The 70,192-nt window shown below is 39.9% G+C and overlaps 4 protein-coding genes and 1 long non-coding RNA gene across 6 annotated transcripts; 3 read left to right on the top strand and 2 right to left on the bottom strand.

Annotated features, from left to right (window-relative positions):
• Positions 1–4,410: 4,410 nt before the first annotated feature.
• On the bottom strand, positions 4,411–7,089 carry LOC116775570 (uncharacterized). Its single transcript, XM_061524981.1, has 5 exons — positions 6,889–7,089; positions 5,899–6,106; positions 5,844–5,854; positions 5,507–5,770; positions 4,411–5,228 (listed from the first exon to the last, which is right to left on the bottom strand). Exons 1-5 carry the CDS (start codon positions 7,004–7,006, stop codon positions 4,537–4,539), a joined length of 1,293 nt encoding a protein of 430 aa, XP_061380965.1. The 5' UTR covers positions 7,007–7,089; the 3' UTR covers positions 4,411–4,536.
• Positions 7,090–39,839: 32,750 nt separating this feature from the next.
• LOC116775641 (protein IWS1 homolog) lies at positions 39,840–44,502 on the bottom strand. The gene is made up of 9 exons (XM_032668568.2): positions 44,320–44,502; positions 43,663–43,694; positions 42,208–43,003; positions 41,981–42,122; positions 41,836–41,888; positions 41,206–41,711; positions 40,890–41,052; positions 40,540–40,645; positions 39,840–40,395 (listed from the first exon to the last, which is right to left on the bottom strand). The coding sequence occupies exons 1-9, from the start codon at positions 44,333–44,335 to the stop codon at positions 40,158–40,160; spliced, it is 2,052 nt and encodes a 683-aa protein (XP_032524459.2). The 5' UTR covers positions 44,336–44,502; the 3' UTR covers positions 39,840–40,157.
• Positions 44,503–45,062: 560 nt separating this feature from the next.
• LOC116775709 (uncharacterized) lies at positions 45,063–49,053 on the top strand. 2 transcript variants are annotated; one of them, XM_032668670.2, is made up of 8 exons: positions 45,064–45,328; positions 46,283–46,478; positions 46,807–46,866; positions 47,097–47,233; positions 47,465–47,587; positions 47,680–47,759; positions 47,834–47,970; positions 48,242–49,053. In XM_032668670.2, the coding sequence occupies exons 1-8, from the start codon at positions 45,209–45,211 to the stop codon at positions 48,271–48,273; spliced, it is 885 nt and encodes a 294-aa protein (XP_032524561.2). In that variant the 5' UTR covers positions 45,064–45,208; the 3' UTR covers positions 48,274–49,053. The 2 variants fall into 2 exon arrangements, with proteins under 2 accessions (XP_032524562.2, XP_032524561.2); XM_032668671.2 differs by lacking the exon at positions 46,807–46,866 and having other exon boundaries at positions 45,063–45,328.
• Positions 49,054–50,692: 1,639 nt separating this feature from the next.
• Positions 50,693–62,287, top strand: LOC133319721 (RNA-binding protein 25-like). The gene is made up of 19 exons (XM_061524979.1): positions 50,693–51,020; positions 51,322–51,478; positions 52,096–52,320; positions 52,409–52,561; positions 55,009–55,115; positions 55,323–55,355; positions 56,782–56,976; positions 57,484–57,634; positions 57,749–57,814; positions 57,941–57,963; positions 58,735–58,904; positions 59,227–59,388; positions 59,692–60,072; positions 60,139–60,328; positions 60,400–60,456; positions 60,538–60,643; positions 60,728–60,778; positions 61,079–61,377; positions 61,455–62,287. The coding sequence occupies exons 1-19, from the start codon at positions 50,943–50,945 to the stop codon at positions 61,545–61,547; spliced, it is 2,697 nt and encodes an 898-aa protein (XP_061380963.1). The 5' UTR covers positions 50,693–50,942; the 3' UTR covers positions 61,548–62,287.
• Positions 62,288–64,866: 2,579 nt separating this feature from the next.
• LOC133319751 (uncharacterized) lies at positions 64,867–66,289 on the top strand. Its single transcript, XR_009753266.1, has 3 exons — positions 64,867–64,926; positions 65,677–65,822; positions 66,262–66,289. It is a non-coding gene; the product is annotated as an uncharacterized LOC133319751 (long non-coding RNA).
• The last annotated feature ends 3,903 nt before the right edge of the window (positions 66,290–70,192 follow it).

The raw sequence follows: 70,192 nt of genomic DNA, 5'->3' as shown, positions 1-70,192 counted from the left end.
TTATGATCGGTAAGCTTATTCTCCGATCATAAGCTTTTCTCCAATCACTCAGAAGAAAAATAGCGAATATTGCATCTGTCCCGAAAAAGGAAATACGTCAAGGGAAAATATTTGTTCATCCAGAGCTTAGGGACTACATACTTTTATGCGATAAGGTTTCAAAACCTTTGACACATCCATATAGAATTTAAATTAAGTAAAAAAAGAAAAAAAATAAAATATTGCAGGGAGAGACAGAGAATGTAATAAGTATAGATCGTTTAAAACCTGCATTCACTCCTTTAAGCGCGGAAGATGAAACCCATCCAAATAAGGCAAGCGAAACTATAAACACTAATCTTAAACTATCTAGATTCCGTCGCAGTATTAAACCAACAGTTCGTTTCACCTCGTAACAACATCTTCTTAAATAAATTTATTTCTTACAATACATGTAATAATGGGAAAAACACAAAGCAAAAACATAGACGAGCACATCATTATAGCTCAAAATGGGGCAGGAAGTAGTGCCGCCTCTTCAGCGGCAGCGACAGTAGAATCAAGTCAAACTTCACTAATAAGATACGAAATATATCTACTTTTCATCATCACATGCATCGTGGCAGACATGGCTTACATGACGTGGAGAAAGTGCAAGGAAAGTTACGCGCACTATATGAGACGAGAGCTCCAGGGAAACAAAGCTTAAACAGCGGTTCACCTTCTCAACAAGTGATTATGTAAAGTGAACTTGAATGTTATTGAGTGTTATTTTAAAAGATTTATAGATATTTTTTTTGTTGTTGTTACAATTTAGACTATATACACATTGAATCATATTATATTTTTATTAAAGCAATGTTAGAAATTATTTTAATGACAGTCAATATTATAAATAAATTTGTATGTAGTTAATATGTATTTAAAGTGTGAAATGTTATTTTTGTAATAAATAGTTATGTATCGTAGTGTATACTCAATTAAAAAAAGGGGGAAGTATTGTGCCTAGTATAAATACTATGACATTTGATATTATTATTCAGTACTGTAATAGACACTCAATTAAATGGACTCTTGCTAATATAGTCTTGATATTTCACGCTTACCAAATAAGGTACTATAGATTAAACACAATACCTTAAATTATAGCATTTAGTTAGTTATTGTTAGTTCACTAGTTTTTAAGTTATAAGGCTTTTTGTTCAAATCCTAATGTGGATAAAAACATAAAATTGTGAATGGTCACTAATTGACAGAAGTCAGAACCAGATGGCGATATCATCGATATAGATCACGCTCATTATTGTATGAATTGATTTGGTTAGGGTCCTTCGTTTTTATATTAAGTATGGGTAATTGGTCTCAAATATACCTATTCGCTAGATGAGTATAGGGTGTGGTTTTACTTGTATATAACCCTCTCAGTACATTCGGGAGTGCTTATTGTGTGAGAAAAAAAAAAACAGTAGATAAAACATTGGTCCTACGAGCCGAATCTCGAACATTTGGGATATTTCGAGGTAAGGCCCGTTGTAGAGGAGTGGCTCAATAGGGGCCACGGCGCCCTCAGCTTCCGGCTGACGCAGGTACTTGCCGGACAGGGGAGTTTCGGGAAGTACCTTTGTCGCATAGGCCGGGAGCAGACGTCCCAGTGCCACCATTGTGGTAGCCGCAATGATACGGCGTTGCATACGTTGGCGGAGTGCGCAGCTTGGGCCGAGCAGCGCCGTGGCTTGGTCGCGGCTATAGGTGATGTGGGAAATCTCTCGCTTCCGACTGTAGTGTGTGCTATGGTAGGGAGCGAGTCAGGGTGGTGTGCCGTCGCCACAATTTGCGAGACTGTGATGCTCGCAAACGAGGTGGCGGGAAGAGAGAGAGGCTGCCTTCTATTTCCACTCCCGCAGTAGACGCATTGGGCGCCGAAGGGTGGCCGAATTCCGGCCACCGTAGAGCGCGGCCTGTGGACGGCAGATTCGGGGCATTGTGTCGTCCGAAAACAGTTGCAGGCTTTGAGGCGGCGGCGTGTATTCCGCGGGCGCCTCATAGTTGAGTCCTGTGGCCGGGTGACGGCCGCAGAGTGGGTGGCGGGGCCCACCTGACCATCTGGTGGGTCAATACCTGTGTGGTGGGTGGCGACGAATGCTTCGGCGATACCCGCTCTTCTGACATATGAGTACATGAGGAACACGGGTTGGTTTTTAGTCAGTAAGAGTCTGACAGTCCCCTTCGCCTTTCCCCGAGGTCGACGGGGCTCCATGAGGATTTTCCAACCCGACATAAAAAAAAAAACGAGTCGGCTTTACCCCCATTCACTCGCAGTGGATTATACAGTGGATCATCAGTGGATACACGGAATCTTCAAAGGGAGCAACTGTTGTGTAATTTTTTGACAATCGAGCTCAACCAGAGCGCCACTTGCATCCAGTTCAACCGAGAGATACCATCCTCGGTCAGTTCAACGTGACGTCACTAGGAGGACGTCACGCCGAGTTCAAAGGAGCATCAAGTTCATCGTAACGCCACAGGAGGCGCTACAGTCAACTTAAGAAGTTCTAATGGAAAGTGTTATGTGAAGTGCAACTGTGAGTACACTTGGATTCGTATATTAATTTTAACTTTATGCAATACTTTAGTTAAATGCAGTATTTATCTTTGAGTATTTAAGAATTTTAGACTGTAAAATATTTTAGTTATTAGATTGTGCATGTTGGATAAGATAATAATTTTGAAAAAAAAAAACAACGGAACGGGGAACCTATGCCCGCTTTCCGCTAGGTTATACCAATAGTTTTAAACACTTTTAAAAAGAAAAATATATATATTGAAGTTAGTTTGTACTTAAAATATTTAAAGAACATAATAAAAATTGTATTTCAGTCAGATGTAGTAGAATTTAGAAAACACAATCGATTTGTTATGAATTGAATAAACTAGTTTGTTTTATGATTTTATAATTTTAGTAGGATTTAGTTCTAACTTATATACATTTTAAACTTGTAATAATTTATAAGATTTTGCTCAACATGGAAGGTTTAATGAATGTTATAAAAGGTTTTCAAAATAGGATCAATAAAGGATAATAAATTAAAAAAGGTTAGATTAACTGTAGAATACATAGAAACTCGACAAGAACTATTGGAATAAGATTGGGCGTCATTTAAGGACAGCAATACTAAACTGTGTGAAACTTTAATTCAGATGAAATTGACCAGAAAATCGTTGATATTTATGATAGTGCGGAAGAGGATTACATCACATATAAAACTTTAATGAAGACAACGCTGAATAAAATAAGAGTTGCTTTCGACCCAGTACAAAATGGGGATGGCTCTTTTAATGGTGGGCATAAGTTGTTTCAAATTCATTAGGTAAACTACCCAAGATTGCTTTTCCAATATTTAACGGTAACTATGAAGAATGGACAACATTTCATGATCTTTTTGTATCATTGGTTCATAAAAATTATTCATTAGACAATGTCCAAAAATTACATTATCTAAAACGTCATGTTACCGGAGAAGCAGAACAATTGATCCGACACACTCCCATCACTGAAGCCAATTACGTTCAGTGTTGGGAACAATTACGAAGGCGTTAAAGTAATAAGAAATATCTCACTAATTGTATTTAATAATATTACCATCTTACCCCCAAGTCAAGCGTGCGTAAGAAGTTGATATGTACTAAAGAATACTAAAGACGTTTTACTTCAAAAATAACATTGTTTATCACCTTGTAAACCACATCATAACTAACCAACAAACTATTACATCTCAATGCCCTACCTCACCTACTACCCTTTGATCTAGGTCACTAATGAAATATTTACAATGAACAGTAATTCTTATAATCTTTAGCAAAATGAAGATCTTAAAAAAAGTTATGTTTGATGACAGCCCAAATTAAATTTATTAAGTGGCAGCCGTCACGTGAGAGCTGGACGACGCAATACAAAACGTAGAAAACGGCCGCTAGGTCGGATAATAAACAGTCTTTCCGGAAGCAACGGACGGTCGTGCGAACGTAACAAAGAAAATAGGAGTGGTTTTTTTATTAAATGCCGAGCCATTGCTTACTAAACCCCAGCTCGGAACAGTTTTCATACAACATTTTTGCCTAAGTACTAAGTATCTCTTAAATTGTGGCAAAACTTAGAATCGGTGTTGTCATTTCTTTCCAAAAAATAAACTTTTATAATAATAAGTCAAGTCTCTTAAGGCCGCGCTGACATACTCGTACAACTTAAATTTTTTCTTTGAAGACATCCAAAGACTTATATGACTCCCAGCTGTATTTTGTGTTTCAATTTATATTGTTGATATTAACTTTGTCACACTGAAATATAATTGTAATGAGAGTTTATGTCACCAGATAAGGTAAGATACAGTATAATTGGTTTTTTAACAAAATATGTATAAATAAGTTCTCTAGGATGTTCAATGACCATTTTATTTGTTTTCTCCAGTTATAGTCACAGATGTTAAATAGAAACATGAACTTAATAATTACAGGAGCTATATATACAGACGTAAATTTATGTTTTAATTTTGCAATGTATTAAGTTTGTGCAGTAGATTTAAGTGTTGTATATGCCGAGTAGGTAGAACGGAGCATTGACATCAGGGACGGGAAATTGAGAACTGAGATTCCACCGGCCGACAGAGACAGAGGTTTCTGCGAACATTGTAACATGAAGAGAACTGTCTTCTGATTATCTACATCGAAGTTCTCCCATTTACAATTATAAATTGAGTTTTCGTATGCTGCGCCAGCGTCGATGAGCCTCTGCCCTATGTAGCAATCTATAAATAGTAAAACAAATGTCCATGGCACTTGTATCCAAGTGTTTTCGAGTCCCCCGACCAGTTCCGTCACGAGCGCTAGAATTATAAAAATTAAATCACTGAGAAAAAAAACGCGGAGTTCATGTTCTACCTTATTCCTCAGATTTGTGTTCACTATCTGAAATTTTACGATATCATGCAGGCGTATTTTCAAAAAAATATTTCTCGCTCTTCTTTTGATAACGTATTTGTGATATAGTTTATAAACGTTGTAATATTTCTCACTATCATCCCAAATATTGATCATTTCCTCACTGAGAGCAAGCATTTGTGCTTCTAAGTATCCGATGAGGACAATTATGAAGATCGTTATTTGAACCGTCGTAGCAGCGGAGAAAATAACCGCTGATACCATTAAAACTGATGCTACTTCATAGTTTGGCGACTCTCTCATCGGCTCCAAACCTGAAACGGAAATCTCAGCGATCAGTAAGCAAAAAATGCAATGACTAAGGTACATTGCATTTTAATTCAATTAATTCTTAAGATTCGAAGCCGTTATTAATTTCAAAAAGTAGAATTTAGACATTTAGATCTTCTTTAACACAAAACGAGATGAGAAGTCCTAATATTTCAGTGTTGACTTCTCCATGTATATTCATTATTCACCATCAGCTGGCGATACTTTTTTTTCCAATTAAGTGACAAATTACATAGACACGTTATCAAAATCTTTGACTTACCGTATAAAACAAACAGATCTTCTGTAAAATGGCGACCGGGCCTTATAATAGGCCAAAATATATAAAGAAAGCCATTCATCGTCAACAAAGTCCAGACCAGCGTGGCTTGCGTTTTGACAAGTTTCAGAACTTTCAGAATATTTGTCTCGAAGCGAGTTCCTCTCACCACCAACCCGTTACAGTGGAGATATTCATCAATCAACTTCATGACTGTTTCACATTTCACATTATTAAAATTACATACAAGAGGAAGTGAAGCGACAGCTTATGTAAGCACGCAGACACGCAAGCAACATTAAAAATAAAATCCTTCAATGCACATAACTATGTTCTCAACATGAAAGTAACCTTGATATTTGGATAAATTTAAATATCAACTTTAGATCGGAGACGTAGTAATATACCTGCGACATTTCATATAAAAGAACTTGGGGACTGACGTGACACTGCACATGGTTATGGAAAACACAACCATAGCACTAATGAAGTCCCCGGTCTCCGGACACCGCACCAGCACGAACCAGAGCATAGAGATCACATAAACATAGACATAGCTTGCCCCGGTAAAGATTATCAAAAGATATAGTATGCAGGAAACAGCTGAAACATTGTACACAACTCAAGCCACTTGTTTCTTTCCATATACAAATTTTACAAAGTAAAACAGTTCTCTTGTACAGAGATGTGAAGCTTTCGTAGATACTGCAATACTTGGAATCTCTAAAACATAAAAAAAAATTGCATAATCCTATTAAAATTACAAATACGAAATGTTGTGACGATGAATGGATGTACGTCTGTATGTGCGGCTGCTTGTTGGCCTGTCACGCAAAAACTACGCAACGGATTTTGAAGAACTTTACTGTAACGTACATTAGACATAATTTCGACTCTAAGTTTCTCTTTGAGCCTGATTTCGAAGTCTGCACTGACATATCAGCAGGCAAAATGTAGTAATAAAAAAATAATAAAAATGTAATTGTAATGATATATGTACTTAACATTATCAAAATCGACTGAGCGAACCAGTCGTGGCCACGTCCCAATACCTCCAACCTTCTTCAGGTTATGATGAAACACGACAATCAAATGATGCTATATTCTTGCTATTATATTTTTTATTGCAAATTAAAATATATTAAATGAGAGTTATTATAATATATAGGATTCCAGTGAATGTGAATTTTACATATTCATAAATCATTAGCAGCGATGGCTCAAATCTCTGGGATCTCAAATATAAAACATTCAGCCATAAAAAATCGAACAATCATTTTTCATACAATGAGTTGCAACAGACTAAGATTCACCCGAAATATTTTAAACCAAGTTTTTCCTTTTGCCGACTTTGTTTTACTTATTCTTGTTCATACGACACTTACGCCGAGCTTGCCTCCTGTTGATGTTTATAGTTATTGCCCTCAAAATAGCCCCAACATTCCAGAATATCGCCGGGAGATCACAACGATCTAAATTAAACCTTCCAGAAAGATTCGCCATCGCTGTAACTTACTATGCATCTGTAACTATCGAGTTTATATTGGAGCCACTAACTTTATATGAACGGTTTCCATCGCGCAAAGGACAGATACGATCAAAATACAAACTAAATACACATTAAGGCTTTGTTTGTTGCCAAGAATACATTGAAAACGCGATGACGCCGATAAAATCAATATATCAACAAGGAACTTATTCAACTCAGGTTGCCTTCAACAACTCTTTCTTTTGCTTATTTTTTAATAAATATTAGTTTTTCTCAAAACAAAAAAAAAATAAGCCCGAAAGTAGTTGTAGTAAAATTAAACTATATTCAATATAATGTTAAGTTAATAAAATTGAGCGAAAAAATTAGATCGCACTTCGTACTTCTACTAAATGATAATAATAATCAGTAAACAATATTAAAACCGCGCTTGGAGTAAAATCATTCACGGAGATGTCCTCCTCGAAGATGTCCATCCTCGCCAGTGAATGTCCGATCGAGTCGTAGTTTTTTCATTCGAAAGCCCGTTATCTGGGGTGGTATTATCAAAAATAAATTATTATCGGACCACCAATTCCGATTTTAGGACCGGAAAATGGAAACCGGGTCCCAAAAGAGGTTCGGTATCGAAATGTTGAGGTCGCTTCACTCGACGTGCACTCGAAATGCGAAGCTGCATCTCCTTGTGTACAATGACAAACAATGACAAACCCTGAGTTATAAAGAATAAGTTGAGTAACTATCCATATAAAATACAAACGGTAATCACTACAACATATGAAGACAGGAAGTTAATGAGATCTAAGACTTTCGCGAGTTTTATTCATTTAAATGAAACTAATATATTTCGGATGTACTACGCGAATTTTTTTATTTTAAAACTACATAATCCCCCCGTATCGGTTACTTTTCAGCAACCGTGATCACGGGCAGACGAGATGTGAATGTCTATCCGTTGGGCCTGTTATTTATCATCTAATATATTAGTTTCATTTAAATAACCTAAGTTACTTAATTTTAATTTAAAGTACTTAATTTTTAATGTAAAACTCGCTGTCATCACAGCAACCAGTTAATGACCTTTCCAATAAGAATTTTCTTGCCAAACCAGTAGGAAAGGAGATAATAATTTGAACAAACTGCAAGTTTTTTCTAAGATATTTATTAACAGTATCTACGCATAGTTTAAGTCTGTAATACAAATGTGAGTTAGAACTACTGCGTTAATTATATGGTTTTCAGCCCTTATAATCAGCCTTTTTTGTAGTAAGTTTTAAAATCAATGACAGCCTCAAAATATTGCTTATAACTATAAAGTTATAAAATACTTAAAAATTGTTGAGATGTATGTATATCTTCTAGAGGTAAAATATTACAAACAAACAACTACCCTACATGGGCGTGCACAGAGATTTGGGGTGGGGTAAGCAGAAAATGTTTAAAAAAATACCATTTTCATTATAATTTCCTCCTCTCAAACATTGATAATAATGAGATCTAATACTTTCGCGAGTATTCATTTAAATGAAACTATTATTTTCAACGGGCAGACGAGATGTGCGCCGTGATCACGGTCGCTGCAAAGTAACCGAAACGTCGGGAGTATGTTGTTTTTAAAAATAATTAAATAGTAGCCATCCGAAAATAATAGTTTCATTTCAACATTGATAAAGTTACAGCAGCGCGATCAGAACTAACATCTATATATTTTATGAATCTCTCAACTACCTCTGAGCCCCGAAAGTACCTTAAAAGGATTACGATCTGTTCATCTCCGCTTTATGAAAGTTATTTAAATCGGAATATTCAGTGCAGATTCAAACATTCTTATTATTATTATTTGAAAACAACAAACAAGGAAAACAATATAACTTATTTGTGTGTACACAACCTGCTAGCTATTAAAAACTATCATAATACTTTTTATTAAAACGAGTAACATTACCCTTTTTTTAGTTAAATCTAAACTGGTCACAGACCTTGTTACGTACGCGCTACATATTATAAAATAAATGAACATCGACGGGGCAACGTCGTTGTATGATTAAAATATCATATAACGAGTGACGCCGCTGACTCCGCGGAACCAACACCAAGCCGTGTGAACCAGAAGATTCCTGATACCACACAAGCTATGGAATGGGATCGCTATCCTAACATCGGGGCAATCATGTAGTCTTAGGTATAGGTTATAAGTTTTAATATGTATTTTTTATTATAATATACTGTTAGTTATAATTATTTATAATAATTTAAATTGTGATATACTTGATAATTCTAAGCTTAACGTTATTTATATTCTGATATTTATTGGAAATTCTTATGATGGTTAAACTAGCGCCATCTGTATATTTGTTATAATAGTGTAAATTAATGTTAATAATGTTTCTGTACAGTAATTTAAATGTCCAAATACTTAACAATTGGTTTTATAAGTTATAATGAGAGCTTTTACATGTTTTACGTAAAGTTCAATGTTTTATAATTTAATGGAAACTCTTATGAGGGAAACTAGCGCCCTCTGTATGATATTGTAACTTACCCTCACCTAAAAATGTTACCTTTGAATATTATAAATAGGATGTAAGTGCTAGACTGGGGGATTCTGTTACGAGTTGTGGACCAATAAACATCTAAGTGGAAGTACTGCCTAATTTATTTCTAACAATACATATAAGTAATTTTCATAATTTTCGTAGAACCTCCGGTTGCCACCTTATATAATTCCCTTCCCTTTGTAATTATTTTAATTTTCTCATCAAACAACAACAAACGACAACGACGAATTCAAAATTCAGACGACTATGTAATCGTAATTAATTTCGTTAAACGCACATCACCAGCACAGAGCTCACAACTATAATTTTCTATAATTCGTTAATAAATTCACTCATGAGCTAATTAAAACTTATTCACTTGCGCTTAGAGAGACAAATGATAATTTTCAATAATAACAAAATGGCGAAAAAAATATATGAACAGTTTACCGACCAATCAGAGAGTCGTTTCATTTGACAATTAACAGGTTCTATGACATTTTTTGCACACACGCATGCATAGATGAAAATAGCGTTTTTTTTTTATTTGAAACGAAAATTCGAAGAAAAAAATTTAATTGACAATAACAACAACCAATGCCACATTATATTTAACTAAGACAGTAATTACCTAATAAAGTAAATACTTTGGATTATTTATTAACCACTATTGAACACGACCGTTTTAGTTTTATTTTAAGCATCACTTTAAACATCATTTCATACGTATGTCACAATATTTATTGTGATAATCTATTACCCTTTAATTACTGGCTTCAATATTTAATAGCTTTCGGGTATTTTAATAAAACAATTATATTTCTTTATCACAATCACAATTCATATATATGGATTAAGTTACAAAATTACTCCACTCACATTTTATTAATTATTACAATCATTAATTCAGTTAATGAAATGCTAATAGCTAGAACATTGTTCAAAAGATAAAATGGTACTTACAAAGTACAAGCCCTCGTTGAAACACAATATATATTCACAATTTAGTGCACACTTGATAGGATGCAAATTGACTGACTGTTGCATTAAACATGTTATAAAACTGGCAGTCGTTTAAAAAAAAACGACCCTCTTAAAGTTTCTATTTACATTTGTGTTACGTACGCGCTACATATTATAAAATAAATGAACATCGCCGGGGTAACATCGTTGTATAGATAAAATATCATATAACAAGTGACGCCGCTGACTCCGCGGAACCAACACCAAGCCGTGTGAACCAGAAGATTCCTGATACCACACAAGCAATGGAATGGCATTGCTGTCCTAACATCGGGGCAATCATATAGGCTTAGGTATAGGTTATAAGTTTTAATATGTAATTTTTATTATAATATACATATAAGTATGTTTCGTAGTTTTTCTGGAACCTCCGGTTGCCACCTTATATAATTTTTGCAACAGTGTTTAAATTCATTAAAAATTATTAAACATTTTACCACAACGATTCAGTAATTAATTACAATATCTAACACTAGTAACTATCAGTTTTTCCTTAATTATCTATTTAATATCGATAGAAAACCAATAGTGGACTATCGATATGTAAATCTCGGTTATTCTTTTCACTTCAATCGCCACGCGCATAATATTGTTAGATTGACCCGTTCCTATCTTGTTTTTATTAATATATTGTAGGAATATGAGAGGGTAGAAGAGAATCAATGTAGGAATATGAGAGGGTAGGAGAGACTCAAACGACATATAAGCCGTTGTCAGAGGATATCAGGGCTCTTTTTTCGTTCGTAACGCGCGTTGGTGTGATAGTTTAGTCGTTAGTAGATTTTCGAAGTGTGTTTAAATCTTTCGATTGTATTATATTCGGATTTCATTTAACGATTAGTTTAAATCAAGATAGTTGAAAGTTATTCATTTAGAATTGTTTTTATTTTTGTGTAAATTTAATAAATTTGCAGTGGAATTGTATCGAATGTTATTTTTTAAAAAGTCAATTCTTACCTTGTTTCTAAGATCAGAAGTGCGATACGTACCTTGAGAACCCCGTTTGGTAAGGCCTTGTTATTTCAATTTACCCACACATTATTTTTTTTTGTGTTTTATTAAATATTTCTTTATAACTTTTTTTTAGACACTGAGTTATTTTAAATATCGTGTTACGTTATTATCGAGAATATTAATTTGTGTTAATTACTTTGATTAAGCTGTGAGTAAGCTTTTATTGCGTTTGTTTGTTGATACGTTAATTTCTTGCGATCATACTTATTTAATTATTTTATTTTGTTACTAAAATGTCTGGACGTGAACGCAATTGTAGCCGCAGTGGTCTTGATAGTAATCCTCGTCGTGATCGTAGCTAGAGTCAGGGCAATAGTTCCCGTGAGCAATCCTTTGATGAGAATAACATGTTGAGACTTGATATGGAGGCAATGATGTCTCGTCTTAAAACGTTAGAGGCGAAAACAAGGGCTTCGTCCATGCCGCACCGCGCGTCGGTGAATTCACACGACTATGAGGAATTGCGTTACAAAGGTTTGACGCCCGGTAGCGTTTGTAATAGGCAGTCATCACGACAGTTGCAGACACCAACGCGCGTCCGCGATATATCTCGCGTTTCCGATCGTCGTGTACCCTATAGAATGCGTGAATTATCGTCGATAGGGCATCTGGTTTCTCCGACGCATGTGACTTGACGTGAAGCTACCATTCAGAATGTTATCATCATCAGGATCCGAGACCTCGCTCGATCACGACAAGTAGGCGACGCGGGTATACCGTTGGAATTAGTACAGGCGAGTGTTACCGATTGCATTGCTAGTGCCATCAGATCAATTAGTACGGCTGAAAAATCTCGGTATTACTATATTTCGAACTTTGACCCAAATCTACACAATTTTGACGATTAGTGCATACAAATTGATTGCGCGAAAGTTTTAAACAATTGGAATGATTTAGAATGCCTTTCACGAATAGGAAATTGTTTGTTAGGGGATGCGAAATCTTGGCTCAATAAATGGGTGTCTAGCTACCGTAGTTGGACCAATTCTAAGAAAGAATTCAAACCTTTATGTCCTGAAGTACCAGATTTTGCTGGAATATTGTTTGAAGTTATGTCTAAGAATTCCGATCACTATCCAACGTACGCGTAATATGTACGAAGGTCGATACTTTGCTTACGTATAGTGCAAGGACTCGATGAGGAGCTTATTTCGGTTATAATTATTCGCAGTGTCATTGATCCAAATATTAGGGCTACGGCGACAAATGCTAAACTATTTCCGAATGATTTAGTCGAATTCTTTTCAATCTATGTTAAACCAAATACAATTAGTGTTTCGAGACAACTATACTCGCGTTCGGAATTGTGAAACGTTACGACAGATAGACGATCTCTGGAGTATTCACGTAAACGTAATCTGAGTGATATCAGGTGCTTTTTCTGTGGGCAGTTGGGGCAAAAAGAAGCTTTGTGTAGTAAGAGACCCAAAATCGAACGGTTATCAGGGAGTTTATCAAATAGTGAGGGCGTTAAGTTATCTAGGCTCGAATCATGCACATATTTTATGAATTAATGGTGATGATTGTTCAGTCTGATGTTTCGATGACAATTGATACACCTCTGGTAGGTAACTATTTAGAGAGGGTTACTAAGAGGATAATTAATGAATTCTCTCGGTACTTGATTACGGGAACTGCTACATCAACCGTAAACATAGGTAGCATGTCAATTAAACTTAAATCCAGCATTCCTGTGTATAATCGGTCATATCAACTCTCACACGCTGAAACGATCCGTGGTCGTGACATAATAACAGATTTGCTTGAAAAGCAAATAATAAAAGATTGCTCGTTTTTAGCTACCACTATTGAATACCTGGGTCGTACGATTAGTAAAGGTCAGGATAGGCCAAGTCGTCAGAAAGTGCGGGCCTTAATTGATTCAGCCGAACAAAAAAAATCTTAAGCAAGTAAGGCAATTTCTGGGGTTAGCTAGCTATTTTAGGCGGTATATAGTTGGGTTTGCCCAAAGGGCTGCTTGCATAGCGGCACTTACTAAAAATTAACTTTCATTGAGGTGCTGAAAAACAGGCCGCTCGTGACTACATCATAGATTGTCTTACAAGTGAGCCAGTACTCGCCATTTATGATCCTACGCTGCCAATAGAAATACTACACAGATGCGAGCTCGATTGGTTACGGAGTCGTCATGATGAGGGTGCATAAGGGAAATCGTAAACGAGTACTGCCTTATTGTAGTAGACTCACTCAGGGGGCTGAGAGGAAGTAGCACTCGTACGAACTGAAGACGCTGGCAGTGATTAAGGTATTAGAGTATTTCAGGCATTATCTTGTGGTTGCACACTTCATCGTGGTTACTGACTGTAACGCGTTAAAACTTACCCAACGTAAGAAAGACTTGTTGCCAAGGGTGGCTCGGTGGTGGGTATACCTCCAAGAATTCGATTCTAACCTGGAATATAGAAAAGGTTGTTTTTTGTCCCATGCAGATTATCTTAGCCGCAATCCGGTTAACTGATGTACCATTAAAAGACCGCTAAATTGGGCGCAAGTTGCTCAGGCTTCTGACGAGAAAACTCACTCTCTAAAACAAAAACTGGTGAATGGGCAGTTAAACCTCAGTCGTTATGACATCCTTTAAGTCAAGCTCTCACCTATTGGTGAAAATCCTAATTTTTGTTGTTATATTCCAAAAGGCCATAGACTGTCTTATGTGTATTTTCACGACGAACATGATCATCAAGGGGTTGATAAAACTGTAGACTTGATAACAAAACACTTTTAGTTCCCAGGGTTGAGAACATTTGCAAAGAAAAAAAAATACATTTCCCATTGTTTGGTTTGCCTTTCTCATAAAAAGGTAGCTCGTGCTCTTTCACGGCTCATTCATTCATGGGAGAAAACCAGACGTAGCATTTGAGGCAGTCCATATGGACACCTTGGGCCCCCTACCAGAAACTGACGGTCACCGTCATGTACTTATTATTATAGACGCGTTTTCAAAATTTTGTTTATTGTATCCCATGTTCCGACAAGACACTGACGAACTAAAGCAATACTTCACTACCATGGTGTCTCTCTTTGGAACTCCAAAATTAATTGTCACTGATCGGGGACGCATGTTTCAATGTTTCAAAGCACTGATTTTATTAATTGGGTCAAGGACTTGGCCAGCTGTTTTGTTGAGGTTACAGCTGATCCTAAACATAACAAAACGCAAGACAACTCAATATTCTGCTTTAAACCTGCTTATAGGTGCTGGAGCTGCCACACCGCTCATACGTAGTTTGATACGAGACGTTACTGTTGAAGGCTCAAGTGGTAATCGAGAAGTCCTTCGTCAAATGAGTCGTCAGAGGGCATCTAAACTCCTTCGTGCCAACTAAACTCGTCAAGATGCCTATGCTAACTAAAGACATAAACAGCTCACTCTTTTGAACTAAATTCCTTAATTTTTGTTACCAAGGTGGCTCAGTCAACAAGGAAGCTGGACTCATGTATGCGGGGACCATACCGGATTATGAAGACACTATCACACTGCCGATATGAGCTGCAGATGTTAGCTGGCTCATACGGCAAATCGACTCGAGCAGCTGCGGAATATATGGTCCCGTGGAAGTGAGAATGGACTCCCGATGTGTGTTCTGCTTTCTTTGATGGTGAGGTATTTGCCTTATTCTGCCTGAAATTTTGACTAAAACTCCTTTTGAGATTTTATTGAAAACTTAATCCCATTGTGTTATTTATTTTAATTTTGTTTTGACACAAATCTCTAAATGTATTGGGGTTAAAGCGAGGAGACATGAGTTTCTTGTTACGATGTGAGCGTTTGTCTTGGAGTGTATCGGACACGCTGTATTAGAGGTTAGATCTCTGGGTCTGGGATAGCTGTCTTGGAGTGCATCGGACAGGCTATGCCAGAAGTGGCGCTGTGCCTGGGACAACCGTTTGCCTTGGAGTGCATCGGGCCCGGTTGGCCTAGAAGTGGTGTTGTGTCTGGGATAACCGATTGCCTTGGAGTGCATCGGGCCGGTTATCCCGGAGGGGGGGACGCTTAGGTTGGGATAACCATTTGCCTTGGAGTGCATCGGGCCGGTTATCCTAAGAGGTACGTTGAGCCTGGGATAGCCGTTTACCTTGGAGTGCATCGGGTTCGGTTATCCCAGGAGGGACCATAGGCCTGGGATAATTGTTTATCTTGGAGTGCATCGGATACGTTATCCTGAGGTTCTGGTCTCTTGGTTAGGAATTAATTTAGTATGTTCGGAAGCTTGACTTTGATAGTGAGTTGTCTATCGAGCTGTGGTTGTAAAAGATCATGAGTTTATTTATGGGATGTTGGTCGGCCAACATGGCCTGTATCAGATGGTATGTTTTGGAATATGTTTTTATAATAACCTTCACACACACACCAAGTCATGCCTCAAGCAATTCCTTGTGGGTCTCTGACGAGGTGTGAGGGGGCGATCTTCCGACAAGTCCCGCCCCAAGTGGTTGGTTATTGGGATGTTTTACAACCACTTTGTGTGGGCTATGTTTGTTTAGCTCACTTTACATTGACGTTAACCATGATGTTACTGTTGAGTTAAATCAAAAATCGAAAAGATTTCTGCCGTTATATTTCTCAATTTCAGACGTAGACAATGAGGGAGAAGAGTTGTGTCATGACGCCAACTTGCCTCCGGAGGTTGACCTGCCTGTGGAGGGGACTGAGCCGCAATCAAGCCCGTCTGGAATGTCAAGACATTCAAAACTGAATACTTCTAGTGCGAATGAAAAGAATTTCCTGCCCTTGGTGCTAATACTACGTTTTGGACGTCAAGAAAGTTAAACACAAAGGAGCCCGGGGACGTGCTTATGTCAGGAAAGGCCGTGTAGGAATATGAGAGGGTAGAAGAGAATCAATGTAGGAATATGAGAGGGTAGGAGAGACTCAAACGACATATAAGCCGTTGTCAGAGGATATCAGGGCTCTTTTTTCGTTCGTAACGCGCGTTGGTGTGATAGTTTAGTCGTTAGTAGATTTTCGAAGTGTGTTTAAATCTTTCGATTGTATTATATTCGGATTTCATTTAACGATTAGTTTAAATCAAGATAGTTGAAAGTTATTCATTTAGAATTGTTTTTATTTTTGTGTAAATTTAATAAATTTGCAGTGGAATTGTATCGAATGTTATTTTTTAAAAAGTCAATTCTTACCTTGTTTCTAAGAATATTATATAAGCAGTTCAGTGTGTCTACCACAGCTATCTGGACATTCCTCAAGGAGCTAGGGTTTCGATCAAAATGTTCTTTTTATTACTAGCGATATTGACCTAGCTTGTCTCATTTGTATATTTGTTCCGCATTTAGGCAAGTAGATGTGAAACTAAATGGATCCAAATGGATATGATACAACTGACGTGAGCATAACATATGCATTTTCTAAAATTATTCGTCAAAAAAAAAAGCAAATCAGTGTAAATTAAATCCTATAGCTTATAACACTGGCAAATAGGATATATTTTCCTAAAGCGGGAACAGCCTTCAACAATATACAAAATAATAAAAGTATATTTACTGTATATGTATATATTAAAGGTCTAATATATACATACAGTATGCTTCAAAAACTCAAAATGTTCTGCACCGATTCAGCTGGAATATTGATACGACATACAACACGCTTCAAGGATTATTTTTTATCTATTTTTCAATATAATAACATAATAAGTGAGCCATTAACCAGCGAAAACTCTACAACGGCACACAACTAGTAGTTAAAAAACTAATGAACAACATAATTGAAGCAATGATTTTAACGGGGCCTTTCAAAGGTGAAGATTTCCTCGCATTCCCTTGATCCAGCATTTGATTTGAAAAGATTGCAATTCCTAATTCGATGGGCATTCGCAGTCATAACTAACCAAGCTCAAAGTCAATTTTTAGCAACGTGTGGTTTAGATGTGGATGTGGCTTGCTTTTCAAGTGGACATATGTATGTAGCGTATTCCCGTGATGGAAAACCGGATCTACACAAACAATGGGCAAACAATAAATATCGTAACCCACAAGTATTGAAAAATTAAACTTCAATAAAACATATGCTGTCTTTTGTTGTTCACAGCGAAGCGTGGTAGAGCACAGCCAGTAAGTAGTAGAAAACTAAGAAATTAGTGTTTGAACACCAGTTAGTTATTTAATCTATGTAGTGTTTGAAGTGAACGCGAAAGCCAAGCAATATTCACGGCGCTTAATTCCTTTCGCTCAGGACTTCAGGTCGGTGATATTGTTCGCCTTACGTTCTTTTATATCTTTTGCGAATCACTATCCTTTTTTCATCGTACAAATAAAAGAATTGTTACAATCATCATCATCATCATCATGAGCCTATCGGAGCCCACTGCTGAGCAAAGGCCTCTTCTCACATGGAGGATGTTAGAGCATTAATCACCACGCTTGCTCAAGACATGTTGGCGATTTCAATCTTTAAATTTGAAATTACAAGACCAGGTTTCCTCAAGATGTTTTCCTTCGCCGTCCGTCAGTGGTGTCTAAATACTCTTAGAAAGTACATATGACTCGGAAAATATCACATTGGTACTTACCAGGTTTCGAACCCGCGCCCTCACGTATGAGAGGCGGGGCTTTAACCTCCAGACCACCACGTCTTGATTGTTACAATGGGAGGTAATAACTGATATTACTATTGAAAACAGGAGTCAGAACACACAACACAACTCATGTTGTGGTTTGTTTGACATCGACTTAAAAAAAAAATGCTTACTATGAACAAAGCCAAATGGAAATGTCTAATTTGTGAGTCCAGTATAAAAAAAGCAAAAATATCATTAATCCTAGATTACCTATGGACCGAACTAAAAAATACTTTCAAAATTGGATTCGAAGTCTTTGATTGTACATTTTGATGAGCGCTGCAACACATTATAGCCGACCGTTGATTCATTTAAAAATAAGATAATGATGAATTATGTCAGTTTTAAAATTTCTTCAAATGAAACATCTGTAAATTTTATAGTTAAAAGAAAAAAATGCTTTGGATACTGAAATATCTAAAATAAATAACCTTGAAAAAAAAGTAGATGATTTAAAACATAAACATAAGCATTTATCGCAAAAGAAATAACAAGAATGAACAATGGATACGTCGATCAAACATACAAATTAATGGCATTCCACATAGAAAGAAAATTTTGTACATAAAATTAACAAAAAAAAGTGGATGCACTCTTAATTCTGATGCGCATATATTATAAAAAAGCAACAGAAATATATATCAATCTGTCGCGGAGTAAGACATGGAGATACATTTTCACCAAAACTTTTTATAGCGGTTCTGCACCTTTTCTTAGAGAACTTTTACTGGTCATGACATGAAACTATAGAAAATGGAAGGAGTCGAACTCACTTAAGATTCGCTGACGACATCGGGATTTTTGCCGAAACTAATGACAAACTAGACGAAAAAGTTGGGCTCATAATATACCAAGATAAAACAAAACTAATGACAAACAGCAACATTATCATCATATAATTATATGGCAAACCACTAGAATGTGTAAACAACTACATATACCTTAGCAAACAAGCATCATTCGGTAACAATAATGAAGAAGAAGAAATAGTTTGGAGAGTGAACATTGGGTGAAAAGATATTGGAGCGTAAAAAAAATTCTAAAAGCCACTGTCTCCCTTGACTTGAGAAAGACTGAAATGGATATTTGTATTCTTCCAACTCTCATTTATGGCTGCCAAAGTTTGACATACAACACAAAAATAAAAACAAAATTAACAAGCTGTTAAAAAGCGATGGAAAGAAGTATAAAAATAAGAAAAATTCAAAAGATAACCTTGATAAGACATAAGAGAAAGCAAAAGCAAAGACATAAGAGATAAAACCAACATAATAGTTGCGTCATATATTGTGGTGTGAGATTTTATTCTCATTTCCAAAGTTTTCCACTTTTCGAAATTTCCTAAATGTTCACACGAAGTTTCATGGTCCAATAGTTTAGGATTTAGTTTCCACCACTTCTGAAATCCAGTTGTAAATGTTCTCTGTGTGTTCCCGACAGCAAAAACAGTACAGGTTATTTCATATAGCAGAAAATACCATACATGATCGTAGAATTTTTTCACCACTAGGCATCTCTTTATAAAAACATTCCTGTGAAAGATGACAAGAATCACCTTCAATCTTTGAACCATGACGAAATACAGTAGGAAACGGACATTCTTTTTCTGGAAATGTTCACTGCCCTTTTTTATTATGTCAATATGAACATTATTGGGAACCGGTAAACTCCAATGTGAAACATCTCTCAAGTGTTGCACTGATTCTTCGAAGCTAATGCTGTCTCCAAAAGTAACATTAACGGTGTCATTTTCATTATTTATTTTGGTTCCGTCCAGGTAATGAGTCGTCTTCATTGAGTCTGTATTGTCGATGTTGCTATCTGAATGTGAGTCTTCAAAATGTGAATCATTACTTTTGTCAACAGGAGACTCGGGTGCTTTACTTGAACTTTGGCCGCTATCTGCTTTTGTGATATATTTGAAAAGAGAACTAGACATGCTCTGAATTTCATCCACTTTAGCCTTTTTCGCTTGTCTCTGTTGAAATCCGCTTTGTCTTTTCGAAGTATGAATTCCCCGAGGCATATTTCGTTCTGGGTATCCTAAAAAATATTTTTAGTTGATAAGTGGATTTTATAAACAAATTGTAACAGTAAATAAACACCTACACGTTACGTAACTGGCTCCGCGATATATATTTTTATATAAATTAACAATCCTGCATCTGGGTCTAAATATGTAGTTACTTACAACCGTTAATTGTAATACCTCTACCACGAGTACTCCAACTGCTCATCTCGGAGCAAAATTAATGTACGCCAAGTTGTATGATATGATATGACTATGATTACCTACTTTCAATCAAAAATCCTAAACTTAATATATTCCGTTTTTTTTAATCCCATTGCTATTAGATCAGAAAATATTAATAAATAAGTACCTATATTATGTACCTACTATTAAACATTATTACCTAAAGAAATATCGCAAAACGTGTAGATCAAAATAATCTAAGATACTGCTACTAGATACTAAACGAGTTAAAAAAGTAAGTATCACCTGTAATAACAAAAATACTCCACTTACCTTGTTTATTTTCTTCAAGAATCGACTATTAACTCGGTTTTTATACAAAAATTGTTGTTATAATATCTAACAATTAAAAAACACTTTGCACTAGACGTTCACACGTTCACGTAAAAGAATACGAATGCGGTCGGAAACAAAAGAAATTGCCCAATACACAATACAAGTGACGAGCTCTATATCGAGGGAATCCCCTGACTAGCGTTGGTTATGCGCGAACGGGGTATTAAATTTTGAGGGTGTGCCTACGTTTTATATATTATGATGTTATTAATGTAAGCGAAAATCACATTCCATATTGGCATTTAGAAACAAACCGATATTCGATATGTTACATACTAAATAAATAACTTATTATATTTCTGTCGACAGTCGCCATTGGAACTTAGCACTGTAATCTCGTCTGAATGATTAAATTGTAAATTAAAATACTACAATACATATATATATACTAGATTGCCTTTTCATTACATCAACTACAAGACTATCAGGCAAATTGGCGACCCCGACGTGATTATTACGAATTATGGAGACTTCAATTCCGATTCAAGTAGCGGACGTTAGTAGCAAACCGTCGACGTCAGCTGATAACCTTTCCGTGTTACAAGCACAAGTGGCTCAGTTGTCTCTACAAGTGATGGAATTGCAGAACATGCAAAGATTTCAAAACAAAAAGCGAAATTATAATATTCACAATCGGCACCGATCAAAATCGCGTGGCTGTAATATAACACGAGGTCAGTCGCGGAGCGTTCACGATCTTTGCTATTATCATGCGCGATTTCGCCACAGAGCTAACAAATGTTCAGAGCCGTGCGCATGGAATAATCAAAATACCCAGAACCAGGAAAACTAAATAAGGTGCAGTCAGCGGCGGATGTCTGCACCTTTTTACCATCCCACCGCCTGTGCGTGACCGATTTAAACAAGGGCCTACGTTTTTTGGTGGACATGGGAGCGAACATTTCTGTTTTGCCTGCTGTTAAAAAAAACCTATAACATAGCGAAAGTGACAGCTACAGATTGTATGCCGCAAATGGAAGTGAAATACGAACATATGGAACTTAACGCTTAGAGTTAAATTTTAAATTAAGAAGACCTCATGCGTGGAATTTTGTACTCGCGGACGTAAAACAGCCAATCCTTGGTGCCGATTTTTTGAATCACCACAAGCTCTTAGTAGATGTCAGCGGTCGAAGACTGATCGGAACATCGAATGCATTTAGAGACTGTTTTCAAACGCCTTAATCAATACGGCGTTACAATGAACTTAGCTAAGTGCGATTTTGGAAAAGCGGAAGTAGACTTTTTGGGATACCACGTATCTGAAGACGGCATACGACCTCTGAGCAATAGAGTCAAGGTTATTACAGACTATCCCAAGCCAAAAACAGTATCACAATTGCGCCGCTTTCTGGAAATGATTAACTTTTACAGAAGTCATTCACCTAATGCCGCTACATACCATGCAATTTTGAATACATATTTACATATTACAAAACGTAACCATAGAACCCCAATCACGTGGAGCAAAGAGGCCGAAGAAGCATTCGAATTGTGTAAAAACAATTTAAAAGAGGCTGTTTTGCTGTCGTCTCCTGTTTCCGGAGCTCCTTTAGCTATAATGACTGACCTTCCAACACATGCGCAGGCGCCGTCCTTCAACAAAAACTTGATCAAAAATGGAAACCACTATCCTTCTTTTCCTGTAAATTCAGCGAAGCTCAGCAACGTTATAGTGCTTACGACCGGGAGCTACTCTCCATATATATGGCTGTAAAACATTTTAAGTATATGATTGAAGGTCAACAAGTGACCGTATTCACGGACCATAAGCCGCTCGTGTACGCCTTACATAAAAAAGCTACGAGTGGTAGTGATACACCTAGACGCCTACGACACCTGGATTTCATAAGTCAATTTTGTAAATCAATAGAGTACATTCAAGGCTCACAAAATATCGTGACGGATGCCTTATCAAGAATCGAACGAATAGACATGCCTTCGTCAATCGACTATACAAAATTATCTAAGGCTCAACAAAACGATGAAGAGTTGAAATACTTTTTAAAATCAAAAAATTTAAATTTTAAAACCATCGTGTATCCTAATTGTAGTGAGCCAATATATTGCGAAATATCAAAAGAGTGCGCACGCCCTTATCTACCGCGCGACTATCGTATTACAGCCTTTAAAGCGATTCATGGAATTAGTCACAGTGGCACGCGCGCCACTAGAAAAATGATAACAAATAGATATTTTTGGAAATATATGAATTCGGACATTAATGAGTGGACGAAAGCCTGCGTTAATTGCCAAAAATCAAAAATTCAACGGCATACAATATCTCCCCTTGGCTCTTTTCCATCTTGTAGCAGTTTTGAACATCTACATGTGGACATTGTCGGTCCATTAACGTATTGTCAAGGTTATAGATACATATTGACTATGATAGATAAAGCGACTGGGTGGCCTGAGGCTGAATGTTTAAAGGATATTACCGCAGAAAGCGTGGCATGCGCTTTATATACTCAATGGATTACAAGATTCGGTTGTCCCGCCAAAATTACTACAGACCAAGGTCGTCAATTTGAATCAAATCTTTTTTGTAAATTGACAAAATATTTAGGAATATCGAAAATTCGCACTACCGCTTACCATCCACAAGCCAACGGTATGATAGAAAGGTGGCACAGAACGCTAAAAACAGCACTGATGTCTCGTGGAAATACCAGAGCATGTTTACGAGACGACACAGGCATTTCTGCCGCTGAAATGGTTTATGGCACTACTCTAAAATTACCAGGAGATTTCTTTGAGTCGTCAAAGCAAGCATCTCCGGATAACGAAACACTATTGCAAGATCTGCGTATGCAGATTCGTAACCTTAAGCAACCGCACAGACAAGGAAATATATTTTTACACCCAGCCTTATCATCGTGTTCTCACGTATTTGTACGTTGCGACCATGTCACAAAACCCCTAACAACCCGTTATTTTGGGCCTCATAAGGTCATAGAGAGAGGAGATAAACATTTTAAAATTATGATATCTGAAAATACAGGCGAAGAATTCACAACAACTTCTAGGGAGCATAGCAACTGCAGCGAGGAGCATGGTAACAATAACAACCTGATCCGAACCCGATACGGACGACTCATCAAGCCGACAGTGAGATTTATGTCTTAATAATTAAACTTTTTATTATTATTCATACTTCCATCCGACAACATCTCATTCACTGCATTTTCGTGTAATATCAAGACGGGAAAACCACAAAGCAAAGAAGAAATTATCATTTCCTAAAACGGGCAGGCAAATCAAGCGGACACAAGCACACTTCATGAGATTACCCATGACAAATTAAACCTTATAGTCATGCTAATCATAACGACTGCCATCATTGTCACCTGTTGGATATGTTAGAAATACTGCAAACAAGGGTACACCAAGTTCCTGAGAAGCGAAATCCAGGGGTTACGCGTTAGCCGTAGCGGTCGCGACCCACCTCATCCACCTCACGCAGGGCCTACATATTCCGTAGCGTAAAAAGTGAACATGTGTTGTTCAATTTACATTAATGTAATGTATAAATGTTCTTAATACAGTGAAGTGCAACTTATGTTGGTATATTGTGCCGTATCTTTAAATTTAAGAATGTATACCCATTCATATATCTTTTTTATTGTTGTACTCTATAATTTTTTTATTATATCATTTACTCTTTAAGGATTATTTTATTTTACATTTATTAACGATTTTATTTTATATAAATTATACGACATTATATTTCTTGTTTACACGAAATACATAAAAAAAATATTTTTTTAAAATTTAGATTATTGTAAAAAAAATTGTTTTATATATTCGTAGTAGGTAATTCAATTTTGCATTATATTTTGTTATATTGTTTACTTTTACTCGTATTATAATATGTCATTATATTATATGTTATTTTTTTTTAAAGGAAGGGAAGTGATATGCCTACGTTTTATATATTATGATATTATTAATGTAAGCGAAAATCACATTCCATATTGGCATTTAGAAACAAACCGATATTCGATATGTTACATACTAAATAAATAACTTATTATATTTCTGTCGACAGTCGCCATTGGAACTTAGCACTGTAATCTCGTCTCAATGATTAAATTGTAAATTATAATACTATACTATGGAATACGGAGGGCTAATATTAATATTCATTCAGTAGCATATAAACGATCACCAGACAAATTTTTAGTTGAGAGGCAATCTTTCTTTATATATATATATATGTCGGATCGCCGAGCCCAATAGGGTCTTGTGAACCACTCATATTGCAATCCAATGACTAAAACTTCAATACACTTTGCAATAACTTTATTTCACTTGTCACTATTTGATTAACACCAGGAAAGTAATTTACTATTATAGAATAGCAATAATGAATTTGAGCCACGTGGATTAGCGAGTGTGCGTCCAACACCGTGTCCAAGTGAACACTGCCTTTACAATGCGACTGCTCCCATTTATATACCTTGGTGACTGCTACGACGTTGGCGCCACTAGCAACCCCACTCGACAATCTAACTGACGTTAGCGTCGGCTCTTAGCAAAATTAAAATAAATTGAGTTTCTTTTTAAAATTACATTTGTAATATTTATCAACTAAATATAATCACATAATTAAACGAACACATTTAAATATAAACATAAAGAAATATAATCAAAACATCAAATAATTTTCTTAAAATAAGGTAGTTTATACGATATTTTCTGATTACGCCGTCACGGCCGTCCTGCAACATCACACGTCCTCATGTGTCCTAACAGAATCTAAAATCAAATAACGAAATTTGACATTTAGTTACGCTCGGCTATTCTGACAGAAACCATCATAACCCTTTTAAAGACCGTCAACATTATATCTCATCTTACTATTGTTATCTTTGTTCAAATGATTAAACCAAAATAATAATTCGTTGATACCAAAAAAATGGTATACGTATCTTTTAAATAAACATTATAGAAACTGAAGAAAGATTTTAACATAGACTTCACACAGATCTTTGACAAGATATAAACCACACAGATCTTTGTCAAGATATTAATCACACAGATCTTTGACAAGATATAAACCACACAGATCTTTGTCAAGATATTAATCACACAGATCTTTGTCAATCAAGATATAAACCACACAGATCTTTATTTCTAATAATTAAAGAAAGTATAGAATTTTACCACAAAACATCAAAGTCAATTACTTACTTGTGCCGTCACCGGCGCATCCAATAAGATTAGGATCTAATTCGTGTGGAACATAAAACTCGGGCAAGGCTCGTAAGCGATCATGGGCATATTTATATGCTCGCTTAGAATCTAAAGCTTTCAGGAGATACCTGTCACCGCTTAGAAGTTGAGCTATCAGGTAAGGACCTATAAATTTGGGATCTAATTTGGTTTTATTACGTTCATGGTTTTCTAAGAGGACGTAAACATCTACTTTAAAATGTTTAATTTTAGCTTTTGTCTTATCAAACTTTACTTTATCAGTATTAACGTGAGTCAGTATTGATTGGGCCGCCTGCTCTCTTACCAAAAGTAAATCTCCAGAATCATTTCTATCACCGTTTGGAATCATTAAATTTAATGGACGCGCCGTTTTCCCTATCAACACTTCTAATGGACTATATCAACACTTCTAATAGACTAGACTTGGTCACACGACAGAAAGTACAATTTAAAGCTATTTGGACTTCGGGAAGGGCATCTTACCAGGACCTATGGTTTTGAGTTTCAAGTGAAGTAAGCATATTCTTAAGAGTACACAATACTCTTTCTACTTGCCCATTAGAACGACTTGTACCTGTGGCTATTAAATGAAGTTTAATACAGTGCGAATCACAAACTTCTTTGAAGTCTTTGCTTGCAAAGCACCTACCCTGATCGGCAATAATACGACTGGGAGCTCCAAATAAGGAAACGCTGTATTTTAATGCCTTTATAGCATTAGAAGAATCAATTTTTTTGGCATGATAAAGGATCGTATATTTTGTGAAAGCGTCTATTAAGACGAAAACATACTCTTTCAAGTCATTTTTACCAGTCAATTTTCCAGTTGCATCTATGTGTATAGTATGTCACGGACATGCAACCTTTGGGATGGTATGCAATTCAGCTTGGATTTTGCCAGAATGACATTTAGATAATTTGCAAGTTATACAATTATCCACAAATTTCCTGACATATTTATTCATATGAGGAAACCAGTAATGACAGAATACCTTTTCTAAAGTTTTTTTTTCCAACCTGAATGCATTAGACTTTCATGTATGTTATTTATTACTGCCAACTGAAAAGCATGAGGTACCATTGGTAGCCAGAAACTGCGATTGTTTCTTTCTATGCAAAACCCCCTGCCTCATCTCGTACGTTTTTGCTATATCCTTATCTCGGGAATTGTTGTTAAGTTTTGAAATTAAATCAAGTATTTCCGAATCTTTTTGTTGTTCCACATTAACCAGTTTTCCGAAATTTCAGTAAAATTTGTTTCTTATTAATTTTTGTTGTAATTTTATTGGGAATAACATTACGCGATAAAAGATCTACATGCTCCATTTTTTTTTTTTTTTTTTACCTGGTCCATATTCTATATCGAAATCAAAGATTTGAAGAAAGCACCACCAACGGTGTACACGTGGTGTAAGGTCCATTTTTGTCTTAGAAGCTTTAATCGCATTACAATCTGTAACTACTAAAAATTTTCGATTCTGTAAGTAATGTTTGAATGTTTAATGGCCTTAACAACCGCTAACGTTTCTAATTCGTAAGAATGATATTTTGATTCACATGGAGAAGTTCTTTTGCTGTAATATTCAATGACATGAGGTATGTTATAAATTTTTTGTATAAGTATAGCCCCATAACCCTCAACACTAGCGTTTGTATGTAATTCAATCGGAAAATTAGGGTCAAAAATAGTCAATATAGGTCTTTTGGTTAAAATGGGGGCGATACCGGTTCCTCCACGTTGGTGCCCCTGGGCAACGTCTGGGTGCGCCGCCCCGCCCTTTACACGGGGTGAGGCACTCAGACGGCTGAACACCGGTCTTTCTCTGTCTTTCTTTCTGTCTATAGTTTACTCTTGTTTTGTTTTTGTTTATTTTATTTATTCTATCTTTCACCGTCTTTTCTTCACTATCTTTCTTTTATATATACTCTAATGCGTGATGTATGTATGTGGATGGGCAGGCTTTTACGGCCCCTAATCCCCGGAGTGTGGTGCCCGTCCTTGGGATGGATGGCGAGCGGATGGCTCGTCCCGAGGGCACTAGGTTCGGCCCTACCTTAAAGGGTCACAAAAATGAATGGCGTCTTGTAAGAAAAAACTACCCCAGGAGGGTCCCAGCCTTGATGAGGCTGGGGAATCCCTCACCGGCTCGCCGGTCTGCCCCGCGTATTCTGGGGGGGGCAACAAACGCCACGGAGGTCCTTCCTCCAAGAACCTTCCGAGACGAGGTGCAGTGAGCACGGAACATGGCTCTCAAAACGGACAAGATTTAGCAAGCGATAAGGTCTTAGTTGTGAGGTTAGAGCGAAGTGTGGTGGGTACGTCGAGGACGAAGACGCGGTCTGAAGTGCGTCAGTCTTCCGTAACCAGGAGTGAGACTAGCGCGAGGAGCGTGGCACGCAGTGCTCGCTCGACGAGTGGTCAAGTAGGCTCTGAAACGGATTTGGAGTCGATGGAGACGTGCTCTGAGCACGAGAGTCCCATCCCCATCCGTAAGCGTCGCCTCAGACGTTCTTCAGAGGGTAGCTCGTCGGGCAGAAGCCCCAAAGTGGCGGCCACTGGCTCGAACAAGCGCGGGCGAGGACGGCCCCCAACAACGGGGATGTACGTCGGACTCGCCAAAGCCTAAGAGGAGCTGAACCGCCAGAAGCGAGAGGCGTTTCTACTTGAGTCGGAGGAGGAGGTGATGAGGCGGGCAAAAAGGGTTGAGGTAGCAATACCTTCCCTCGTATCCCTGCCGGCCCCATCCCTCAATAACGAGATGGATCAGGCGCTCGAAGCCATCCTAGAAGTCGCCCGGAAATCCGGGAACTTGAAAGGCGGCTGCATTCGAGCCCTGAAAACGTCAGCTGAGCTGTTGCGGAGCGCCAAAAACGTCCTTCTGGAGAGAGGCGCAAACGAGGAGGTTCAGATCCTGCGTACTCGACTAAAGGAGGAGCAGGAGAAGAACTCCCGTCTCCAGAGGGAACTTGAGGCGCTGAGGGAGGGGCAAGCCCGTTTAAGGGCGGATATGGACCAGCTGGCCATGCCCCCCCCCCCCTCGAGAGCAGAGAGAACAGCTGCTGGAGGAGCTTCGCGCCAAAATGATGCTCGATTTAGGGAGTATGATGGACGCGAAGCTCCAGACCATACAGGACAGGCTCTTGCCGGAGAGACGTCTGCGGCCGCCCTTAGCCTCTGACAAGGCTCTATTAGCAGCGTCGGAGGCTGTGGCAAAGCTCGAGCGCCGCACAGACCGGCAAACCTAGAAGAAGAAGGGAGGAGCCGCTAAGAAGGCTCCGCAGAAGACGGTGGCAGCTGCCCCGCGTTTCTTGCCTCCGCCGCCTCCGTCCATGTCTGATCAATGGACGGAGGTTGTCAAAAGGAAGAAGGCCCCGCGCGCTAGTGCTAGTGCTGGTCCTGTTGCCGCTCCCAAAACGGGACAGAGCAACGGACGGACCGCACCCAGGCCCAAAGCTGCGCAGCCTCAAACGGGGCAGAAGAAAAGAAAGAGGAGGGCGAAAGCGGAAGCGGACACTTCAGGAGTCCAAGACGCCGGCGGTGGTCTTGACTTTGCCGCGAGACTCCTGTAAGACGTACGAGGACGTTCTAAAGACGGCGCGGGCGGGACTCAACCTGACAGAACTGGGTTTGCCGATGGGTCTCGTCTGCAAACGGACGGTAACCGGGGCCCGGATGTTTGAGCTCCCGGAGGGTGCAGGTGAGGCTAAAGCTGACCTCCTAGCACTGAAACTCCGGGAGCTGTTCCCCGAGGGCAAAGTTGCCCGGCCCGTGAAATGCGCAGAGTTGCGAGTCTCCGGGCTGGACGACTCCGTTACGAAGGAGGACGTCCTCGCTGCCGTCGCATGCCAAGGCAAGTGCTCAGCAGAGCAAGTGCGAGTGGGCCCGATCCGCTTCCGCGGAGTATTCAGTATGGGAGCTGCATGGGTGCGATGCCCGGTCGCCGCTGCGAAGTGCCTTGCCGAAGCCGGCCGCCTTTTGGTCGGTTGGAGCTCGGCACGTGTGCAGCTGTTGGAGCCGCGCCCAATGCGCTGCTTCCGATGTTTGGAGGTAGGACACGCCGGCCTCAGATGCCCGTCAATCACCGACCGCAGCCGTTTGTTGCGGCGGTGAGGGGCACGTGGCCGAGGCGTGTACTTCGGACGCAAAGTGTCCAGTTTGTGCGGAGGCGGGTGTTGCTGCTAACCATATGGTCGGCAGCAAGAAATGCCACCCACCCAAGAGTCGCAAGGGCAAGGGGCCCGAAAAATCCTCCGTCCCTCCCAAAAAATCTGCCGTGCCTGAGGTGGTTATAATGGACGAGTAATGGCCTACACGTCCATCAATTTCCTTCAGGCGAACCTGAACCACTCTCCTGGTCCGCAGGATCTTTGCCTGCAGGCCATGGCGGAGTGGTCCATCGAGGCGGCAGTGCTCTGCGAGCCGTACTTCGTCCCCGATCGTCCGAATTGGGTGACGGATACGGATCGGTCCGTGGCGGTGGTCGTCTCATCCGGTGTGCGCTCCTCTCCTCTTGCCGTTGTCGGTAGGGGGGAAGGGTATGTCGCTGCTCGGTGGGGCGATCTCGTACTGGTGGGCGTCTATCTCGCCCCGAGGAAGCCCGTCGCAGAGGTCGAAAAACTTCTCGACGAGGTCGGGGCGGAAGTGAGACGTGCGTCGCCGAGGCAAGTCATTGTTCTCGGCGACTTCAATGTCCACAGTACGGCGTGGCAGTCGCGCGTCACGGACTCTCGCGGAGAGGTGGTAGAGGAGTAAGCCACGGCGTTCGGCCTGTCACTTCTCAACCGGGGCAATGCTGTTACGTGCGTACGACCGCAGGGTGAGTCCATAGTGGACTTATCGTTCGCTACTCCCGCGGTCGCAACGCGAGTTCATAACTGGCGAGTTCTGGTTTAGGAGGAGACGCTGTCGGACCACTCCTTTATCAGGTTCGAGTTGGCTCCACAAGGGGCTTTTCGTTTCGCCGTCGCGCCGCCGCGAGCACGTCTGCGTTCCCGCGGTGGTCTCTGACCAAGCTCGACAGAGACATGGCGGTGGAGGCGTCGATCGTCAAAGCCTGGACCATGCGAGTCGATCAGCCCGTTGAGGTGGATGAGGAGGCGCGCAAGTTCCGCCGGTCCCTATGGCGGATCTGCGATGCGTCGATGCCCCGCGTCACGCAACGCCCTCCCAGACGCCAGGTGTATTGGCGAGACGCTGGTACACCCGACAACGGAGGCAGCATCCTCGCAACGAGGCCGATGAAAGTCGGCTTCGCGACGCCTACAAGGAAACGAAGAGCGAGCTTCGGCACGCTATTTGCAGGTCCAAAGAGTCGGCCCGTGAGGAGTTACTCGCGCGTCTAGATGGAGATCCATGGGGGCGTCCGTATCTCGGTGCTCGGAACAAGGTCCGAGCCCAGACGGCCCCGGTCACGGAGAGTCTAGAGCCGGAGTTTCTGCGAAGCGTCGTGTGCGCCTTGTTCCCCATGGAGGCCGCACACACGATGCCAGCGGACACTTCACGCGAGCCGGCCCGGTCGGAGGTCATTCCGGCCGTCTCTCTGGAGGAGCTTGAGAGGTCTCTGTCGCCGCTGAAGGCCAAACAAACCGCCCCCGGACCGGACGGCGTCCCCGGACGCGTCCTGGCCCTGGCCCTGGGCGAGTTGGCCGAGTGGTAATTGGAGATCCTCAATGAGTGTCTAAGAACGGGTCGCTTTCCATCGTCTTGGAAAGAGGGGAGACTCGTTCTACTCCAGAAGGGAGGACGACCTGCAGACTCGCCGTCTGCGTACCGTCCGATAGTGTTGGTAGACGACGCGGGGAAGCTCTTCGAGCGGATCCTCGCGACTCGTGTCGTCCGACACATCAGCAGCACGGGGCCCGATCTGGCTCAGTCCCAGTATGGTTTTCGGGGTGGAAGGTCTACCATAGACGCCATCCTGAAACTGAGGAGTCTCGCAGATGATGCCGTGTCTAGGGGCGGAGTTGCGTTGGCGGTGTCCCTCGACATCACCAACGCGTTCAACTCGCTACCCTTTGGCGTCATCGAAGAGGCCCTCAGGTACCGTGGTCTGCCGGATTACATTCGGCGGACCATCGGGTCCTACCTCCGCGGACGGGAGATCTCGTTCGTGGGGGGCGACGGTAGGTTGCATCGTCACGAGGTGCGCTGCGGTGTTCCGCAGGGGTCGGTCCTCGGGCCTCTCCTGTGGAACTTGGGGTACGATTTCGTGCTCCGCGGCGCCCTCCCGACCGGGCTGAGCGTCGTCTGCTACGCGGACGACACGCTCGTGCTAGCCCGAGGCGATGACTTGGCAGAGGCGAAGGCGCGTGCCGAGGCGGGGGCCGGCTTGATCGTACGGCGCATCCAGATGCTCGGGCTGAGGGTGGGCCTGGAGAAGACAGAGGCCCTCCTGTTCCACGGCCCTCGAGCAGGACCTCCGACGGACGCCAGCATCAACATCTGCGGCGTCCGCGTCGAGCTCAGTCCCTGGATAAAGTATCTGGGGCTGACTCTGGACGGAAGGTGGAACTTCCGAGAGCATTTTCGCGGGTTAGTCCCGAAATTACTCGGGACGGCGAACGCACTCGGAAGACTTCTGCCGAATCTCGGTGGTCCGAGCGCGACATGTCGGCACCTGTACACCGGCGTGGTGCGTTCGATGGTGCTGTACGGAGCTCCAGTGTGGGCCGGTGCCCTCACGAGGCCGAACGTGGCTGCGCTGCACAGAGTGCAGCGCGTCATGGCTATGAGGGTGGTACGGGGATACTGCACTGTCTCCCACGAGGCGGCTTGCGTGCTCGCTGGAACGCCTCCCTGGGACTTGGTCGCCCAGGTTCTGGCGGAGGTTTACCAGCAGCGCGCTCGAGCTCGATCCCGAGGTACGAGTCCGGACCGGGATCGGGCGGTGGTGGTGGAGGGTTGGCGCCGCTCCGCGCTCGCGTTGATCTTCCGTCGATGGAGGCGGCGGCTCTCCGAGCCAGTGGCCGGGTTGCGCACCGTGGAGGCGATTCGTCCGCTCCTTAAGGAGTGGGTGGACCGCCGACACGGTTCCTTGACCTTCCGGTTGGTGCAGATCCTCTCGGGGCATGGCAGCTTCGGGCGGTATCTGTGCCACATAGCCGGGAGAGAGCCGACGGCGGCGTGTCACCATTGCAGTTGCATGGATGATACGCCCGACCATACTTTGGCGGAGTGTCCAGCGTGGGCGACGGAGCGTCGTCAACTCACCACCGTGGTTGGCGCGGATCTCTCGTTGCCGGCAGTAGTTCAGGCTATGGTCGGTAGCGAGAGGGCCTGGGCGGCGGTGATCTGTTTCTGTGAGGTGGTCATCTCGCAGAAGGAGGCCGCCGAACGAGTGAGGGAGGACAATCCCTCTTCGGCGCCCATGCGCCGACGAAGGCTGGGTCGAAGGCAGCGGGCCTACGCCCGCGAAATGCCTCCCCAGTGAGCGGAGCCTCCGGGCGTCGGTGGGGCACCGGCATCCGGGCAACATAGGCCCGGGTAGCGAGCGGCGTGTTTGGCGTTCCCGACACGCTGCTCTGGAGACGGAAGGGAGGTGAGGGTGGAGCCCACCGTCATCCCTGTCCGAAGGCGCAGTCCTTGAGACTCGTGCGTAGTGAGCGGAAGTATGGCAGGCCGTTCCCGCTCACTAGCCTACGCACCGCGCAGAGAACGCCGGGGGGTTTTAGTGGGTGGAAATCCCACACGCCCCGGTCGCGTTTCCCCCGCGGCCGGAAGTCTTTCAGAAGATTTCCCCTCGAGAAAAAAAAAAAAAAAAGGTCTTTTGGTTAAAATGGTAATGATTCTCTGACGGATTTCCTCTAGTTGAAGATTCCAATCAATAACTCCCTTTTAGATCCTAATCCTGTAAAGTGGGGCTATTATTTGAGAAAATCCTGGGTTAAATTGCCGGAAATAAGAAGCTAACCCTATAAATTGACGAAAATGAGTAGCAGTTTTTGGTGGAGGTAATTAAGTAAGAACAAGAATCTTACGAGGATTTGGTCTTATTTGACCAGAAGAAACGTGATATTCAAGGTAATCAACTTCTGTTTTTCAAGAAGGCACATTATTTGAGATTAAATGAAAATCCTGCTTTGGTCAGAGTGTCTATGACTAATTTAAGTCTCTCAATACCTTGTTCAATTGTGACAGACGGGATAATGATATCATAAATGTAGCAAACTGCAAAAGATTTCGAAAATTCACCAAGGGTTTTATTAATAGCTCGTTGTTAAACAGATGGTGCATTTCGAAGGCCAAAGGCATAGTGACATATTCATACTGCCCATCTGGTGTTACAAATGCAGTACGCTCAATAGACTCGGGATGAATAGGAATTTAAAGTAATTAGCACCAACCAAATGTTGTATTTGATCTCCAATTAGGGGCAATAGGTATCTATCATAAACTGTATTATTATGAAGTTCACAATAATCAACGCAGATTCTATCAGTACCATCCTTTTCTTGCCTAGTAACACAGGATTAAAAAGGAAAACAACGTATGACACATATGACACACACACATATGACCCGTATGACACCGGCATTGATGAGATCACGAATATTATCCCTAATAACTATTCGTTCATCTATGCTTAATCTATAGGGACGATGTTGAACAGTGCGACTTTAGTTTTATTAATAACTAGCCGTTCAGGTGATATTTCAACCGTAAAACCTAAAGTGACAAGATCCTGTCCTACTAAAATATCATTATGAAGTGACTGATCAGGAACAACGTGAAACAATAACTCAATGTTGTGGTTTTGAATCAATAACGTTGACAAAATTTGTAAATGACACACTAAACTTTTCTTACCTATATCTTTCAAAGCGACAGTATTATGAGATCGTTTACCAGAAAAAAATGTTTGCTACGCTTTCTCATATTAGCACAGATATTAGCACTGAGCACCGGAGTCAAAAAAAAATAAAAAGGAAATCTCTCACCTCAGTCAATCAGTCTCCTGAAGCAGGACTGACGGTGCAGATATCTACCCGTCGTTCGGTCGGATCTGGGTGTTGAAAAGTTTTCCCAGTTTTAGTAGGACACGAGGGTGCTATATGTCCTGGTTGTCCACATCGATAACATATGATAGTTCTCTGTGATGGTCCTCTACGTTGCATCGAGGCATTTGCTTGGGTAGGTTCCTGATTTGTTACAGAAGAATTTTCTTTTCGACATTCACTCGCTAGATGTCCTGTTTTCCCACAGTTGTAGCAGGAACGGTAAAATTTTGGCTTTTTGGCTTCAGTCGATGAATAATTTCTTTCAGACACTGGCAAGGGTCTTTTCTTGTAGACAAAGGGCATCAATTCCTGTTGCAATTTTGTTCGTGAACTTATTTCGGTGGTAAATGTAAGCCTTTGGATTTGTGCATCAATTCGGGAAACATGTGCTAGTGCAACAGTAGTCGCAATTTGTTCTGTAGTCAGATTTTTCCAACGATTCATAAGAATACTTAAAATCCGGGATGCGTACGATGAAATATTCTCCCCATCATTTGGGCTGCTGTTCAGTATTTTAAAAACAGCAGCTGCTGGTGTTTCAGCACTGCCAAATCGAGCGAGGAACAGATTCTTCAGTTCGGGCCACGTTGCATGTTCATAGGAATTTTGCGCAAGTCATGTTGATGCTGCACCTTTCAAGGCTTTGCTTAGTAAAATTATCAATTTACTTCCCATTATGGTATCTTCGATAAGACAAAGACGGTGTTGCACCACGCTTCTGCATCCGCATCCGTTCTATCCGGGTTGAATTCAGGAAGGGCGATTCTTGTTGCATCATCTTTGGGCGCCTTCATGTAATTTACCAATTCAAAAATGTTACGCTGTTGTAGTTGATAAAGTTTTCCCCATTTGTCATGTTCGGTTTGGAGAATTGGACTCCGACTTCGCGTGTGCGTATCCGGGTGACTCCCGACTTCTGATGTCGGATCGCCGAGCCCATTAGGGTCTTGTGAACCACTCATATTGCAATCCAATGACTAAAACTTCAATACACTTTGCAATAACTTTATTTCACTTGTCACTATTTGATTAACACCACGAAAGTAATTTACTATTATAGAATAGCAATAATGAATTTGAGCCACGTGGATTAGCGAGTGTGCGTCCAACACCGTGTCCAAGTGAACACTGCCCTTACAATGCGACTGTTCCCATTTATATACCTTGGTGACTGCTACGACGTTGGCGCCACTAGCAACCCCACTCGACAATCTAACTGACGTTAGCGTCGGGTCTTAGCAAAATTAAAATAAATGAGTTTCTTTTTAAAATTACATTTGCAATATTTATCAACTAAATATAATCAAATAATTAAACGAACACATTTAAATATAAAGAAAGAAATATAAAATATAACATAAAGAAATATAATCAAAACATCAAATAATTTTCTTAAAATAAGGTAGTTTATACGATATTTTCTGATTACGCCGTCATATATATATTGGGATTGGGATATATATATATATACATTGGGATGTTTGGATCTGTCATCTGTACTGATCGCACGTACTTGCTCTCTCTACAACAATAATTATTTTAATGTTATTAAAATTATCATAAGTTTTTAAAATTAATGTTATTAGTTATTTGTAATAATTGGTTTGGTGGATAGTGATAGTGAAATTCTGCTCAAGTTTTTAAAATTCAATTGCTAAAAACGAAAAATCAAAGTGAACTGTGGGTCTTTTTACATTGTACTAACTAAAATGTGTCGTGGCGATACATAAGCTATAGTTAAACAAAGTGACAAAACTAAGTTAAGAGTTGTGTTCTGCATGGATTTTATACTATAAGTATTTTTGATACCAAAGATAATATAATTGCATCTAAGATCATCATAAACTTATCTTCAGTTACCCTCAGCATAACACACAAATAGCACCTAGAAGTTTTAAATAGTAATTTGTTGAAAACTAGATTTGCTTTAATAAATAAACTCCCTCAATTTTGTATTAGCAAAACTGCAATTGTGCTAAATTTTGAAATACAAAAGAGGGAAAAAGAAGTAGAAGAGCGTATTGCGATCAATTATATTTCGGTGCAGCGGAAGAAAGTTGATTAAGTTGTTCGCTCCTGCTCCTGTTTTCAACGGGGAAGACGTTGCTGTTGCAAATAAATTCTATTTTATTGTTACATCTGTGCACTTGAATAAAAATGCCTTCCAATTGCTCTGCATGTGGAAAACCAATTAGGAACTCTAAACTAAGGAATGCTCTAAGTGTAAAAAGCCATACGATCTGCAATGCCTACAAATTTCTACAAGGACGTACGAGGATTTTTCCAGTAGTTATAAATAATCTTGGCGATGCCCCAGCTGTGTTTCTTCCTTGCCGAAAAGCGGAAATATAAAAACTCCTGTTCATAATGCACTGAGTGACGCAGCTTCATGTGATAATGGCACTACGTTGCGCGGCTCGCGTTGGACCTTAATGACGCCACCGACATCTGACCCAGATCAACCGATCACTGCGGACCTGCTCAAAGAAATGCGAGAACTAAGATGCGAAGTTCGGAAAATGAAGCAAGGCGGCCAAGATCTTGGTTTGCTCCGAAAAGAGGTTGAAGAATTAAGGACGCAGTTGGCAAGTTTAGTGCCAGTCATCTCGCAGTTTGCTGAACTAAGCAAACTACTTAAATCTCGGGACCCGGAAATATCTCACCTGAAAACAACTGTCACTCAGTTTGAATAGACCATGGAAGCACAAAATCAATAGTCTTTGAAAAAGGAGCTTGAAATCTGTGAAGTCCCTTAGCTTAATAATGAAAATGTGAGGCACATTGTTATAACAGCTTTCCAAAATTGAACGTGGAGCTATATGAACACGACAAAGACGAGGTATTAAGAATGGAACCCAAACCCAAAAAAGCAAGTACATCCGGCCGTCCTATCGTCGTGTAGCTACTTCGGAAAGCGAAGAAAGATGAGCTTCTCGCTGCGGCAAAGCTAAGGAAAAATACCACAACTGAAAATATTGTTGAAGCTCTACCTAGAAAGCTGTACCTGAAGGAACATTCGACAAAATCGAATAAAATGTTATTTCGGGAATAGAGACAGCGGTCCCAGCACTACGGCATCCGATTCTGTTGGGTACGAAACGGATCCATTTATATCCGTAAAACAGAAAATACTCAGGAAAACAGAAGCCCCGCCATCCTCATTCGGACAACCCTGGATCTGGATAAATACGTCGGACCTGAACTCAAAGCAACTTCTGGAGACAGTGAACGGTAACAAAAAAAAGTGCAAAACTGTTTTTGTTATATACCTAACTATTTCTAACTATTTACAAATAAATATACAAAACTATCAACAGGCTCAATTTAATACAACGATACTAAATTACTCTACAGTAATTCATATCTACACTACTCAATTAACTACACTATATCCACAACAATTCTTTACACAGACTCATTTACACTAGATTACAACTCACCACACTACATATAAAACGTACAAAATGGTGGCTTTACTAAAATACTTACACTGTATAATATCCAAGTCTATTACTCTAAGAAAAATCACAGATGGCGTCACTAGATGTTTTAGAGGATGTCGATAATTTCTAATAGAATAATATGCCACCATTTCGGTATTTATAATGAATGCTACAATAATGTTTGCAAATTTGACTTTAAAATACTGACCTTTAATATTAGAAGCCTTAACTGCAACTTTAACAGTTTTCTGATCATTCTTCAAACACTTAATGTGATTTTCGATCTTATTGTTTTGACGGAATATTGGATTGATGACTCATCAGTTATTCAACAAATACCTGGTTACGTAAGTTACAAAACTACGAAATATATTAATAAAGCGGGAGGAGTGGTCGTGTACACAAGAGATAATTGGAACACAAAGCTTCATGAACCGGCCGTTGATGAAGCCAATTGTCTCGCTGTAGAAATCCCTAGCGTAATAAACATTTTAGCCGTTTATAGATCACTTTCATTTAAAGTAATTACCCCTTTCTTAAAATCTTTGAGTAAAACTATACAAAAACTAAAACAAAAACCATGCTTCGTCTTTACGGGGGACATAAATATAAATGTTATCAATCAATCAGCCGATTCCGAAACCGCATCAGCATACTTATTCTTAATGGCGGAACATGGTCTGCTCTCTGCGGTAGACAGGCCAACTAGAAATTCAGCATGCCTGGATCATGTGTTCTATAACAGTCAAGATAGAGTTGAAACTATTGTGTTTCCTACTGCAGTGGCCGATCACGATATGGAATTGCTAACAAATAACAATAAAAAGACAACCGAAAAAGTTTAAACCAAATCGGTGACTAATTTTGAAAGGGTCATCCAAGAATCAGAACAATTAAACCGTTTAGTCAAATGTAATTAAAGACAACTGTAGACACATTCGTATTTTAATAAAAAATGTGAGCTGATATCAAGTATCAGACATCAGGTATTTGACTTAGCAAAGGGACATTTTCAGCTGGAGCAAGAGTAAAATCGAAATTTAAGCACTATTATTACTTCTACCAAATTGTGTTCTGTTTCTTCGTATTTTTTGTTTATATATAATAATAATAATAATAAATAGTGTAACATTCTTGCTTCGTGTGGGAGCGGCCAGCTGACGTATAATCCACCGCGTTATGATTAGCTGACTTTGTTTTTATTTCAAAACTTAACTTTACTAGAAAAATTTGAATCGGACAAATTTTCAAAAAGAAAATTATTGCAAAAAAAATTTTTTTCCTCCCTGCGTGGCAGGCTGTACCGGCGACCGAGTCGCGAGTATTCAAAGTATAAATCCCTTATAGATTTCATGAAGGATTGGGAGGGCTCATGGAAATCTGTCCCTGGCTCCCGGACTACTACAACAGTGGGAAGTGAAACATCCACGTACAGTCAGTCATTTATTCTTAATAATAACTTAAATAACATCACAACGTCATCAAGCCCCGGACGAGTTATAATTAACATCTGTCGGTTTGTGTCGCTAAATCTCCGAACCGACTTTATCCACCCCACTGATATCGCGTCGGGTCGGGTCTGATGTAAAGCAATTTATTTGAAAAAACTTAATTATTTATTCAACACAAGCACTTCAACTGTTCCGTCTTAGTTCTGTCATTTCGAGCGTCACTTTATCTACACGACCTGAAAGGCTGTATGAGGTACTCCTTCGTGTCGTGTGTCACGGCAGTCGTCTCTGTCTCTCCTACAGCGCCATCTTCCTCCCCTCTATGGAGATCTCGACGGCTCTCTTGGTCCCTCCCTTCATTCTCTTCTGGTCGAGGAACTTCTTCATCTGCTTCTCGTAGCGCGTCATCTTCTTCTTGCTGACCCGGGACATGTCCAGGTCGCAGGTAGACTTGGGCCTCACCACGTAGTCCTTGTTGGAGGGCGCGGGAACCCTCGCCCGGGACACCCAGCCCGGCTCACCGGGACGGACCGCTCTGCAACACATATGATAACATTATTCACGACACTTACTAGCGAATGGGTCCACGTGTCTTGCTGTCTGTCAATCTGTCTCTGTGTCGGCGTGGCTCTACCTGTATGTTCTGTGTTCCGTCTCTACCTGTCCCTATGTCTCTCACCTCTCCGGTTCCTCTGTGCGGGTTCTCTTGCTGGGCGGGGCTTCCTCCCTCCTCCTATTCCCCGACATGGCCTCGTCTCGCGCCTGTCGCTCCTCTCGTGTCATAGCTGATGATACACAATACAATACTGGTATACCAACATCTCAATAAAGAAAACCTGGCCAGTTTATCATCTAATCTGTGACTATTTCGATAAAGACGTAGCACATTGATGTCGCACTAAACGACACGCAAAAAGGAGTCATTCTGAATGTTATAGACTTTGAATGAATGCTTGTTATTTAATTGTACCTGCTCGTGTGGGAGAGCTTTGGAAGCTAACTTGTGTACGTGTAACATGAAGGCCTCACCTCTGAAGTCTGTGGACAAGTTGAATATCGGTCGGGCCCACTCGGATATGAGGCGGCCGGCACGCTCTTTGTTAGCTTTCGTTTCCTTGGGATGCTTGTAGAGGTACATCACCGCTTTGCCGATCCCCGACTGCTTGAGAAGAGACTTGTCGATGGCTGGGAACTGAAACGATACTTGTATATATGTGTACTGCCATACTTTCTAAGGTTACTTCATTATAAAACTTGTTGTATTATTCCCCTTAAGTAACAGACACTAAACCTCCAGAGAAATTGATTTTCCATGTATATGTAATAATCAAAACGTAAGCCTCACATCCATGAGCAGCTTCAGCACGCTCTCCCTGATGAGCAGACAGGGCAGCGCTCTATTGGGCATCGGCGCCAGCCAGTCGCACAGCACGTTGAGCACGTTGGCCTCCAGGAAAGCCAGCTGCAGGTCTCTCTTGATGAGCTGCGACACGGCTCTCTTCAGCATGGACACCTTCCTCACGGCGGGCTGATTCCTTCGGTTCAGCTCGCGGTCCTCGTCCGCCGCCCGCCGCATGTCCGCGAGGAGCGCCGCTATGAGGTCGTCGTTGTCGTTGATCATCTCGATGTCTCTCCTCCTGCGTCTTCCTCGCCGCTCCTCTCTCTTCCTCTGCATCATAGCCTCGAAGTCGGACAGTCCGTGTTGTTCTCTGCCACCTCCCCCTCCCTCCTCGTCCTCCCCCTCCTCCTCCTCAACGACTCCCTCTCCGATCTCTTCTTCCTCCCTCCCCTCGGCCACGCCCTCGTTCTCGTCGTCTGAGGCCAGACGGACCGTGCGTCGTTTTTTGTGTTCTGTGGACATATTGTGCCTTAGCTCAGTTAGCCCAACAAAGAAAATGAATTAAATGAAAATAAAACCTATACTAGTGATAGAGTTAAAGGTGAAAACGGGATTAAGTCGATGGGTGTGATATACCTTTACGAGACGGTGAGCCGGACCCCGAGCGGGACCCAGAACGAGAACGGGACCTGAAAACAAAAACTTGAAACTTAAGACATCACCGACACACATGCACCAACACGCACATCGTAATAAATAAACAAGAAATAAATCTCGTTACCTTGACTTCGCTGAGCCGGATCGTGAGCGTGATCGAGACTTTGATCTGGAGTGAGAGCGAGACCGGGAACCGGACCGGGAACGAGAACGAGACCCAGACTTACGACCGACTGACCTGGAGCGAGACCGACTGGCTCTCACATCTGGTGAAACAAAATATTGCATATTATAGTAATATACATGAGAAGATTAAGAAAATTCGTTAACTTATTACATCTCTGAACTCACCAGCGGCCGACCCCGGCCTGTCAAGCTCCTTTTCCTCGGTTTCCATTTGTTTAGATTCATTCCTTTGTTTACTGTCTGGGGACTTACTGGATGCCTTCTGAGGTGAAAGGCTGCGAGATCTCGATTTCTTCTTGGACTCTGTACTCGGTGAAGGACTCTTAGATCTTGATTTTCGAGCTGTGTCTGATTTGACGGATCCGCTTCTCGATCTGGCTTTTTCTGGAGACGCGCTGTTCGATCGAGAACGTTTCGATAAACTCCTTGACCTCGATCTACTTTTGGATTTAGAATTCCTGGGTGTCCCGCTCCTGGATCTCGATTTTCTCGGAGATCCGCTCCCAGACCGACTCCGGGATCGCGACTTGGCACGCGACACACTGCGCGACCGAGACTTTGCAGGGGAACCGGTACGAGAACGAGACTTAGCGGGAGAGCCGCTCCTAGACCGGGAGCGCGAGTGTGCCGATCCACTCCTCGATCTAGATTCAGCCTTGGACGCGACCGAAGGACTCCTCGATTTGGATTTCCTAGGAGACCCACTCCTAGATCTGGATTTATTCGATCCGCTCAGAGATCGATTAGAATTAGCCGATCCGCTTCTGGAGCGGGGAGATTTTGGGGAACTACTGCGAGACCGGGACTTCCGCGAGCCGCTGGGAGATCTGGAGCCCGACCTTGACCTGGACGAGTGGGATCTGGAGCGAGAGCGGGAAGACGACTTGGAGCGAGAACGAGAACGAGACGCTGACTTGGAGCGAACTGAACCATCGCGAGACATCTTGGACTCGGACTCCACCTGTTATATAGTAAGGATTATTCAGTGAGTTGTGTAACTATCCTTTTAATGAATCACGCCGATCCAACAACTGTAAAACCTACTTGCATGAATACTGGCAAAAAAATATGGTATAGAGATTCATTAACAGTACACAAGAAGAAGAATATTGTTAGGCTTATATTTCATTGTGAGAGAAGCATTTTAATTCCTAATTGAAACGTTCCTAAATTTTTTTGATTGTATTAAAAGCATAACAGATACTCAAGAAGAGGAGGTAAGTAATTAACACATGTCATTTATAGTAAAAATTAAAAACCTGAAATTTGTATAATATTTTATAATGTCAGTATATTTAAGAACAAATTCCTCACAAGGATGCAATTGCCTCACTTTGTATGATCATGCATCTTTTTATCAATTGAAACTAGACATTTCAGTGAAAAAAGAGTGTTGCTAAACATATATGAACGGGATTCAACAAAAACTATCTCAAGGGTATAGTTAATAATGAATTTTTTTTCCGATTTCACTGACTTGCTTAGAAAAAATGTACTAAAGAAAATTATGCATTTTCTACTACATGCAAAAAGGATGCCAGCCGGTCTCCCTATTTTTATCATTTAATGACCACTACTTATATTGTTAATATTGAATATACAAATTAAAAAATTGCTTACAGATTTACTGCGAGACCGTGATCTCCTCCCATCTGAAACATGGAGAAATCTATCACAGAACTGACATTTTAATGTTTTTTGTTAGACGTGTAAGTTAGTGATAACAAAATCATAATAGAAGATATATAAGACTATAATGCTAATTTAGTTGTGTATGTCACTAGTGTTTTAATTGGATGCACACTGTGACTGTTAATTTTATTGATAAACATTCATGGAACATACTCCAACAGCCAGTGAAAAACTTGCTTAAAGATTGTCTACGATAAAAACAAAAAAATTTAAAGGAAATACAAATATTTCTCTAGAATTAAAATTCAGAGGGTAATGTCAAAGTATTTACTTGTATACATTATTAAAATGTTACGGCAATCATTTAATGATAATTGGTTACTATTAAAATTACAACAATTTCGTATGTATACCGATTTAATTAAATGTTCCCCTTATGCAATAAAAAGTTGCAATTTTAGTATAAAAAAAAGAAACCTGTTTGACCATATTATTGGTTCTGGATAATGCACTAAACATTGAATTATGTAATGGGGATATTAAGTATTGAAAATGCAACATTCAGGATATTGAAAAACATTGAAATCCTAAGTTTAAGAAGCAGAAACTTTGTAGGTTATTATTATTTTATTATTCAACAATCACCCGTATCGACATCCATCTTAAGTAATAGTTTTTGTTTCTCCCTTAATTTTTATAAACACAAATGTATCACAACTATAAATTCTTCACTGTATTCACAGAATTTTGTTCGTTCTTAAGAAACGGTAATTTCTAACAACTTGTATTTAAGTCAGCCGAATAATAGTTAATACTAGAACTATAGAATAGCACTTGTCTTTGATTCACCAAGAAAAAAATACTCCGTATATTATTTATCTGTGAATATTGACAGTTAAAACTATAATTTTTTAATTTACTTATTATTATGTTATTTTTCAAAGACGAACATGATACATTGATATTTGACTTCAAGTATAAGTAGATAAAAGTGTATACAATTGCAATATCAAGTACAAATCAAGGGTAGCTAACAATAAGCATTATATTTTCTTTTAACGAATCTATTTACTTCGTTAAAATATAATAATTGTTTTTTCTAATTAATTACAGAATAGATAGCAAATCTTAGATCTCATTAGATAGCAAAAGTTTGTTTCCAATTAAATAAAATTATATATGTGTTATTACAAAATCCAAGCTAAAGCAAATCAATTAGGAAAGGAAAGATTTATAAGAAGACTAATACATCACAACAAAATATATTAACAATGCATTAATAAATGTAATAAAATCTGTTAATGCACATTAAAAGTATAGTCGAAATGTTCAAGATTCATTAATTTTTTTATTTATGATATGGTCACACATTTTGATTTACGTCAAATGACATAAACAAAGATTTGACAAGTAAATGTTTCATAACAGCAATTAGCGATGTAGTGACAGTAATAGTGAACTTTAATAATAGTAAACAACTTGACGAAATAAAAGATATACTTGAGCTAAATTAAATCGAGTGTTGTGGATTAAAATGCAAGAAGGAAATAAATTACCACTGAAACGAGTGGAACTTTCATTGACAAAGTTCAATGAAGTGGCTATTCCACATCATTTAAACCTCCTTCGACAACACAAAGCAAATATCATCAAGGTGTGTATTGGGACTTGACTAAAAACTGTAACTAAGACAAAGGAATATTTAAAAATATATTTTGAATCGTTTGAAATTCTACCGCGTAATAGAACGACGTATGTTGACGTCAGTGAAGGTCTATTATTAGTTCAAGGAATTTGCAAAGTAGTAATATTACAATTCGTTAACTATCAAAGTAGACTGACAAAAGAAGACTTGAGTATTTATCTGCACATTTATTTCAAATAAAGATCTAGCAAATTTATAAGGAACACTTAAGATAGAGCTGGCTGTTCAGACTTTATGTTATTTGACAGCAAAAAAAATTAAACATTTCATGAGGAAAATTTAACTTAATATTAGAAAAAAATAAGTCAGATCTTTTTCATGAACTTATTTTACTGTAACTTATGTTCTTGTAAAAGAAAGTACCTAGTACCAAAAGAATTTCAAGTACTTATTCTTCTACTTATTTAAGTCACTGTATGTAATAATGTTAATTGTTAGTTGAGACTTGTAGAAAAACAATTTTAATAAATTAGAATTATATTGAATCAACAAGTAGTATGTGAGGCTTAACTTAACAGTTGTTTCTAACATCCAACACAAAACGCGAGTGTTTTAAGCCTAACATTGATTGCTGTGTGACTGAATGTGTTATTGTAGCTCTCAAATAGGTGGACCAATTTTGATTCAATTATTTTCCTTTGAGTTTTTAGGCATATCGGGTTAATATCTAGCTGTGTAAGAATATCAGCTCTTATCCAAAATTAAGTAAGCATTTCTGGTAAATGACTACATGATTAAAAGCTTTATGCTTGCCAGTTTAATCATTAAATGACAATGAAGGCATTGATATTTCAGAAAGAAACAACATTGCATACAAAAATGGATTTAAAAAAATATCCTATATTTTAAGTGTTTTTTTTCTGAGTCTGTCTAATATGTTTTTTGTATTTTTTACACGTCAAGTATGAGGAGGCCTGCGATTACGCGCGCGTCAGGTCAGAGCAGACACACGCTCGACGTGTCGCTAGTCAGCTGCGGACTCTTCTTGGAGAGCTGGACTCTCTTCGGAGACAGGTCAGGGCGGAGGACGTCGCTGAGTTCGACGGACGCACACAGAGGTCACGGGACCTGACGCTCAGAGCCATCATGGACTATCTGGGTAAGGAATTGACCTCCAGTAGAATCAGGACTTACCAAGGCCTCCTAAAACATACCTCGATAAAGAACACTTTGATTGTATCCGGCTCACACTCAATATACCTAAATATTTAATAGAAGATGTCACATGTTTGACACAGTGACCTTATGAAGATAATAATCTTATAAATTCTAAAATAACTTCAGGCTCGCTACTTTAGTAAAAAAAATACTAAATATTTTTATGAATAGAAATGTATATACATATTATATTTTAATAAAAGTGTCAATTAAGATTTTTTATGCAGCAGTGTGAGGTGTAATGAGCTCATGTTATACTGATATTGTAGGTGTGATTGAACGGAGTTGTATAGCGTTAGTGAGAGGCCGACCAGGTCGCGTGAACCGCGGTGAGATGAGTTTAAAGGAATTGGTGTTTACGCTTAGATAACAGAACTAATACATTAAAACGACATCTCGAAGTTACCACAAAGATAATTTAATAAGTTCGTCTCGATTCCATCACGTAATATATTAAACAGCGTATTAAATACACTTCATTGTAACTAAATACTCGTTGCATGTTTCTATGTAGTGTTAAGTATATTCTGGTGTGTGTGTATGACGTCATATGTTTCAGAGTCCTCGCCGATGTGTATGAGGCGGGGGGCGGAGGCTACGGCCGCGCCTGGGGGCTCCACCGACTCGGTCGGAGTGCTCTCACACGCGGACACCACTGACACCACTGAACAGATACAACTACAGATCGACGAACAGGTGACATACAGTCCGCATTCAAATATATACTTTTATAATATTGGTACGTCAGTTTAGTTTATATTATAGTTGACAGCTGAGACACATTCCCTCCTCTAGAGGTATGTGGCTATGATCTTACAACTAATTATTAGTTACACTTCCCTTTTCATTCTGCGAACTTTCCGTTATTTAGTCGAAGATGTATGATAATTTCGGACGTCAGGAATTGTCAATGTGTTATTGTATAAGGAGCTGTATCTCCGTGAGCGCGAGGCGGTGCTCCGCGGTTGGGGCGACCTGCAGGCCGAGCTTCGCGCACTCCACGACGCCTGGCAGACCGTGCAGGCCGCCGCGCTCGCTCATAAGACACAGGTACAGAGAGAGGGAGTTGTATTAGTACAGTGTAACTTCTTGATCTTGGTTGCTGCAATGTTACACAATATTTTCTGACCGACGTACACAAGGTGCACGAGGTGTCCAAAGACGTCCAGGAAGCCTCCGACAACGTGGAGTCGGCGCGCCGTCACCTCGCCGTCGCTGAGAGGTGAGCACTTCATACTGGCACAAGCTACTAGTATGCAGGATGTAGTGTAGTGAGAGGTGGTGTTCTGTGTGTAGACTCCGCTGCGGGACGTACGGCGTGCTGGGGGCGGTGGCGGGGGCGGCGGCGGAGGACCCGTGGGGCTCGCGTTGGGGCTCAAGGCGGGCGCAGCTGCAGCACTCGCCTCCTCGCTCGTGGGGTACCTCGCCGGCAGGTACCGACTCCATATACTGAACAATTCACTTAATTTAATGACTTTACCATTCTGCAAAACAACATTATAAAACAAAATATTTCCTTTTCACACAAAATATTTCATTATTATACTCATTCAATACTAAGAATTTTATTTTATGTATAAATTTATTAAGTTCTTTAAATCAACAATCTTTAATTATTGGAGACTATTGACACAATAAATATTGTATATATTTTATAAGTTATATATAATTAGATTCACACTAATAATTGATATATTTAAAAAGAGTATTTGGAAGAAAGAGACAAGCTCAGCTAGAGGAGAGCACAGATGATACAAAAACAACAGGTGACGCAGAACATAGACAAGATGTCAGACAAGAGACAACACAACAGAAAGAAGATAAAAAGGTTCGCTAACATATGGAGTGCGCTTGTTGTTAAAGAGCGCACTGTTGGGGAGGTGTGTGGAGTGAACGTGACATTCAAATATATTATATACATACAATGTCTCAACATATACAGTGTATATGCTGAGAGTTTGCTGTGATACATGTGCTGTTAGTATAGAAACTGATTTAAAGAACAATACCAGTCATTCAATAATAATATTTCCTTGACAACTGTTTTCATAATGTTCTAGTCAATAATCACACTGAATGATTTATTTATTTATTTACTTTTGCTTTGTGTCTTATTTGTTCCTTCACAGTTATTTCTGCTTATAGATGTATTGCATTGTAACAGCTAACTAATGAGACGATAAGAAGTCTTAACAAAATATTATCTCATTTCCATGTAAAGATGTATTTTAAATAAGTAAAATTATATTTTTATTATGTATTTTCATTGACTTTTTAAATAGTTATGTTTTTTTTTAATATACTTATTACTTTGGAGCCTTTTAAACTGTTTTATTGAGAATACTTTATATTCCATACCCAAAGGAAAAATATTAATAAACACATATATTCTTATGTATGAATTGTTTATATTGTGAATGTTAATGTTCATTTATAATGTTAATGTTATAAATTTAATTAAATTGTTTTGTTAATCACAATATATCAAGCATTGAAAATAAACTAAAACTCATAAATGTATTTTTTTTGTAAATATTTTTACGGCTCTGGATACGAGTCCTTTTGAGTTTTATCATAGACTATGTATGACAATTCATTTGACAAAGTACACTGAAAATCCGTTATTGTCTGTCACAGTTAATAAATCACTTTGTATTATATAGACATTATAAACTTTCCACAGTATTGGTAATAAACTCGTATAAATGCTTACGCCAGTGTTGCCACTTACCATAAAGTTTATGCTTAATCGTCATTTTTGTTCACTGTCTTGATAAACATTTTTCTCTTGTTTTAGCTACTAATTAAATTTCTGTCGTTACTCGAGACATCTAAAATAAGCATTTGGTGGCTATTTAAGTATTTTATCTGTCGCCCAATATATCTTGAACATACTGAAATAAAATATGAATGTACATAAAGATCTTAGTTTCTTTTTTACTTTTTCTGAAAGGTTTTGACGTAACAATATTAACAGTCCATATAATGATTTCATCGTTCATGAAATTTTAACATATATAATGAAGCTTAGGAATGAAAATAGGATGTGATTGATAAATTAACAATAGGTTGCTTAAAGTTAACACAGAATATAAGTTTCTTATATATCACGTTATTGTTTAATAATATTTCAAATAAAGCGATAGTTATCAATATCATAGACAATTCGGTTAGTTTAGCTATAAAGACCGGATGTACGGAACTATACTCTTGACGCCTGATGACTGGTGTCACAAAACTACTTCGCTCACGCTGCTTTGAAAAATATAATACGTATACTCAAATCTTTAGGCTATGAATGTCGAAGGTGGAGGCTTTAGTAAATCCAGATAATTAAAAATAACATAAATATTTTAAGTAAATAGATGCTAATATTAAAAATAGTGGTCAGCTGTATTGGACAATCGTCAGATTCGATGATTTTTTTCAACACGAATGTTGTTTATTATTGTCTATTTAATATAATGAATGTACTACTGTCAAGCTAATTTAGCTACAGTCCGAAGGCTGGATGAAACCAAAAACTACATTATTGGTTACAATTTTACTTAATGCTGCTGAATAGTCCATTTAAGTTTATAGTGCTTAGTAAAATTATAATACAAATGTAATTCATAAGTTGCAATTTGAGATTCCTGATAAAAGTATTTTATCGTTCGGTTTACATCGTATTCCATCACGACGAGAAATAATTAATTATAAGAAAAAATACAAATTATCATTGTGTTGATTTATTATTCCCTACAAATATATATTATTGTTTAATTCTATGGAATTATACATCAGCTAACTTCTAGTATTAGAGTAAAAATAAAATGCAATAATTTTAAGTAGTCATGTTAGTATACTCGATAAATGTACATTGCTTCTTTCAACAAACATGATGTCAGCTATGTTCTGCTTATAACTACTATTATAACAATACATATAAGCATTACATTTTCTTGGAGGTCTCACAATTATTAAAAATTATCGAATAATTTAAAACTTAACCATTTCACTGCATTTATGAACTTAAACAACATTCTTCGCGAAGTACTATGGAACAAAATCTGGCATTACCCAGTTCTTACTTTTCTTATCTGCGTTACTATTATTTATAATATTTTTATCTGTTATTATTAACTTATATATAGTCTGTGGAGTTTAAACTGTGATGTGCATAAAAACATGGCCGATTTGATATTCTGATGTCTATGTCGGAGAAAGCGTTATTTTCTTATATTTTAATAATTAATTACTTTTTATTTAGTATAGTCTTTAGTTAAGTGTTGTAAGTTTGAAAGATATATTTTGTTAATTATTACTATAAAGTAGCCGTAAAACGTGTGTGTCATATTAAGATCGTGAAAAAAATTTTGGTTTGATGATTCCTAGTTTGGTTGGAACAGTATAGCGAGGTGCGATGTCTTTTCCACCTCGGCCTCCGATGGTACCTTATGGGATAGCACCTGGAGTCGTCACAATGCCCATGGCAACACACGTATGTTACTGCGGCTAGTTTTTTATTCTTAACTTTTAACCTTAACGGTAACGCTTATATATATTTCGAAAAATATTCCTGTCTATATGAATATATAATACCGCTTGAAGCTCTTCAGACACTAGGGTTTCTTAACAAAAAATGATTTATTGATTATATTTATGACTGCTCCATTTCAAGTAAAAGTTACAATTCTGCTATTCTGATCTGGCGTTACTGTTCAAACATTATCACATAATAGAAAGAACTGCACATTTGTTGTTATGAATCAGTTTTTGTTATTCATGTGTGTGTTTTCCAGGTAATGGTGGGTGCATATGGCACTAGCAATGTCAGTAGTGGTAGGTCAGCTCTACTGCCAGCCCCCGTCCAACCCCCGACTCCTGGGAAAACTCTCCAGAGACAGAGATCGACCAATGGAGCTAAAGACGATGGACCACCAGTTACTGTATTCATAGGTATATTGTGTACATTTGAAATTCTATGAAATTAACATTTATCTTACATAGAGAACCTTGCATGTAGGCAATATGTATAAATACTGAATTATAAATGTACAATATTTTAAAGAAATCTCTCGGTCTCAAGAAGTTGTTGTACAAAATGCAATTCAACATCAATTCTTTTATATTTAGTAACCACATAATGAATTTTGGAAGTATCAGATGTCAGCCGGCATCACAGATACTGCCAGCTTACAGCTGTGGTGTAGGTTAATGTTCTGTAAATAATTGTAATGTGTATTTATAATATGACGTCAACTAATGCTTTTGTATGCATAAATGGTTAATTTACTAAAATATTGCTCTTTGCAATTTTTCTTTGCCTGCTGGTGTGTGTTGGCTTATCTCAGAAACTTGCACTGATTTTGAATAGACTTCAGCCATCATATAAACTTGTGATACAAAGTAAATCGGGTGACGTTTGTTTTAGATATTTTATTTATTTAGATAATTGAATAAAACAAAAACGATGGATAGTGAAATACATTTCACATCTGCTGTTCAGTAAGAGACTATAATATGATTATTGATCTCCTGTCATCTCCCGTCATCTCTTTTGCGTCCGTGTCCAGGGAACATATCGTCCCGAGCCCCGGACGCCATGATCCGCGCCCTGCTGGCGGCGTGCGGCGCCGTAGTGAGCTGGAAGCGAGTGAGTACGTTCGGGTTCTGTGAGTTCGCGGGGCCGGAGGCGGCGCTGAGGTGTGTGAGGCTACTGCACGAGCGACCGCTGGCCGAGAGGAGGCTGCTGGCCAGGACCGACGGCAAGATGCAGGCGCTGGTCGACACATACAAGAGTGAGAGCGCACGATACAAACTTGTACATATATGTATAACATTAATATATGACCTATCAGTGGTTTACAAACATCCTTCGTCTCGCAGCCGAGCAACGTTCCCGCTTGGAGGAGGCGGCTCCCGACGGCTCGTACCTGGACGCGGCCCAGCGAGCGCTGGACGAGGCGGCGGAGAGGCGACTGCAACAACTGTACACCGACTACCAAGACGACATCAACAACTACGAGCTCTTACAGAAAGGTACCCGGAACATGACCAGCACACGCACACACACACGCAAACACACACGCACACACACACACGCACCACAAATGATATGTAGCTGAGGTTAATGAAAACATAAAGCGAATACTGAGATATATATATACTGCAGACGGAGGTCACTCACAACAACCTGAGGGAGGAGAGTATTGACGTGGAGTAGGGTGGTATGGAAGGCTGGTATAGTATTATGAGAACAGGACACGACTTATATTATGATGTATGTGTCATCATACAGACAGTGTCCGGACAACTCTCGTGTACTAGACAGTAAGTCTCGAGCAAGGTCTTAACAATATGTACTGTTATAAGACGTACGTAGTTTTGGTGGACAAGCGCTCGCGAGATAATCGTATGAATAGTGAACCAATCTTAGTGAGGGTTGGTTTTAAAAAGAGGCATTTTAGGAAGTAAAGTTTATATAGCTCGCGGGGTAGCTGCACGCGGAGGAAACTAAAACTCTCCTTTGAATAATTCTTCGTTCTTGAGTAACAAAACGCGGTGTAGCGGTGAAGCTGCCACAGACTCCGGCGTCGACGAACAGGAAACTCGAGTATTGACGGTCATACTCCCGCAAAGTAATATCAACCGTAAGTGAACGTCTAGAAACCTCTCACGGTTACCGAGCTCGTCCTCTGACGACATAAGATACCACACACTGCCCGCGACAACATGCCATATACCCGGCTACTTAACGATCATGAACTGGCTGGCGCGTTGCGGCGCTAGCAGTTAGCAGCGGCACATCGAAATGTTTCGTTTTCTGTTTATAGATGGCACTTTTAACATTTTACCAACTCGTGAATCAAATGACATTATTAAATGTCTGTCAATTATTAAACATTCGTATTGCGTATTGTATGATTAAAATTATGTAAATAAGAATTAGACGGTGTGGGTTTAGTTGTTGTGTGGGTAGGGTAAGCGGTGCGTATTTGCATCTCTGGTGTGCACGCCGCTGGGTGCTGGACCCTTAGCGATGTTTTCTCGCTAAACAGTGGACGTATGAACGTATTCTCGTTAGTGAAAAGTAACATCTGTTGAGCTTTCTTTAGTCAGCAGAGGTTCCCAGGAGCCGAGGGTTAGTCACTCCGCATGTACCCTAGGTTCTCGTGGGGTTTGCCCACCTATGTTTATCCTGGATGTAACTTAATTTTTGGATATCATCGAGCCTTCTTTCATTATACCGACTATTCAGGTACTTTACGCCAACGTCCAACCAGACGCCGACTAGTATGTAACATAATATACAGCCTATTCAAATGTGCACTCGAGAAAATATTAAGGAAATGGAAGGAGCTTAATAAAAATTATCGCAATTTGTTGGAAAGTAAACGACTGTCATTGAAAAGCTGTCATTAGACCTGTGATATGAGCAAATGTTGAGTTGTTGTCGAATATAGGAACAGTGTAGGAGAGGACCGAGATAGGTGAGGAAAAACGAGCACCAAACAAGATAATGAATAGATAATGCGGGGGCGAAGCCCTCCCGCTGGGGTACTGACGAAACAAAATATCGCGGCTTGCTCTCGTAAAAGGAGATTATCACAGCCTGGTCGAGAGGCAGCGGAGGAAGTACAGGACGTTACATGGCAGACACCATACAGCGTAGACATGATACTGCCTAAAACGTACTAGTTTACATCACTTTCACACAATAAACTACTTGGAAAGCTTCAAACTTCAAAAGATGTACCTTAACATGGACAAGCGAGCTGGCGAGGTAGAAGATATCTCGTGCATAACTGATGATGAAGTGATGATAGCTGCAGTAGTGTAGGCATTTTACAATTTTACTCCAGATCCAGCTGTCAAAATAATCAAAGTACTAGCAACAGCTTGCTTTTATGCATGTGTGTGCCAGAGGAAAAAAAAAAATGGAAGGATGGGAGAGATATTTAATATTACTGTCAAGTCTATATCAGCCGGCTACGAATGCGAATTTGATTTTCAGCTTTTTAGCGAGGCTAGGAATGCGATGTTTAGGTGTCAGTGGTATACGAAACATCTGTCGCCTGTTGGCTACACAACGACACGCTCGACAAATGTAACCTACAGCGGCTCTTACAGTACAGTACAGTACAGTACAGTTTGTTAATAGCAATGCTCACAACGAAGACTTGCCGGGACGCGACGACCTCATCCTCGCCTCAGTTCCCAAAGACGTTCATACGAGGAGGATCCTAAAGGTTGGACTTGAAGTTATACATTATAATGGCTTATACGGAGACAGCGAGATAAGAAGAATATGGAAGAAGAACAGGCGTTAGAGTCGGTCTGCGGTTGGCTGTGTTCAATTTAAATGAGAAAAACTACACGAAGACACACACACACACACACACACACACACACACACACACACATGGTCACACGTAACTAGCTCTGTACACAATGATGACGATGAATTCAACTACTGATATTTACAGAGGAGGCGATATCTAAAACGGCGCGCGTGTTGGAGGAGGCGGACATCTCGGAGGAGAAGCGCGACGTCATCCATCGAGAGATCGGCAAGTTCCGCGAGAGCATGAAGGTAACACGTACACGCACACACGCACACAGACTGACCGACGGACACACACACACACACACGCGCCCGCCCGCCGTACTGACACACACACGCGCAGACACACACATATGACGTTACCATGATGAATTAAGCTGTGGACACACATATACAGTCAGTCAATAACAGTTCAACGGGCGGGTCACGTGGTCGCTAAGGTTCGCTTTGCGGTAGGTGCCGCTCGCCGCCGGCCCGCGCCGCGACAGGGTGAGTGCCATCCGACGTCTCCGACACCCCATCACGCCTCACCCACCACCAACCTTTCTACTCATCGCCCTAAATCACCCCCCACCCTCCATCACTCATCACCCACAGAGCTCGTTGTCGCACGAGACGTCACCGTCCGTTCGTCAGCGACGCTCGCGTCCCGGAGCCGTCGGAATATCTTAAAATATATATTTACATACAGATGTGTTTTGTTTTTTGTACGTTTTTATTTTATTTTATATATAACTCTCTCCTCCACATTAATACATTATTTATTCATTTATGCTTTTTTCAATCTTCCATTGTTTCGAAACTGAATATTTCGTTTGTGTTATATCATTGACATAGCGGGGATGTCTCAGACACACTCTCTCTCTCTCTCTCCGTCCTTACGACACGGACGCTTCTTGTTAGTTGGTATAATGTGAACGTTGTATTCAGTATAAGTCTTTATAACCTTTCCATGCTCTTATCTTCCCAGTCGGTTCTTTGTTAGTTCCCTCTCTATCCGACGTTGACAAGTTTAGGTCAGATTGTTATTTATCTGTTTCCTTTCATTGTGGCGAGCCGTCCAGCCAGACTTATCGATCGGTGAACGAGCAATTAATGATATTTGATACGAGATGAATGAAAGTTGGCATAAAACACGTGCCGTCACACGTGACCTAACCTCATGACTCATGACATAATAAAAACTGCGAACTGTTTCGTCGCACGTCCTGATAAGTTTGGTCGGACGCTGCCTCCGTCGCGAGTTCATATTCGTGAGTTGTGAACGAGCGACCCGCCTCCTGACCGCCGTCTCGTTTTAATGACGTCGATGAAAGCCCGAGTCTTTGTGACGTTTTGATATAAACATATAAAATATCCCGTCAACCGCGAGTCATAGGAGCGATGTGTTAACGAGAGCGCGGTCGGAGGCGCCCGGTGCGCGGTCGTCTCTTCGTGTCGTCGCGGGATCGTCTCGCGGTCGTCTCGCCGGCTCGTCGGTCTCTCAGTCCGCAGGTGAAGCCGGTCTCCGGGACCAGCGATGTATGATGACACGTTTTTATTACGATCGCTCGACGGCCTCTGCATTTGTTTAACGACTCGGCGTTTTTGGGAGACTTTTGAACCAAAATGTTCAGCTGAAGGGATTCAGATACAGTAAAGCAGCGGCCGAAGACTCAGCGTTCAAACTATAATGTATTGTACAATATATGAACGGTTGTCGCCACTCTCGAGACGCCGAGGCATGAGAACTGAACGATTCATGTCGCCCCGACATACGCCTCGTCCTCGTGCCGGCGGCCGATCGCTGTCATTGTATTTCTTTATCTTTGCAACCTTTAAATGTTTTATCTTAACGGTTATCATTGTTATATATTTTCCGAGTGTTTTTCTTCCACACTTACGACGCGTATGAAGGTGTTTGTGACTTGCGCAGGAGGAGGCCGAGGTGGTGGTTCGTCGGAAAAGGGACAAGGACGACAAGGGAGACAGGAGAGAGACAGGGAGCGGGACCGGGATAGGGACAAGGACAAGGAACGGGATAGAGACAAGGAGCGGAAAGAGACAGAGACCGCGAGCGAGAGAGGGAGAGGGACAGAGACAGGGAGAGGGACAGGAGAGGGAGGAGGGATAGAGATAGGGAGAGGGAGCGGGACAGAGACAGGGACAAGGATAAGGACAGACGTCGCAGGAGCCATTCCAGGTGGGTGTAGCATTACTTATATTTAAATTAATAGAGGACTGTATAATGAGTTCTTGAATGTACTTGAGGTGGTCTGTGAACCAGAGGAGACACATGTGAAAACAGCTGGCTGTAGACCGGCCTTGAAATAGTGACTCGTTGAGGACATAGAACATCTACAGGGTCTGGAGGAACTCTCCACGTTGTGTCAGACACAAGCTGAAGAAGATATGCAAAAAATTAATATTTTAGCTTTTCTGTTTCTATTGGATATTTTTCAAACTTATTGATTTTATAGATTCAGAATATGTACAACTTTACTGTTATAGAAAGTTTTACAAGCAGTTTCTTCAAGACTCTTATTTTTCATCGAAAGTCAGATAATGGCTTTTCTTTTAGATACTTCTTAGAAACTCTGAAATGGTAAGTTTTTTATCTTAAACCTTTTTTTGACAGAAGCAAGGTACGCGACGGCGAGGAGACGGAAAAAGAACGGAGAGGGAGAAGAGGGAGGAGCGGTCGAGAGAGGGAAAGAAGAAGGAGCGGGAGAGAGAGAGAGAGAACGAGAAAGGGAGAGGGAGAGGGAAAGAGAAAGGGAGCGAGAAAGGTATAGTATATGAAGTATTAGTGCATGTTTCAAAACGAAGCGAGGAATATCCGACTTAAATAAAATAAAATCCTTAAAAAAAGTACCTGTGTAATAATAGGTTCTTTCTTACAGAGAGATTCGCGAGCGGGAAAGAGAAAGAGAACAACGAGAGAGGGAGAGAGAGAGAGATAGGGAGAGGTGAGTACGGTGAAAAGATGATATTGTAGAGGTCGAGGCTGCTCACCCGACCTCTATGATTGTCAGTTTGTGGTTTAGGTTGATTTATTGAAAAGCTTAAAAAATATACCGATTGTATAACGACAGGCGCTCAGGCTATTGACGTCGCGGTGACACGCGGTCGAGAGTTTGACAAGATGAATAGTAATGAATACTTACGACAAGAAATATTTCACGAAGGAATCTACCGATTTACTTCATATTGACTTGTGTGTCGTCAGAAGGAAAGCGCCAGTAATATGGTGTGCCATTGATAGGCACAGCTATAGATAGATAGCTCGTACAACGCACATGTGATACCTTGCACAAAAAAAGACATTCAGTTTAAGAAACCTGCTTGACTGTTAATGTGTTCAGAATACATTATCCCTTGACAAGTCAACAGCCGTCTCTGAAGAAGTCCTTTGAGGGGGCTATATGAAAATATACATTTCATAAAATCGATTTTATTTTTGAATAACACACGTGTTACAGTAAAATAGAGCGAAGCCGCGGCTCGTACGTAGTTAATTGAAACCTCGATATCAGTCCACAAACTAACAAAACCTTATCGTTCAATTAAATCCACGCCGCGTGCGAGAACCGCTGCGTGTTACACTGGCCGTGTTTATAATATTTACAATCGAGTCAGCATGTGCGCGCTCTCTCTGATACTACATCCATACATACGGACGAGATACGAGATCCGAGGAGACCTAAGGAAAAGCGGGAGGTTGCTAGTCTATTGTCTCCTTTGTTAACATATATAAGTCGTTTATATCCCCATAGATATTTTGATATATTTAATGAACTTTGTTATGTTGAAGTGAAAAGTTATAAAAAAATATAGTTGACATGTTATTACGAATTAATAATGCTTTTTTTTATATTTGTGTGTCCAGGGAGAGGGAACGGGAAAGGGAACGATCAGGGAGAGGGAGAGAGATAGAGAGAGATCACGAGGACGGAGCGAGGCGGACGGCAGGAGAGAGAAGGAGATAGAGGAAGAGAATAGAGATAAGAAGAGATTGGAGAAGAAGGCGAGGGAGAAGGAGGCCGCGTATCAAGAGAGGTATTTTATTGTTTAACCATGACTAGAGTTATATTAAAAAAATGTTTATTAAAGATTTGCTAGGAACCTCTGTACGTTTAGTATGTTATACAGCACAAGAGATACTACGAATTCATTATTTTTGTTGAGAAAAAATCAAATTTATCACAAGTCCTGCTTCACATGTTCATACATATGGGTCCGTCACTAACTCACAAACACTCCCGTCTCCTCTCATTGTGAACACGCTTTCTGTAATTCTGAAACTTATTTTCTTGTAAGTTCTTCCAGTTAGCGAACTGTTGAAGAGTAATATTCATGAATATTAATTGTTTGTTTTCAGGTTACGTAACTGGGAGAGTCGGGAGAGACGTAAAGCGAAGGAATACGAGAGAGAGAAAGAGAGGGAGAGATGCCGAGAAGAAGTGAGGGAGAGAGAGGCGAAGAGACTCAAACAGTTCCTAGAGGACTACGATGACGAGAGAGACGACCACAAGTATTACAAGTTAGTAGCGAGCCTTGAACACACGCACCAGGTCACTGAGAACCAGTGTCCCCTGGGAGTGTAGGCTGGAGAGGGGGGATCTGTTCCGGTTGAATTTATTGTTGTGATAAACAAATATTGCATTCTTATTATAACGTATTGTGATGCTGAGGGAAAACGAGCGTGTCGGTGATGACGCACAGTAATATACATGTATGGGATACGGAGGGTCGTGTTAATCTTAATAATCTTATTGACTCGGATGTTTCTATTGTGATCCCGTGTTATAAAAGAAAATAAAACAAGTTCATCGTGTACTCGCAGGGGTAAGGAACTTCAGCGGCGTCTGGGAGTCCGGGTACGAGAGGCCGAGGCGGACGCCAGGGAGCGGACCAAGGAGCAACAGGAGCTCGAGGAACTCAAGAAGAAGATATACGGAGACCGAGGAGACGACGATCCCGCCGCTAGGCAAGACTACGAGAAGGCGCGGGCACAGCGGGACGAGATGTACACGCCGCGGCTGTTGGTGGACGCGCGCCTCGCTCACCACCAACAGCGGCTGAGAGAGGACGCGCGCGCCCGACAGAGAGAAGATGACCGGAGAGAGGGCCGCGAGAGACTCGCCCGGGACAGGGAGCGGTATCTGAGGGCGCAGGCCACCAGGGAGATACCCACCGAGGTGGAGAACATAGACTCCGACGACAGGTGAGGACTCACTCGACGACAGGGGGGAGGTAGAGACACAGTACAGGAACGATTGGTTACTTGCAGTGGTGGAGCGGACGCCGGCGACGCAGCACACGAGTCCCCTGCCATGGAGGTGGACTCTCCGGTGGGGTCACTGACCCCTCCCGCCCCGGACGACACCAGGAGGCGGCACAAGAAGCACAAGAGACGGTCGGACAACACGCCCAGGACGCCCGCGCCCAGCGATACGCCGCCACAGCACGGAGTGAGACAGGCATACACACATACACACAGAGACAGAAGTTGTAAGGTAACAGTGTAATAATGTGGTGTTAATCATTCCAGAGTGACGGCGGCAGCACTCCCCCCCGCCCGCCGACTCCCTCCCACGAGCGGTACAACGTATGTATTATCACGACCTCAACATTACATCAATACATCCGTATTGTATGAGGCCGACCCTCACGTGTGTATGTTCCGCAGTGCTCGGCGCCGCCGTCGAACGTTCAGTCAGCGCCGGCCGAGGCCGCCTCGCCTATCAGCATCAGCTTCCGGACCAGACACAGCCCCTCCAGGGAATTGTCCAGAGGTTCGACCCTCACACACACACACGCACACGCACTTCGCCACGCGGACACTCACAGTGAACCTGTATCGTTCGGTTTGTTCGCAGGTGACCGCCGCGGCGTGCTGGCGGCCTTCGCTGACGACGACGATCATAGAGGTGGGAGGAGTCATGTTTTTACCACTACTTTTATAGAAAAGAAAGGTCGTTGCTCTCTCATACAGAAACTATTAAACAGGCTCATAAAACGACAGTATCGTAGTTTAGACTTAGATGTCAGAATATAACTTAAACTATAATCATCCTCACCATCCCTGAGATCCTTCCAGTGGTATATTGCACGAAGTCAGTTCCATATTCATTGTTCTATCATAACCATACATTTCTCTTTAAGTACAATGCCGATGTCCACAGACAAATCTGTAAAATATAAAACTTATAACTATACGTATGTTACAGTGAAAGAGAAGAAGGAGAAGGAGAAGAAGAAGCCGGAGGAGAACAAGTGCGCGGAGGAGAAGAGGAGACACATAAAGAGTCTCATAGACAAGATACCCACACAAAAGGAGGAGCTGTTCCGGTACGAGCTGGACACGGAGCAGATCGACAACACGCTCATGGACAAGAAGATACGGCCCTGGATCAACAAGAAGATCATCGAGTACATCGGCGAGCCCGAGCCCACGCTCGTCGACTTCATCTGCAGCAAGGTGCTGGCGGGCAGCAGGCCGCAGGGCATCCTCGACGACGTGCAGATGGTATGGACTCACGGTAAAATATACTACTCCGATATTAATATGTCATCTTAACGGATGCATGTGTCTGTGTCCTGTAGGTGTTGGACGAAGAGGCGGAGGTGTTCATCGTCAAGATGTGGCGCCTGCTGATATACGAACTGGAGGCCAAGAGAGCCGGCCTGCACAAGTAGACACGACGACACGACGCTACGACACGAGGACGCTACGACAGGAAGACACTTAGAAACTATGACACGAGGACATAACGACACCTGGACACCTCTATGCTACGATATTCGGACACTAGGATATTATGACTTTTTTCCACTACGACACTTCGACTCCTGACGCTGAACACTTGGACCACTGGCCAGGGCTGGCGGTATTACTTTTGTATGTTTTGATATAAATTGTAAGACGTTAATGCATCGACCGCTGAGGTGTACAGGACGTGGCGAGGGTTACAGAGACAGAAATGTGATGCAGTGGTCGGACACCTTGTACATTTTGATAGACGAATAATAATAGGAACCTTACGGTATAGGATAGGAAACAATGTACACGCACACACACACACACGCACGCACGCACGCACGTGTGTGGTGGTTGTGGCTGTGTGTGTGTACGGTGACGAGCGTCTGATTACATAACAGTTTATAAGATCAATGTATAGACAAATGCTCATATATTGTTATTATATATTTTGTCATAATTATAATAAGGACTGGTTTGACATTCGGAGATATGTGTTAGTGATACATGAGTGTGTGTGTGTGTGGAACTCACACAGGCGCAGGTTTGTAAATTCTTACTGTACGATGTAATACAATATGTGTGTGTGTGAGTGATGTGTGAGTGGGCGCGTGTGTGTGTATGGATACTGATGTAAGATAACCAGTAACGTATAGCATGTAATAAAATATTGCCAAAACTATGAGTTTTATTTCTTTCGTATGAATTGTTCTCATATTTACAAATGGAAATATGCTTGTGTAACAAATAAAACTGGTCATTTAACTCTCTTACTCTGCCAGTATTTGGTTGACCAACTACTTCGATTTTTTCGAAGGACCATTCTAATTTATTGACAAACAAGCTTCTGAGCCATGTCGCACTATAACCTGACGAAAATACAATTGTTTTATATGAGAATGAGAATAAATGCGCTGGTTGACGCCCACTCTGTGTCTTAGGGAGCGTTCAAGTATTGCGTAAGGCAATTTGGGGGGGGGGAGGTTCTTTCTTACAACACCATATAACAATATGTCCAAAAAATTAAGGAATTAAAACTCCCCAAACTGGCAACCGTTTTCATTAACGTTACGGGGAATCCCTCGATTGTATTGCATAAGTTTTTACGACTTTAGGATAAAAATGATCACTTCAAGTGTTACGTAACGTTTAAAGAAGGGGGGGGGGGGTACTGAAAAACGTTACGGTGCGTTACAAGAGGGGTAAGGGGGGTCAAAAATCTTCAAAAATTCCGTCAAGTAATACTTGAACACTCCCTTAACTGAAGGAACACAGTCGTCAAAAAGTCAATTGAGGACGAGAGCCAAGGCCGAACAAAATAGGAATTATCTTTTCAGTGTGTTGCGAATCTCTTCATTATTTTGTGAGGTTATAAGAGAAGAATTGCATAAACAAACTTTAAAAAGAATCCATATCAGAGTCTGCGTCTGAGGAGTAAATAAATAGACGCTGATTAGTTCTGTGGACGCAATACAATAGTACTTGGTGGGGATCCGTTGCATGCAAGACCTGGACCTGGAAATATTGATCTTTTCTAGTATTTCGTCTAATATTGAATTGAAGTTGTCGAATTACTTATCTAACCAGTAACGCGGTGTTGGGAGGTGTAGCTATTGCGGACAACTGATGATATCATAGGATATATACACTACTGTCCAAAAGTTTGGAAGCATTAAGGTAAAATCACATAACACCTAACAGAGTCATTTAAATTTAGTTTAAAAACAAAAATTAAATAACAGAAACTAAATTAAACAAAATATAGAACTAACATATAATGGTAAATAAGATTAAACTTTAGCTTCATCAGCGTCCATCTCTCTCCTTGTCAATCTTCTCACATATTCCAGGCATTCTATTAATCATTTTTTTTAATACTTAATCTTAGTTTAATTTGTTCTATTCGTTCTCCAATAACTCCCACAAATGTTCTGAGCTCGGAGGACAACGATTTCACCCTCCTGTCAGGTTCATCCCAAACAAGTTCAATGGGAGAAGGATCAGGGGATTGTGGTGGCCATTACATGATTTTCAAAATGGTTTTAGCTTGGAGAATTTTTAAATAGTCTTCCTTGTTTAGTCTTCTGGTTATCCTCACAAGATTTTCGGGTTTACTGTTGCCAAAAACACCTCCAAACCATGGCATCACCGCCCCCATGTTTGACAGAAGCGCTGTACATGTCTCTCAAGCTCTCTTCTTTTGCCCAGTGTACAAACTCACGTCTATTGGATCCGCAAATATGCAATTTTGATTCGTCACTAAAACAGGACATTTTCTCTCTGTTCTATTATCTAGGTTTATGCGCTTTTTTCCATTCTAGGGTATTTTCCTTATGTCGATTTGTAAGTTTTTGTGTTAGCAGAAACATGTCCTCTTAATCCTGCAGACAGTAACCGTCTTTTAACAGTTATTTTAGATGTGGGTTTATCTCGCTTCACATTCAGAGCTGTCTGTGGTGCAGTTAAGATTCCGAATATAGACAACGTTAATATTACAACTTTCACGAGCCAATGCTCAAGTACGACTGATTGGGGTCTAAACAAGTGAAAATCACGAAATACTATCAATAAAATGGTGTAGACCATTGCCTAGGGTAAAGTGGCCGACGTATTAAGTCATAAAACACGTGTTTCTTAAAAATAAAGGAATTACTTAAAACTTTATGAATATGGGATAATAATACTTTAGTTATAAACAGTCGTTAAAGGTTTTGTAAAACTTAAGATTATTGCTAATGTGTGCAGAAGTACTTCCAAACTTTTGGACGGTAGTGTAGGTATAAATAATAAATAGATTCAAATACTTCAAGAAATATTACTTTGTTTTTGCAAAAAAAATGTACAAGTAATGATTATAAAAAGTTATGTTAGACAGGCATGTTTCACGGATGGACATTTTTAATAAGTTTTCCGAGATAAGTGTCGTTTGATAAATCAATTTCAAATTAATTTCCCGTTACTTGTATATGCGTTCCGCCGTCACGATGTATTCGTCAGTTCACGGCACTGATTTGTCTCCGTTTTTTCTTCTATGGTCGGTGAGAATTTTTAAACGACTTTCTGTTGTTATTTAGAAAGACTGAAATAATATGCTAATGTATTCCGCAAAGAACCGCCAATCTTCACTTACTATAGAGTGAAATAAAATCTTAAAAATTACCTTTATTTCTACACAAAGAGGCGAAGTGTGTGTAACAAATTACTTCCCAACTTTATAATCTAACTGTTGATGTGTCCTATGAATGAATGTTATGAACGCAGCAGGTAGTCTACTCGTCATGTGTTCTTGGAGCTGTTATGGTCAAGTTACCCAACGAGGTGAGAAAATTATAAAAATGTTAATATTTACTTTCCACGATACACTAACAAAATAATATGATAAAGTTTGGATAAATTGTGTCACATACATAAGAGTATTTGCTTTAAGCGTAGACGTACCAAGTAGCTATCTAAATATTAAAAACAATAGAACAATCAACACCTACAAAGATAATGAGATCTGAGACTTTTGCGAGTATTCATTTAAATAAAACTAATATTTTTCGGATTCCTACACGTATTTTATTAGTTTAAAAACTACATACTCCCGACTTTTCGGTTACTTTGCAGCAACCGTGATCACGGGCATCTCGTCCGTCTATAAAATACGCGAAGTAATCCGAAAAATATTAGTTTCACCTACAAAGATATCAACTGTTAAGGATTTTTGCTAAAGGGATCTATACTATGGAGGGGGTTGCGTGCCGTAATATTACGAATATTATGAAAGGATAGTATTTTTCAATGATGTATTTAAGAGCTGTAAGCGAAGAGAAAATAAATTTGCTTCTGTATATAATGTAAATTATAAAAGTTTAATATGCATAATATCTTATACTTGCAATAGATGTTTTCGTTCGGAAGTGACATTACTTATATATCTTTATATTTTCCTATTATTATAGAATATTTTGAATGCACTGTTTTACTTGATATCAGATTATAACAAAATAAAGAAATTCTTTTGTACAATGACAACAGAAAGCATGAACTAATATAGCGATAACATTACAATAAAGATGTTTCTAGAAAACCGCTAACAAAGAAGACAATGAAACGAAATATGAAGATGAAGAGTCAATGTTGGAAATGGTCTTTCGCGTTCAACCCCAAGTTACTACGAGACGACCTGCGCTGGATAATCGTTGGTTGGTGATGGCTCCTCAGGATCAGGGGTGAGATAAGGGGGAGATAAGGGGTTGTATATTATCATATTATTGTGCATATTTATTATATTTCTTCGAAGAGGAATTAGTTTTTACAGTCCCAGAAAGTAAGTTCTGTATGTAACGTGATATGTGTCAATGTGATTAATTAAATGTTTGCGTTTGGCTTGATGGCGGCCAGCGGGTTAAGAATTTGTGACAAATTAACGTTTTTACGTTTTGATGCAATAATGTGACGCTAATAAACATTGTTGATCGCAACATAACAATGAGAATATAAAGCAATGTAGCGTTTGAAATGCAGAATTGTAAAATAGAAAAACAAAGTTACTAAAAAAAGAAATAAAGGAATTAAAGAGGCGACATATAAAAATTCTCTTCTTTTGTTATTTCGTGAAGATTTTTTTGTAAATTATTATTAACACAATTACATGATATTTTGTTTCAGAAGCAAAATGTTCATAAGCACCCACGAGTGAGTTCATTATTTTGATATATGTATGTTCTGAAACCCTTTTGTTTAGGTTCTTAATTTAACTTTTTCTTTTTGCAGGAAACCTTTCATCTTCGTGAAGAAATAAATCTCGACTTACATTAAACTATTTTATTATTTGCCTCGACCCCTCTCCATATCGAATTTACTTTAAGTTTAATATCTATCAAAATAGTCTTCCGAGTCCATTAAATACTTACGAGTAAACGTAATTTTATGATTTTAATTGTGCCTATGTTTTAATTTAAATTTTGTTTATTTCAAATAGTAAATTGTTATAAGAAAATGATGTGCAGAGCTATATTACTCTCCTTTCCATAGTCACAGTCACACCACAGACGAAATAAAAAAAAAAACTTTAAATCTTGGCACATTATGGTATTAACGTATTTCATTGAATGAGAACCGGGAACTCTTGGTATGTAGTTTAAAGATACGAAACTCGTGTTAAGCATACTAGTTTAATTTTTATGTAACTTTTAATTTTATATTTATGTGTCATGTCTGTTTGCCTCTTTAATTATTACTATATAGCAATTAATTATTTTTTAACATCTGTTCGTAAAAATGGTCGATGCATCTTTAACTAACACAAATATGTATACCCTATTCACTTATACATACCTATCTCCTTGTTGTGTACAGTTTTTAAACTGTAGAAAATAAATTCTACTTAACTTTCTTACTATATGTTGAAACAAAAGAATATTAAATGTAAGTATGTTGGTGTTTCTATAAGTTTCGAATCTAAATTACTTGTGTCAGAGATCCGTACAGGATCCTACTTCAGACAGAATTTATGTGCGCTGGTGGATTTTATTTTCGGGAAACTGTATATTTCAACACTCATGAGGTTTTTGGAAGTGTTTTTATGTGAAAAGCTTATTAAATATTCTGCTGTTTTAATAAACTACCAGTAATGTACATTGACGTTTTAAGAAAATTTTATATTTTTCTTAAATAAATAAATAAAAATACTTTGCATACTCTGTGCCTCAGTAAATGAATCCCAGAGCACGAGGTTGTGACAGCTTCAAGTGTTTCATATATCTTAGCACATGTAAGTGTCTCATAGTGAGATTAATGTTGAACACTATACCTACCTATTATATATTTAAGATTCCGACACAGACATTGATTTGGAATAAAATCTATTCCGAAAAAAAAGTACAATCATAGTCATATAATCCTTCCTCCCCACATCCCAGTCTGTATATAGTCCTACAGACGCACCGCCCTTCAGCTACACAAAGACACAGACACCTAGTCCCTATACCTGCCTGTCAGACCCTGGTTCATTTATAATGTATATAATACTCCTTCATTTGTTGTTTCTTATGAATATTATAGTTGTCTTTATCGGAGCAAATCCATCGTTAAATTGATAATCATAGAACAAATGAAGAAGACTTAATCATATTAACTACTAGCAGAGGCCCGGGGCGTTGTCCTTATAAATTCTCCTGAGATAACATCATTAACGAGTCTCCATTCATTTTCTCAAGATTCTGACTTGATGACGGAACTATAAATAAATATAATCTCCGCGCTATGTCCTATCAATAAAACTTTTAAATGTCTGTGTAAAATAGGCGGACACAGCGTAATAAATATAGCTGACTTCATTTTTTGTTGTCGGTTAAGAAATAGCTTAAATGACCCTTGTAATTGACCTTCATATCCGTGGGTTCTAAAAAATCTCTCCAGCCGTTCCAGAAGTTAGCTACAACAAGCAAAACCAGACAAAATAATAAAATAAATATTGGTAATGCTATCATATACGTATACTTTTAGTGAAAACCCGTTAATTTGAAATTACAAAGAGAAACTTTAATGTCATTCATTCGTGTAGATTTTTAGTAAAATTGTCAGTCTTTATTACAACAATATTATAATCCATTTAAGACAATAAGGAGTCTCGTTATAACTCTTGGAAACTCCTGCAGGACAAAACGAACAACGCTAAATGTGGAAATATAAATAAAAATCAGTTGAACGGAGAACCTCTTCAATTATGAAATTCGATCATAAACAACAGTCAACATAAATCTGACAGCAGAATCAAGCTTTGTTCCCAAGAATAATAAGGTAAAAATACAGAAATCAATTATATGATTGTAACTCTCATGAGGCACTCGAATAAGACGTCACCGTATACGTTAAATGACAAGACGACGATACGTGTCGGAGACGACACGGGAACGCTCTCACGACGACAATATGACGACACGACGACGCGACGACACCTCACTCACGAGTGTAGCACGACAAATACATTAAGTACTCAAAATATTATAAATTAGGTATAAGTAAGTAAGTAAATAGATATAAAGGATTATTAGAAAAATAGAAGTAAATGTACTCATTTTATCATATATTATAGATTATATTATACTTATTTATATATATCTATACTTAATTATTTTTGTAGTATAGTCTGTGATCTGGGCCGTCTGATGAACTGGGAGTCTGGAATACTTTACCTAAATATATACCTAGTCCAGTCTTTCCCAAAGTGGGTGATAATGTCCTCTTTGGCAGCTGCAGGCCTAAAGAATGCGGTAAGAGTTTTAGAAAAATTAGCGGTTTTGTGTAAAGACCTGGGGGGTGATTTGTTTTTTTTTATGCTAAAGGGAGCAGACGGTCCACTTGATGGAGATAGTGCCGTCACCCATGGACATCCGCAACATAGATTTGCAGATGTGTTGCCATCCTCGATTAGAGAACAGAGGGAGAAAAATGTGGGAAAGGGAAGGGGTAGAAAAGGGTGGGAAAAGGGAATGGGTAACTGGCTCTCTCACTCATCGGACGAAATGTAGCCATTAAAGACTACTTCACGCCGAACTTCTGTGAGAGGGTGGTACTTCCCCGGTCGAGCTGCAGTAACTTGACCACAGCTAGACTCTACCACCTACAAAATTTGTAATTACATTAGTTTGATTTTTAATTACATTAAAAGCTATAGGATAAATTACAGTGGTTTTTCAGTAAGTGAAAAAATGGACACGTTAAAAAAATAATTTATTTTCAAAATCGGCTGTGGACGAAATAAGCTATAGTCGGTATCATTTCTGGCGGGCTAATAGTTAATATCGGTGAATGTCTTTCAAACGGATCATAAATGCACCGTCGTCTCTGAAGTCACTGTGCACATTATAGTTACTATGTTAGTCATAAATCCAGCCAGGAAAAGTTAAAGCCAAACTATACCAAAGAATTCCGGTTGTTAAGATACATACAACTAATCTGAAGAAGTGGGCCTTTTTTATTAATAATTCGTTGGTTTGTAAGAGTGGCTGAAATCATTGACCAGCGCTTTTTTCTGTTCTAGCTGTTCATGTGGACTCAGAGGATAATTCAATAACACTAAGGAGTATTACTTGTTTAATAAGTATAGTGATTTAGTATTTGCTATTTGATAGTATTAATTAACGGGTAAATAAATTAGTGAATCTTTGTGAGAATTTCTTGAGTATCTTGAGTGGTAGGTGATAGATGGTAGAACCTAGCTGTGGTCAAATAACTACAGCTCAAGCATGGGTTGGCTCGACCGAGGAAGTGCCACCCTCTCACAGTTGATCGTCGTGAAGTAGTCATTAATGACTGCGTTTCGTCCTAGTGTGAGAGAGATGGTTGTCTTTTCCTGTTCCCACCCTTACCTGAAATTTCCTTATTCCCACCCCTCCTCTTCCCCAAAAACCTAGGTTGGCAACGCATCCGCAACATCTTGTTGCGAAAGTCCATGGGCGACAGCGACTTTGCTCATCACGTAAGCCGTCTGCTTGTTTGCCAACTTTTACATAAAAAAAAATTATACAAGTCCGAGTCGGACTCGCCCATGAAGGGTTCCGTAGCAGCAAGTAGATGACATGATATAAAAGATATG

This window comes from Danaus plexippus, chromosome 27, assembly GCF_018135715.1.
Source record: "Danaus plexippus chromosome 27, MEX_DaPlex, whole genome shotgun sequence".
Lineage (NCBI taxonomy): Eukaryota > Metazoa > Arthropoda > Insecta > Lepidoptera > Nymphalidae > Danaus > Danaus plexippus.
This window is presented reverse-complemented; position numbering and strand designations above follow the sequence as displayed.

Bases quoted from the DNA above. Each gene is read 5' to 3' on its own strand.
- LOC116775570 (XM_061524981.1), bottom strand. From the start codon at position 7,006: ATGGCGAATCTTTCTGGAAGGTTTAATTTAGATCGTTGTGATCTCCCG. The intron at 6,107-6,888 runs GTAAGTGTCGTA...ACAATGTTTCAG, and splicing joins CAACAGGAGGCAAGCTCGGC to CTGTTTCCTGCATACTATAT. The intron at 5,229-5,506 runs GTAAGTCAAAGA...TTTCCGTTTCAG, and splicing joins AGATCTGTTTGTTTTATACG to GTTTGGAGCCGATGAGAGAG.
- LOC116775641 (XM_032668568.2), bottom strand. The intron at 43,004-43,662 runs GTAAGCAATTTT...ACTATATAACAG, and splicing joins CACGGTCTCGCAGTAAATCT to GTGGAGTCCGAGTCCAAGAT. The intron at 41,712-41,835 runs GTATATCACACC...ATATGTCCACAG, and splicing joins CGGCTCACCGTCTCGTAAAG to AACACAAAAAACGACGCACG.
- LOC116775709 (XM_032668670.2), top strand. From the start codon at position 45,209: ATGCAAGAAGGAAATAAATTACCACTGAAACGAGTGGAACTTTCATTG. The intron at 47,234-47,464 runs GTGACATACAGT...TTATTGTATAAG, and splicing joins AACTACAGATCGACGAACAG to GAGCTGTATCTCCGTGAGCG. The intron at 47,760-47,833 runs GTGAGCACTTCA...TTCTGTGTGTAG, and splicing joins CACCTCGCCGTCGCTGAGAG to ACTCCGCTGCGGGACGTACG.
- LOC133319721 (XM_061524979.1), top strand. From the start codon at position 50,943: ATGTCTTTTCCACCTCGGCCTCCGATGGTACCTTATGGGATAGCACCT. The intron at 51,479-52,095 runs GTATATTGTGTA...GTCCGTGTCCAG, and splicing joins ACCAGTTACTGTATTCATAG to GGAACATATCGTCCCGAGCC. The intron at 61,378-61,454 runs GTATGGACTCAC...TGTGTCCTGTAG, and splicing joins TCCTCGACGACGTGCAGATG to GTGTTGGACGAAGAGGCGGA.